At 37.4% G+C, this 57,135-nt stretch overlaps 3 protein-coding genes and 3 long non-coding RNA genes across 6 annotated transcripts; 2 read left to right on the forward strand and 4 right to left on the reverse strand.

Annotated features, from left to right (window-relative positions):
• The first annotated feature begins 3,627 nt into the window (after positions 1 to 3,627).
• On the forward strand, positions 3,628 to 4,235 carry LOC309510202. Its single transcript, XR_014210260.1, has 3 exons — positions 3,628 to 3,714; positions 3,839 to 3,906; positions 4,178 to 4,235. It is a non-coding gene; the product is annotated as an uncharacterized lncRNA (long non-coding RNA).
• A 315-nt stretch (positions 4,236 to 4,550) lies between these two features.
• Positions 4,551 to 5,801, forward strand: LOC309510200. Its single transcript, XR_014210258.1, has 3 exons — positions 4,551 to 5,172; positions 5,281 to 5,361; positions 5,581 to 5,801. It is a non-coding gene; the product is annotated as an uncharacterized lncRNA (long non-coding RNA).
• A 3,364-nt stretch (positions 5,802 to 9,165) lies between these two features.
• Positions 9,166 to 10,662, reverse strand: LOC309510181 (uncharacterized protein). The gene is made up of 4 exons (XM_082191236.1): positions 10,557 to 10,662; positions 10,315 to 10,467; positions 9,556 to 9,745; positions 9,166 to 9,398 (listed from the first exon to the last, which is right to left on the reverse strand). Exons 1-4 carry the CDS (start codon positions 10,639 to 10,641, stop codon positions 9,371 to 9,373), a joined length of 456 nt encoding a protein of 151 aa, XP_082047362.1. The 5' UTR covers positions 10,642 to 10,662; the 3' UTR covers positions 9,166 to 9,370.
• A 14-nt stretch (positions 10,663 to 10,676) lies between these two features.
• LOC309510203 (uncharacterized protein) lies at positions 10,677 to 11,454 on the reverse strand (the record flags this gene model as incomplete). Its single annotated transcript, XM_082191240.1, has 5 exons — positions 11,399 to 11,454; positions 11,220 to 11,311; positions 11,030 to 11,141; positions 10,821 to 10,888; positions 10,677 to 10,724 (listed from the first exon to the last, which is right to left on the reverse strand). The coding sequence occupies exons 1-5, from the start codon at positions 11,409 to 11,411 to the stop codon at positions 10,677 to 10,679; spliced, it is 333 nt and encodes a 110-aa protein (XP_082047366.1). The 5' UTR covers positions 11,412 to 11,454.
• A 354-nt stretch (positions 11,455 to 11,808) lies between these two features.
• On the reverse strand, positions 11,809 to 13,560 carry LOC309510185 (uncharacterized protein). The gene is made up of 4 exons (XM_082191239.1): positions 13,490 to 13,560; positions 13,307 to 13,397; positions 13,020 to 13,164; positions 11,809 to 12,880 (listed from the first exon to the last, which is right to left on the reverse strand). Exons 1-4 carry the CDS (start codon positions 13,546 to 13,548, stop codon positions 12,783 to 12,785), a joined length of 393 nt encoding a protein of 130 aa, XP_082047365.1. The 5' UTR covers positions 13,549 to 13,560; the 3' UTR covers positions 11,809 to 12,782.
• A 238-nt stretch (positions 13,561 to 13,798) lies between these two features.
• On the reverse strand, positions 13,799 to 14,879 carry LOC309510194. The gene is made up of 4 exons (XR_014210251.1): positions 14,754 to 14,879; positions 14,424 to 14,593; positions 14,242 to 14,343; positions 13,799 to 13,981 (listed from the first exon to the last, which is right to left on the reverse strand). It is a non-coding gene; the product is annotated as an uncharacterized lncRNA (long non-coding RNA).
• Between the last annotated feature and the right edge of the window lie 42,256 nt (positions 14,880 to 57,135).

Here is a 57,135-nt window from a genome sequence, read left to right on the forward strand (position 1 = left end):
GTTAACTTGAAAGGCATTAATGAACTAAGTAACCTTTGCCAAAAAAATCACTCTCCAGAACATTCTCATTCACGGTTCCATGCTGGTGGAATGATCTCCCCACCGTCATCCAGAATGCAGAATCCCTGAAAACATTCAAACGATAACCGAAAATTCATTTATTTCGTGAGCACTTAACCTTAAAAAAAACATACAGTATGAATAGGTTCACCAAAGTAAAGAACAAAGCTCAGTAATTTTGCTTTTGCTGGTCATAAGTGCATTTGAATTATGTCAATATGATCAGAGGAACTTAGTATAATATGACATGTAATAATGTGCAGTTTTTTGTCAATGTTTGGTCTTTGAACAAATTTCAAGTCTTGCCTCAAACTGAATTTACACTCAGGTTTTTTGATAACATACATTTTTTATCCTTTACAAATAAATGTCTTTGCAGCTTGAGAAGCTACATGCAATGGGCTACAAGCCACTCCTCCTCCTTCAGAAGGAAGGCAATGGGAAGAAACCTAAAATAACTTCCCTCACCCCAAGATGTGAGCTGGACCCGCTGGCTACACAACACCTCAGCAAAATGTCAGCATTTTATGAGTTGGTTTGTGCAGGTGAGATGTACAGTATATTTTTTTCAGTCGCCATACAGTGTACAGTTGATTGTCAATCCTTCCCTATTTTTTCAGCACTTATCAAATATTTATATTTTATAAAACAAATGACAACCTTATTACATTTCAACGTTGTGGAATGTTGGTTACATGGCAAGACAATCGTGGCAAACAAGACACTGTCCACTGAAGGTAGAACTACTTTTTGTTGTGGAGAAACTAAGTCGAAAAATAAATAAATAAACAATACTCTGATGTTTTAAGGTTATAATTCCAGCCATGTTCAATACATAGCCCTGTTAATATAGGTTACCAAGTGTAGGCTAGTCTGAAAATTTGGTAAAACATAGTTGGGTTTTCTTTAGATGGCAGTTCGGTGTATGTTGCACCAAGTTTCCCTGTTTTCCCCATTGTTTTGCCTTTAGCTCATGTAAACTTGCATCCAGTGTGAAAAAATAGCCTATAGCCCATTTTTTGCCTGTGTTTCAGAAATATGTAAATGCATACAAGATAAGAAATATAGTCTTAAAATTATTTTGTGTGGGAATGTCAAATAATATGCCTGTTTGAATTTTTATAATACATTATATTTCAGCCTCATTCCTACTTTTTTTTCTAATCAAATTTGAACAGGTTGGAAGGCGAGTGAGGACACTGTCCTCACCCTAACCCTCACCCCCTGTGACGAGCAGGGCACCTCAGGAGAGGCGGGGCCAGAAATCCTCGTGGAGGAGGCGGGGCCGGAAGGCCTCGTGGAGGAGGAGGGTCCGGAAGGCCTCGTGGAGGAGGCGGGGCTGGAAGTCCTCGTGGAGGAGGCGGGTCCGGAAGGCCTCGTGGAGGAGGCGGGGCCGGAAGGCCTCGTGGAGGAGGAGGGTCCGGAAGGCCTCGTGGAGGAGGCGGGGCCGGAAGGCCTCGTGGAGGAGGCGGGTCCGGAAGGCCTCGTGGAGGAGGCGGGGCTGGAAGGCCCTGCTGTGGTGACGGCAGGCCTTTTGGAGAAGGTGGGGCTGGAAAGCCCTGCTGTGGAGGCAGAAGGCCTTGTGGAGAAGGCAGGTGAAATACATCTACCTAAAAAAGGTAACTCTTACAGCTAACTACAAAGCTCTTAAAGCAACATTCCACTGTGTTTTAGTTAATTCGCTCACTTGCTGTCTACCAGAGAGTTAGATTAGGCAGGGACATATAATTTTTTTGTATTTGCATGCAACATCCCAGTTCGACATATCCCCCTATTAGCCTAATTCAATTGAAGTCGGAGGGGCCGACTAGCATGTAAGCTAAAGGCTAGTTGTCTCCAACTGAAATCATTAGCTTAGATTGGCCCAAGTACTCCTGTGATTTGGCCAAGCTAAGCTAATGATGTCAGTTGTTACAATGGAGTTTATTGCACACATAACAGGGCTTGAATTTCGGCGCGGGATTGCGGGTATTGCGCATAATTTTAATAAATCCCGCAGGTCTCCCACTTATAATGCGGGAAATTCCCGCAAACATTGATGCACTTTAGCCTGTAGGTTGTATTAGTAAATGAATCCACACAGATTATAAAATCAAATCAGTAATTTTAAAACTGTCTGCGAGACGCAATTTCACAAACAGCGCGAGTGATTCAGCGGTGCTGTGTCTTCTATCAGCTCGTTAAGCGCTGCAAGCGGAGATAATACACTCTCACGTTTCGGGAATCGGGCCAGCATTGCATCATGAGTAACTAAAGTTTACCTTTTGCACGTCTTTTGAAGTCTTACCAGTTTATGCATTCACGCGATTTTAAACTATTCGGTACGTGCGCGCTGTCCGAGATGCTTTTCTCTGCGCACACACACATAGAGTAAAGCCGCCTCACACACAGCTCGTGGGTAACAAAAGTTATTTTTCGTGGATTATATCGCTTTAACAGTCAAAAACATGCAAAAATTATGTCATTTTCGGTCTTGGTGAGTATCCTGTAAACACAGTCTGTTATGTCTTAAATAAGCATAAATCGCACGTGACCGTATAATGAACACAGGATCCGTGCACTAGCTCTTAAAGGGACAGCAGCCATATGTGTCTGTCATTCATTTGGTTGTCAAAACAACAAAACATAGCTTTCATTTTAAGGAATCAGGATTAATAGCCTTTGTATTTAATTTAGTCAGGACTAAAATACTACCCAGTGTTATTTTACATTTGATTACTTTATTCAGTCTCTGTAGTATTTCTGAATACTAGTGTTAGACCGAAGCAAAAACTTTTCTCTTTATTTCTATTTATTGGTATCTTTATTCTATTGTATTTATTTGTGCTACTTTTTTCAATTTAATTCAAAGATTGAAATCAAGCTTCCTTGTGTTGGGTAAATTCTTAAGAACAAAATTACCCCATTGTAAAAATGCAATGAGTGAGCATACATTTAGGCGAGATAAATGTAATAAAAAAAAAGTCTAAACTCCCCCCTCAAATAAAAAATCCCCCCCATAAGAATCACCTAAGGGGGGATTTCCCCCCCATTTTCCAAAATGAAATTCAGGCCCTGCATAAGAAAGAGTATGGTATGTACTGTATCCAACAACTTTTTCAGCAATTTTGCTGGGCAACTTCTCAACCGATTGATTTAGTTCTGATTGGGTGTTCATGATCATTTTTGTGGTAGGACATAGGTTACACATGAGGGTGTGTGTGTGTGTGTGTGTGTGTGTGTGTGTGTGTGTGTGTGTGTGTGTGTGTGTGTGTGTGTGTGTGTGTGTGTGTGTGTGTGTGTGTGTGTGTGTGTGTGTGTGTGTGTGTGTGTGTGTGTGTGTGTGTGAGCGAGCGAGCAAGTGAGTGTGTGAATGTGTGCCTGTTTTAATGAACATGTATAAAAAGACATACCTAGATAGTCCTTAATTGTTTGCCATGCACTCCATACTTAGTTTGACATCTGATTTCTTCAAAACCACAGGGTCAACAGGGAAGAGAAAGCGGAAGTCAGGCATGTTTTGCATTTGTCAGGTTTTTTTAATGATATTGTTATTTGTAATAAATTCTATGATGAGCAAGACCGTTTCTGAATTGTTTGCCTTTTTTTAGTGGATATATGTATTTTTCTATCCCACAGAGGCAGAAATGGATAAAAGCAAAAGAAAACAAAAAAGTAAGTTTAAATGACTTAATACATTTGCATTCAGACTTGATATTTGATCATTTTGATGTGAATGCTTGACCTGGATATGTTAATGATGTTGTTGTGTTCCTAATCTGAGTTTTGATGCCTTCAGATTGCTCCTACCACACAGGCCTGGGTATTTATCCAATTAGGAGTGCTCTGAAAGAAAGAGTGAGAAAGGTAAGACATGCATAACTGAACACCATACTACTCTTTATTTGTTCTATTTACGTCAAAATAAAGTCAAGATGTTAAGTTAAAATACCCGTCAATCACAGAAGTAAAGATGGCAAATAGTCAAATAATGTAAATATTGTATAAAGTATATACTACAGTCTCTTGACTAAAATACTTTAAATATCATGGTAAAACATGAAACAGGAAACATGGTGGCTGTTACCAAAGCCTGATGCAAAAGAATTGTAAGCATGTATTGTTGTTCCTGTCATAGGGCCAAACAGAATTACTTATTGACTGGGAGCCTTGTGAAGCATGGTATGTGATCTACTATATGACAAATACAGAAATAAGATTGCTCTGACTCTCTATTTCACTCTCACTCTTACACATGTTTTGAAGTCAAACGCTTTTACCTAGACCTGTTTTGAAGAATGTGCAAATGTGTTTGAAGTTAACATTCCCAATCTAATAATTGAAATATCACATGTAACATCATTCTTTCCCTTCTGTTTTCAGTGGGAAACAGTGGACTCCTACTTGGGAGCCCAAGGAGTCATTTGTTTAAGTTTTTTAATTTTGTTCATTTTGTAATATATGTAGTTTTATTTATTTTTATTGTACATTCCATATTCAATAACTTTTTTTATAGTAATTTTGTTATATTTCTATTCAAAATAAAGTGTTGTTTACAAGCCCTGAGTTGAAGATGGTAGATGTTCAACATTTTCTGCCATTTCAGAACTGGATAATTCAAGAATGCCTAACATACAGAAACAGGTTCTTCTTTTGATATGTGGTTTATCAAGAGGTTAGTAAATTATTCAACCGAGCAAAATGTGTGCACAAATGGAAGCAGGACTCTTCATTCTCTCTATGCTGAGTAACTGACATGCTGTAAGTCAGATGCAATTTATTGTAAAAAAAAAAAAAAAAATTCCCTCACTGATGACAGTGTTAATTATTTAAAATGAATGTGCAATATCCATAATGGTCATCACAAACACGTTTCCAACCTGGCAGTTTCCAACATTCATACAATAGAAGGTGATGTAGTGTGATTATTTACAATATTTGATAATTTGTGATTGTTTTGGGGGGTTGTGTGTGTGATTGATTTAGCTGAAACTTTATATTCTTGGTGTTTTAAATGACCTTACATCTGTCCCTTTACTGATGTTTTACCAGTCACTGCTCCTGATAGGCTGATGTGGTCCCACTCCATTATTTGGTTTCAGTTCCATCAGTGGTCCTTGGTAAGGTAGATAAGTAAGTGTTGTACTGTTTTGGACATCCTCAATTTTTTACTTTACCAACTTCTGTACACCCACTGGAAAATGTCAGCTGAGCATTACATATTTGTCTCCCCCCAACCAGAAGCAAGCTGAAGAAGCCGGTCTTTCTCGTGTCCCACTTCTCTGTAGAAGTACCTCTCCACTGTTTGGTCGTTGATCCTTGGTAAGTACATCTTTCACTTTCATTTCACAGCCACACAATATGTCTGTGAATGACTGTAGTAATTTAATAAGTAAGGGATCATGTGTAGAACCCCAGTCATTATATTGAAAATAACTCCCTACAAGGCGAACAGGTCTTGCTTCATTCTGAAGGGACTTATTTCCCAATAATGACTGGCATTTTGGCCATAAATCTATGTTTTTCCAATTTGATTTTTAGGCTCTCCTGTTATATTGTGGTGGTGAGACTGTAGAAGGACCCAAAAAGAAGACCCAAGACGATAAGAATGCTCCAGTGGACAATGGTGGTGGTGGTGGTGCCGCTTTTACCTCATGCCGCTTTTAGCACACGGCTGTCCAATCAAACAGCCTGTTAAGCCTAAACACAACCCCACACACCTGTCCACCTATCATCTGCTTGCATCCCTGTAGTTTCCATTAAATGTATATTAAATTCAATTTTTGCAAAATATTGAGATATTTTTGTCACTTTCATACATATATGCATAGAGAAGACAATCATTTTGAGATACTTTTGTCACTTTCAAATAGACAACATTCAACAAAGTACAAATTAATTAAAAGAAGCAATGTCTGTAAATGAAATTAGTATGCATTACATTAATAAATATGGAATAGTTTTTAAATTTAGTATGTTAACAGTGTTTTATTGTTAAAGGTAGTTGTGCAGTTTGTGATCGGAGTTTATTTGATGTTTGTTGATGTTTACAGTCAAAAAGATTATTCCCACTACTCCGGGTGTGCCCCCAATGTGTGTGGAGTGGACACTCTTCCTCTGATTGAATGTTCATGTATTGATAATCCATAGCATAAGTAACAATAAAAATTATTTCCTTCTAACAATGACTCAGTGCGTAATTGGGTGATATTATAAAGTTCTGTAGTTTCATGCAGCCTGTTTATTGTTCTTTAGCCAAGCTGTACAGGGTGTTGCCTAGCAACAGGGGTCAGAAGTACACATTTTTGATATATTTTGTATAATTACACTTTTAATCGTTTGTCATTGAATGATGTGGTTCATATAACATAATTGCACATGAGATGGACCAATAACCGATATAATTGTAAACCATATCTTAAGTAATAAGCATAACACATTTCAGAAAGATCTGACAGTGTTTTAAGGATTCAAGCCCTTTTAAATGTGCCATTTTTTACACCTTCGGTGGGCTCTACTGAGGTAACCTGGGGTCCAGGGGCAGTAACATTTTCTCAGATGCTTCCTTCTATCTGGTTAAATATCATATGTAATTTTATTGCCACACACACACACACCAGGCATATCATATGCAGAGATACAGTACAATATCATGAGTATGTCATGAACAATAATCACGACCATAAAACATAAAGATATGTGCAATTTTGGCAAAATAAATTCAGATGTATATGTTTTGCTAAATATATCCAGTTTCATAGCTAACCTGCTTTGGCAAGTCAAGGGCTCAGACTCGGATCCTCAGACAGCATGTGGACAGTAATTTTCGGGACAAACCAGTTCACTAAATAATTCTCCAACCATTGACAGAACTGGTTAGGGTTAGGGTTAGGGTTAGTCATTGTCACAAGCTATAGGCTTTTAGAAAAATATATGGTTTTGGTAGTTGAATCAGCTGTCCTTCAGTGGTAAATAGGCCAAAATGTACCACCTGTAAAGTTGGTTCCACAATCTACAATATAGGGCTATGTAAACTGTAACCCATATGCTAAAAGCCTGTGCATGTCAGTTCATATGAATTAAGACATGTTCTATCCTCCTGCTTACTTCGGTGCATCATACTGCATAGCCCCATATTCTATATTGATGAACTAATTCTCCAATGCATCAATCTCATCCATGCCCTCATCACCTCCAGACTGGACTACTGCAACAGTACTCTCTATGGCAGTATTTACCATGCTCCTGAAGGACCCCCAACATTGCACATTTTCTTTGTCTCCCCAATCAAACAAATTAAATGTATTATTATTATTTAATGCCTCTAGTGCTGCTCTGTATTTGCATATACACTCACCTAAAGGAAGGATTATTAGAAACACCACACTAATACTGTGTTTGACCCCCTTTCACCTTCAGAACTGCCTTAATTCTATGTGGCATTGATTCAACAAGGTGCTGAAAGCATTCTTTAGAAATGTTGGCCCATATTGATAGGATAGCATCTTGCAGTTGATGAACATTTGTGGGATGCACATTCAGGGCACGAAGCTCCCGTTCCACCACATCCCAAAGATGCTCTATTGGGTTGAGATCTGGTGACTGTGGGAGCCATTTTAGTACAGTGAACTCATTGTCATGTTCAAGAAACCAATCTGAAATGATTCAAGCTTTGTGACATGGTGCATTATCCTGCTGGAAGTAGCCATCAGAGGATGGGTACATGGTGGTCATAAAGGGATGGACATGGTCAGAAACAATGCTCAGGTAGGCCGTGGCATTTAAACGATACCCAATTGGCACTAAGGGGGCTAAAGTGTGCCAAGAAAACATCCCCCACACCATTACACCACCACCACCAGCCTGCACAGTGGTAACAAGGCATGATGGATCCATGTTCTCATTCTGTTTACGCCAAATTCTGACTCTACTATCTGAATGTCTCAACAGAAATCGAGACTCATCAGACCAGGCAACATTTTTCCAGTCTTCAACTGTCCAATTTTGGCGAGCTCGTGCAAATTGTAGCCTCTTTTTCTTGTAGTGGAGATGAGTGGTACCCGGTGGGGTCTTCTGCTGTTGTAGCCCATCCGCCTCAAGGTTGCTTCACAAATGCTTTGCTGCATACCTCGGTTGTAACGAGTGGTTATTTTTCCCTTTTCACACCATTCTTTGTAAACCCTAGAAATGGTTGTGCGTGAAAATCCCAGTAACTGAGCAGATTGTGAAATACTCAGACCGGTCCGTCTGGCACCAACAACCATGCCACGCTCAAAATTGCTTAAATCACCTTTCTTTCCCATTCTGACATTCAGTTTGGAGTTCAGAAGATTGTCTTGACCAGGACCACACCCCTAAATGCATTGAAGCAACTGCCATGTGATTGGTTGATTAGATAATTGCATTAATGAGAAATTGATCAGGTGTTCCTAATAATCCTTTAGGTGAGTGTACATTTGATGTATGTTTTAAAAATATATTAATTTTTTTGACAATTGGTCAACAAAAGTTCTGAAATCATACATAAACCATTAAAACGTCCATATTTTTGATTGATTATGATATAAAGAGGTGTGCTGTGGTGAAATAAACCTAATTATGCTTATCTTAGGTGCTGTGGGAATTTTGATGCACAAGATATCTTCAACAACAACCGTTCAGAGAGCATATTTTTGACATGTTGGTCAACAAAAGTTCTGAAATCATACACAAACCATTAAAACATCCATATTTTGATTGATTATTATGATAAAAAGAGGTGTGTTTTGAGATAAACCCAATTTCACTGACCTTACCAGCCGTGGCAAGCTTGATGTACCGGATATACTTGTAACACCTTGTACAGTATATAAGTGTTACACCCATTAATTTATGAAATGTCAGCATGTGGCACATATTTTGATTCAGGGACCTCCAGCTGCTTGTGTGTTGTCAGGAGGCAGAGCATAAGATTGGAAAAATTTTGATTTCTAGAAAGCGCTATTGTCAGTGAATGAGTAAGGTGTGATTTTACTTAGCTCATATATAAACCTTACAAGTTCAGAAAAGTGGAACAACAGTGTAACCCTGACCAGGCTCCTTTTTGCCCAGGCAAAATTAAATGGGAGACCACACATGGATTAAGATACAAAAAATAGTGATTTATTACAGTAAATATATGAGATGAAAAATGAGAAATAAGCAATAATCAGTATAAATGATATGGTATGAAATAAAAGTGTGGCGTAATCAGTCATATGGCAAAAAGGCGAACAAAAAGAAAACAATGTGATACAGGAGCGGAATAGCAGCCATAAAAGTCCCTCACACTGCCCAGGCTGCAATCAATCGATTACAGACACCTGCCCGGTAGCTCCTCCCTGAGAGACACAGACACAAACAGAGTAAACATTAAACATGTCCCTATTCAAACTCTGGAAAACAAATGTAGTATTAATGTTATCTTTACTCAATTTGACAGGTTACATAAATCAAGGGTATTAAAAAAAAAAAAGACACTTTTCACATAATCATTACCTGCACTCCTCCTCTTCATTTTCACTGGTGTCTGGACTGCTGAAATCACTTTCATTTTCCTCTTCCAGCTCTATAGCAGAGCCCCGAGGACCCAAAACAGCCTTGTATTGAAGATGCACCTCTTTCAACGTATCCGAAACTTCAGATAGACGTCTTCTGCAGAGACAGGAAAGGCCCTTGTTTTGCTTGTCTGTAAGTGAAAAGTGAAAAACATCCAAATTACCATGACATACATTTACATTAATTCATTTAGCAGACGCTTTTAGTTAAACCCACAGTAGGACAACAATATGCAAGTGCTATGACCTTTCTCAGTTTGATCTAACGCAGTACAGAAAAGTTTTTGGGTTTATTTTTTGAAGAGAAGAGTAATGTTAGTATACTAGATCAAGTGCTTTTGAAAAAGATGCATCTTCAGATGTTTCTTAATAGTGGCTACGGACTCAGCAGCTCTGGTTGAGATAGGCAGATCATTCCACCAGCAGGGAAGTCATGGTAAAGGTCTGAGAAAGAGATTTTGAGCCTCTTTAAGATGGCACCACAAGACGTTGTTCGCTTGCAGAGCGCAAGTTTCTGGATGGCACATACCCACCTTGCTTTATAATATTTGTTATAACTCATCAAAATTAGATGGTCAGTGTAATGTTTTTCAACTGCTTTCTAGTAAGATATGTCTGTTGTTAGGTAAAGTTAAAGTATGGTGTCCTTAACACCATTACTTCCTTGTTTGATTGGTATGGTTACAAAGATGAAACTTGCCTTCCTCTGAAGTCTTTCTTTTAAGAGTTGCCTGCAACTTCTGCAACCATGAGCAGTGCTGGGCCATCTCCTGAACAAGTATTGTCCTTTCCTCCTCCAGTCTCATTTTCAGCATGGCTTTGTTGAACATTTTTAACTTGTCTTCGATTTGTGCTACAACAGAAGTAAAGAAAATGTATAAATAACAATTTTGACTTGAATCTTTACAAAATAAATCAGATGCCTCAGGAAACTCTGCTTACCGCTGCCATGAACCTCCCACGGCCATGTTGGGGATGGGTTGTCTCCTGATAGTGACTGCTCCACTTCATTTAGATCAATTGCCATGGCAGGCTCATGACTGTTATATGTCTCTATGTCTTTCAACAGCAGTCTCTTTCTCTCAGCAATTTTTCTCCGCAGGCGGTGATCTGTAAAGACAAGCAGAAGGTATAAAAAAATGACCAAAAATACAGTGAGCAATTATCTATAGACAATGTAATTCTACCATTTTGGCGGTATAGAGCCTGCTTCCGCTGCCTCACGTTAAGGTAACGTCCCTCAATGGACTGCTCTAGGGAAGTACCTGTTGTATCTGGAAACACAACACAAAAACACAGGCTTACAGAGATAGTGGAATGCAGTATAGTAAGCAGTAGACAGCTTAAATATCATGATCTATGATCGCCGCCAATGAGGAAGCACAAAGTGAAACATGTTATTGGTTCAAACTTACCACCAGCTGCCCATTTCCTCACATCAGACACCCACACTGCTTCATCAGTGCAAGCCAAGCTTTCTTTAAGCTCCGCTAGACTTGCTGTCTCCTCCTGAAGCCTCTGGCAAGTCTAATTCGACAGTTAAACAATACAGTTACACAAAGCTACACAATAACCACAAATTGAAACCATTTACAGAGAACACACCTTCACATATCTTGCAGACAATGCCCGATGCAGTGTTGTGAATTTTTTGTAGTTCCAGGCCATAGCATGGATTGTAAGCATATCCACACGTGCTGTTGAGAGTAAATGTTGAGTGAAAATCATGCAATAAAGCAATGTAATGCTAAAAAATTACATTAGAAGAGAAATTCTACAATTACCTCCTTTCGACATGTATTTAGTTGTTAAGGCACAGCGGGAGAGGTAGCTGTTCACCTGTTCAGCTTCCTCCCCTGCAGTTGACCCTGCTCCTTCTTGGTTTTTGCCACTCCATGTAATCTAGAAGAAGGCATGTAAGGGATAATGTAATGTCCGCCGATCATATCGGATAATAAGTAACGACAAGGCGAACCGGACCCTGACGCACAGCAGAGGGACTTATTTTCCGATGATAGTTAAACATAATAAACACTGAACATACCTCACACTTAGAGGAATGTGCTGTAGCGTGCATGACGCTTAGGAAAGGCCTGGTTGATGTTAGCCCCTGGAGATCAGGAAGGATGTTTGCTGATTTGTGTAAATATGGCCAGTATTTACACATTACATCCATGGCGATAAACCTTGGCTTTAAAGGGGTCATATAATGGTACATGCACTTTTACAAGTTGATTGCACTGAAATGTCTGTTGGCAGTGCCTGTACACAACCATCCTATCATGATAAAAATCCATCCAGTGGTTTTGTTTTAATCTCCTTATATGTTTGACCATCTCTGAAATCAAGCCGTTCGATATTGTGACGTCATAAGATCGTACGCCCCTCCCGCTATTGTGATTGACAGCCGTGTTTCAACACAAGACCCGCCCTGAGCAAGCTGTGACAGCCGTCGTCATAGTAGTCCGCCATTGTTGATATGCTGGAGTAGAATGGCGTCTAAGCGATTGTGGTGTTCTGTTCTTAGATGTAATAAGGAACACAGCAGTCATTTGGATGTTCCTAAATCCGAGCCGTTGAAGAAGCAGTGGCTGAGTTTTGTTTTTGAAGCAATATGCCCAAAGGATTGACGCGGGGATTCCCTCACGGGGATTCCCCACGATCGTCTGTGCTTTCATGTTTGCGCGAATCATTTCACACCAGACAGCTTCACAAACGAGAAAAAACGGATCGGTACCAACGTGTTCCTGCTGAACCTCCAGAAGATGTGAGTGTAATGTTTTATTAACCTTTATATTAGTATTTATATTAATCTTTGCGAAATTTGCAAACCTTGCTGCAGGCTTCACGATGAATGCGTCTAAGGTTTACACTCAGGGTACATTACGGCATGTTTTCTATGTACGACGTTCTCAATATAATTCATAATCCCACGTTTATAACGAATAACACGTGGTTATTGTGTTAGATACGGTCAGAGAATGTCTAATACGGTGTACCCACAGAACAGAGGGGCGGGGTGAGCAAAGCTCATTATCATTTAAAGACACATGCACTGAAACGGCGTGCTGAAAACAGAGCTGTTTTTGACCAGGTAAAATTAGTGTTTTCTTACAATACTAATGAGAATTTTTAATTAAAGTATATTACAAACTTTTAATTTAGACCCTAAAGAATCATATTAGCTTGTACAAAAATGGCATTATATGACCCCTTTAAACTCATCAACTCCTTGTGCAGATACATGGGGTAGGCAAAGATTTCACCTAGGGATATAAAAATTATTATTGTACATTCTGAAGAGATCATAATGGGAAACTCAACCAAGCAGGGGTATATAAGCTGCATACAAACAACAACAATACAAAGTTACATTTAACAGCAAACAATTTATTATAATCTCACCTCTGAACATATTGAGCGCTTTAAGGAGGAAACCATGCCGACACACCGCAACCTCCATGCCCTCTTCGTCCAACTTGAAGGTCCTCCTAGAAGTCTCCTTCGCTGCTGTCCACGAGGAGCTCCCACATCTGCCTTGTCCAGGTAGCTGTGATGTAAATGAAACACACTATAAACATACTGTATATACTCCTTGTAATTTGAAGCTGAGGGCAGTTTTTTCACCAATGCAAATACAATCTGGGCTGTAAAAGCATACTAATTATATTAAGAAATAATTTGAAACCTGCCTGTTTCACAGCTTTATGCAGGACATCAACAAATGTTGACACAGATGTGTCTTCTGCAATAAATGCTCCTTCAAAAAACGAAGAGTCGGAGCTGAGGAAGAAACCAAACAGAACATTAATCTATGCTGAATATTAAATATAAAAAAATCCAGATCAATCTATACTGGAAGAAAAAAATATCACCTTCCGCTTCGGAGAAACCGGTATAGCTTCCTGTTGCCATCCACAGAGATTGCCAGCATGTCTGGGGTGCAAGCAGGGCAGGTGACAGGTGCACCGCAGGACATGCTGTCTTCCTCAAAAGCACAATATGAAAATTCGAGGAAGCTGCGCTGCAGCGTGTCCCCGCACACTGGTCCTGACTGAAAGATGCATTATATTAAATGTTACTTTAGAGATGTCTACATATGGTAAAGAATTCTATAATATGGTGAATACTTACCCGCCCACCACACTTTGTACGTTGCTCCAGCAGCTTTGCCAAGGCTTGTCTGGACAGTGCCGGAGCGATGACTTTTAGTTCCCTCACACTGCTGAAAAGGTTGAGGGAATACAAAGTGGAAGAGCTGGTGGAAGCTGGCCAGTATCCACTGTTTATGAGGTCCATGAACTCTGGAGCCCACTGCTGCTGGCATGTTTGGCATGCAAACAATGGCTGGTGCATGTCATAACGCCCTTGGGTAATAAGAAAACAAACCCATGAATACCTGAGTTTTTAGAAACAATCAGCTGGCACACCTTAAGACACTTGGGCTACATCTTGAGTAGAATCACACCAGCATAGTTCAAATAAGTATATATTTTTTGGTTTATCATAATGACAAGATGTATTCTGTCGTTTTAGTTAAAGTACTATTATTTTCATTTTAAAGCAAAGGCAAAAAAAGGGGGAAACAGCTGAATATTCAAAAAAGATCAGAGTTTAGAAATATTACCATTGATGGAAATTAAAATGACTGCTTTGCCAGGTGACACAGTTATGCTGGGGACTTCACAGGGACATTTTTGAGTCACTCTCACCGTTGGCAAAATACAAGCTAGCAAAGGAAAGATAAACACAAAATGAGCCTACTAGATTTATTACATAAGAGTACAAAAGAGTTTTGCAATTACCTACCTTGGTCGTGTGAGCTGTATCCTCCCTCCCCTCTAACAAAATATTTAGATGGGGGAATAGCTTTAAAAAAGCCCTCAAGGACTGACTCCCTATCGTGGAGTGGCCATCTTCTGTGAGTCTTGCTATCGCAGGTTTCACAGAACCACTGGTCTGGCAGACACTCTCTGCATCTAGGAACGAAATAAATGAACCAATATAGTCATTGAACCAACTCTTTAAAACAGCCCTGACTCCACCATAAACGTGCAGTTTATCCGAAACATGAAGACATCAATTAGTGATGCACTCTAAAAACCTACAAAGTATGAAAGAACATTAATGAGATCTCACCTAACAACTGCAGGCTTGCAGCAATGGCTACAAAATGGTTGGCCAACATCCTGAGTTTGGATGAGGCATTTAAGGTGGAATGGCCTTGCCTCCTTCCATCTTTGTGAGGCTTGCTGCTGCCTGAAAGCCCATGATCATGATGCCCTCTGGATTTCAGGGGAGTCCGACATAGCAGAGAGGCTCTCCATGTTTTTTTCTGCAAAGACAAATATTAATTTAATTGACAAAGGACCATTTCTATGCAGACCCATGATTTCATAAAAATGGGTAAATATATTGCCAATGCTTTCAGTAACATAAATTTCAGAACTTTTCCAAATCAACTTTCCAACAATCTAGGGCCAAATTCAGCATACTTTGAAACATGTATCAGGGTAAATTGTATGAACGTGAAAATTGAGACGTAATTCCATTGGGACAAAATTGAAAATACTAAATGTGTGATTGAAACTACCAAAAAAGTGGTTCAATAATAGGACTCAGGCCATTGTGGACACAATTTGTGGCTTTGATGATTTATAAGCAGTTGATGTGGGTACAACTGACCCTTCGCTAAGCCACGTCCGATACCGCCACAGGCCAATTCATGCCTTAGCAGGCCTTAACTAGGCACGGGAGGTCTGGCAAGCTTTCGAGTTTTAACATTTTATGCCAGAATTTTACATGAATCCAGGATTTGGGTGAACCCTGCTTTCAGAACTGCCTCAGAAAATTACATAAAAATAATTCAAATGTATTCGACCATATTTTACCAAATTCCACTTGAGGATCAAGACTGGCTGCAGGAAGATCTTCAGTGAGCAGGTAGTTCCCGATCTGGTTGTGTGTAACTACAACAGAGCACACAGAGAAATAAAACCAAGTTAGACCACCAACACAACTTGATTTATTGACATGATGTGTAACCAATTACTATTATTATTATTACCGGTAGCTGAGGCTTTGGGCCGCCCTCCACGCCTCCCCCTTGGCTTGCCACGCCCTAAACACACCCTTTTTGGGATTGGCGGAGGGGGAACTTGCCTCTGCTCCTCGGATTCTTTCTGGGGGTTGAAGTGAAAATCATGATTAGGCTGTTAAATATATTTTTAACAAAAGATGCAATGGATATGAAAAAAAAAAAAACTCTTATCATAAACTTTATACCCTATATATTTTGAGGTGGAAAAACAATTTCAGGAAAGAATCCTTGATCAATGCATTCAGTTTGGCTGGACCAAGGAGTTCAAAAGTAAAAACCAACTCTATACCCCTTTCATAAAAATGTTTGACAATTGAGAGCAGCTAGATACAATCACAGACTGAATGAGTCTGAGGTACCTAGGCTTATATAATAGTCTACAAGAGTGATTATTATAGCCTAAATATTTCTTCAACCATTAAGGTACAATGGATTTTTTTGTATGTGGTAATACATAGAATAGGACTAGGACCCAATGTAGGCACTCTACTTCATTGCATCTGAAAATTAATTTTAAAAAAAATAAACGCCTAAAAAACACCTACCCTGGCTTCAGTCAGAACATGTTCTAAGCTCATTTCAAGAGCCATCCGTCTCCCCTCCATGTAATTGTCATCTTGACAATCGGTGACACGTGTAGTGGTCATCACAGAAACGAGGGGCAGACAGAAAAAGAAGGACAGACACAGAGATGGACAGACAGAGATAAGAGACACAGACAGAAATGAGAGACAGACCGAAAGACAAACAGTGCACAAATCCAGAGAGGTTGGCGCTTAAAAGGGCCTTTGGTTGTGGTGGTGTAATGATAATCTACTAGTAGGTGGGTAATGTTAGAAGAATCTAAAAACAAAAACAAAAAAACACTTGTTTACGGGGAGGGAGTTAATGGGACAGAGACAATGAAATGACTTAACAATGGATAAAATATAACATTTTTGTGACTGTTATGCACAGAGCTAAATATACCTTTTTTTAATGAGCACTGAAGTGCTCAATTAAAAAACTAAAATGGACTTGGTTCTGTTCACTCTATTTTCTTTAGCGAATTTTTTTCTATTTTCTCTATTATCTTTTATTTCATATTGAAAAATTGTGATTAGCCACAATAGTAGTTATGAATTTGTATAGTTTATTATGGATTTATGTGGGTGTTTATTATATAATTTTGCGTGGATTTTTAACAATGATACGTTAGGCTGTAAAACTAACCAATCTGGCAACACCGTTCTTCATTCTGAACATTTAATGTTGGATAATAATTGTGGCCTAATGTAATACTGAAAATCTTATATTCCCCTATGATTGTAGGCTACCTTACATGATTATATATGCGACAAAAATGAACTTGAATTCAATTAACGTTAGCTAACTTTGCTAGCCTGCAAAAATCGATATTTTGGTGCAGAAAGCTATAAAGTCTTCGATCATTTATCGTCATAAGAATGAAATGGCCACCTTACAAAGTTTCTAAACACAACTTCTTGTCCTAATTCAACAGTTTTTGATGTGTAAATGTAAGAATAGTATCCATCTCTATTAATTAACTCTTCTACTTACCGAGTGGAAAATCGCAATGGACCTTGGGATCGACCCATACGGTGACGTCAGCGTTATTAATTAGAGGATTTAATAATAATAAAAAATACAAATAAAACTGATTAATTGAACACAATCGTAGCATATGATATATATATATATATATTTATTAAAATCAGCAAACCTCCGATAAAAATACGTTTTTATCCAGCATGCTCTAGTTAAAGCAGTCAGCGTCCTAACTTACCTATGACAAGAAAATGCTTAAACTGCTTACTTGCACGCGCCTTGGAGCGTTGTTAAACTCATCTTTTAATGCCGTTTTACCTGCAGTTGAGCGTTGGTTTGGTCAAACTCACCTCTGATTTCCGGTTTACCTGCAGTTGAGTGTTGTTAAAATCACCGCTGAATGCGGTTGCACACCGTGTGCGTTGTTAAACTCACCGCTGATTAACGCGCTAAACCTTTGCGCAGAGGGCACTTTGATATCAGATTGCGAGGGTTTTTAAACATCAAAAACCTGTTGGAGGGCCAGATAAAAATGTTCTAGGGGCAGCCATTTGACTCGCCCTGAATATTTTTTTTGGGTCGTGCTGACCCAAGACGTCAAATTTCAACGCTGCAGGCCAGGGTTCCAGAAAGAATCGTGCTGTTCCAATTGAAATGCATTAGTTTAAAAAACGTGCTGAAATTACGAAAATAACGGCAGAAAGAATCGTGCTGGATGCACGAAAGATTCATCCAATTGAAATGCATTAGTTTAAAAAACGTGCTGGAGTTACGAAAATAACGAAATAAACGTGTCCCTGCCACGAATAAATAGATTAAATTACGTGACCACTTCACGAACTGCCGTGAGACTGGGTTGACCAGTCACTACTGCAGCGTTAAACAGATTTCAACAAGATTTCAACGTCAAACAAACCAGACAACTCGTTTAAATAGTATTTTTCTACAAACTGTTAGCTAATAATTTTGTCAAGATGGCTACTGTAGTGGCACAGTCTCATTATATATTCGGATTGCGGACAGGAGTGAGGAATAATTTGTTGTATTTTGATGAGCAAACCATCATATTTCCGTGCGGAAACAACTGTGTGCGCTATAACATCAACCAATTTTACATTTTCAACTAGCAGAATAGTACAGAATCATATTAGCAAGGCTCCTCAGCTCCACTCCCGCCCCGCCTCTTTGCCTATTTTCTGTTATCCGGGAGTGACGCAAGGCCAAGATGGCGACGGCCGGCTCCGCCTACTTTAGGCTTCAAAAATGCTCTTCAGAAACCTACGGGTGACGTCACGGACACTACGTCCATATTTTTTTTACAGTCTATGGTTATCACACGCGCAACAACTTAAAAGATTTGAACGACACGTTTAATTCATCTATCTGTAAATATCTTGATATTGATTAAACTTGCTCATTTTGTGGTCTTTTTGAAGAAAGTGCTGCCCATTTATTTTGTGAACACATTTATGGTTTGATTTAAGTTATATTTAACCCTACTAATGTGACCCACCGTTATATCCTTAAAGGTATAGTTCACTTTGAAATTAAATGTTGGTATGTTTTAGCTTACCTCAAGGGCATCCAAGACGTAGGTGTCTTTTTTTCCGCAGTAGTTTCAATTTTGATATTTTTAGGTCAAACGGTTTCGCAGTAGCCAAGGCGACATCTAGTGTATATATCTATACCCGCCCGCGCTCTCAGATCACTTGGACGTGGCTGAGTTCAAGAGGTAAAAACGATATAAAAACTGTTCGTTTTCTCACACAAACCGCTCGTTTCGTGTCTTAGGCCATCAATGTGTACTTACGATGGGGAATTGTTTAATTTGGACGACGGGGAATTGTTTTAATTTGGACTCTGTGCATGCTGTTTGAGACAAGTGACCATCGACCTGCATTATATGACTGACAGACAAGAACGGTTTGACCTAAAAATATCAAAATTGAAACTACTGCGGAAAAAAAGACACCTACATCTTGGATGCCCTTGAGGTAAGCTAAAACATACCAAAATTTAATTTCAAAGTGAACTATCCCTTTAACGATATTATTTATTTTTATTACGAAATCCCAAAATTGTCATCTCTTGAATATGTTGTTAATTTCTTTATTTTATATCCAAACATTTTCATCCATTAATTTGTTTGGATAAAACTAAACAACATGAAAAAAAAAATGCAATATTGGATGTTGTGATCAATAACTGATATTTCTTCTGCCCTGGTTAAAATACATCAACTCAATGTGTCTGTTTACAAGCGCACTGTCAACTAACTAAACTTTTGGAAGTGGGGTTGCCAGATTTAAAGTTTATTCTACAACTTTTGTCTACTCATCACCCAGCTCATTAACAATATCATCCCCTCATCAGGTCCCATCAGAGTATCAGTGGAAAGGCAGTCATAGACTCTCAGTTTATATAGAGCACACATTGCCAGAATCCAGCCCAAACCTTTGTGACAGAAATAATTTAACTTAATTGCAAGCCTTGCAATGTGAATTGCATACATGACTACATGATAATGTTAAACATGACATTTACCAGACTAAAATGCATGTTTGCACCCAAAAATGAAAATTCTGTCATTATTACTCACCCTCAAGACTTTCGTTCATCTTCGGGACACAAATTAAGATATTTTTAATGAAATCTGAGAGGTTTCTGTCCCTCCATTGACATCAATGTCATTGCAACTGTCAAAGCCCAGAAAGGTAGTAAAAACATCAGTAAATAGTATATAACAACGTTGGTTCAACCTTAACCCTGGAGAACCCAAGAACACTTTTCTTCTTTGGAAAATTATGAACTATGCATTAAATTACTTCTATAAGTTCACTGAACACCAAAATATCCACTTTTTAAATTTTAACCCTTTATTCCCTAATTTAGGATTAGGGCCAAATTTGACCCATGGGCTTTAGGTGTATCATTTCACAGAATAACAATAACAAACACCGTCAATGCAAACTATTTTAAATTTAGGAAAATAATCAGTCAACCACACAGCTACATTTAACAATGTTTTTTTTTTGTTTTTTTTGCTTTATTTGTTGCATGTTAGAACTGGATATCAAATGTACAAACACTTTGGCCAATGGAAACAAGAACACAAGGCCAAAATCACGACTGAAAAAAACTAACACCATGGGTCTTTGCTTATCCAAAAATCTGTTCTGCTAGAGAGAGGAACTCACACTATCATCAGCTTCAAGTTGCTCCAATACTTGTGTTACAGTGACCTTTCTCTGCTGCTTTCCCTGTCCTGAAAAGGGAGTGGCCATACTCCCTGAAAAGATATACTACTTTATTTATTTCAAGGCTTTAGCCAAACACAGGACTGTCACCATTCTCCATAAAAGTCACTCAAAGAACCAGAGGGTAATTTTTGACCCAACATGTTTTTAACCCATACACCCAGAGGGTCATTTTGGGCCCATCGTTTTTTGAACTAGCTCAGAGTTGCTAATTTATCCCAAAATAATATAAAACATACTTCTAGGCATTCTGCAAGCTAATACTAATTAGATGAACAAAAAATACACAATTTTACCATCCGCTGGTTTGCTGAGAAGACGATTTTGTTTGGCTAGGTTTCCAGCTCAACAAAACAGCATGTGGTCAGCCATCATATTACTACCACTCTGGCACTTGTGAGTTCAATATTCATCCACTAGGTGTCTCTATGCAGGGGCCAGAAGTGGCACTCTGGGCTTTTGATGTAAAATTTGACCATTTTTTTTTTTGGGGGGTAGCAGCAATTAACAGGGGTCAAATTTGACCCCGTGGTTTTGTGCGCAAAATAACCCCAAAATAACAACATTGTTGAATAATCTCTTCTTTTCCATGTCATTCTCCTACACTGTTGACGTAGTGTAAACAGTGCAGCGCTTATGGATTGTACATCAGAGCGTAGGCTCACTATTGGCTAGCTCCTGGGTCATCACACACGACCAGAGTCGGCCAATAATAAGCCTACGTTCTGACGTAGAACCCAGAAGCACTGCACTGGCTTTTTTTCAAGGCTTGCACCTTGAAATCTATAACAGGGTTTGCGTTCTCGAGCCACCAGGCACTGTTTTGTGTAGATGAGTGGGCCGGAGAGCGTTAAAGGATAACTCTTGCCAAAATGCAACCTCTTTTTGTTAATCTACCCGAGGCAAACTTTCGTTTAAAAGCATAATTAGGATGGAAACGTCACTTTTAAGTTTGACCGTATTTTCGTTTTCGGTCAAATTGCCTTTTGAATGGGAGTGCTTGGGGCACGACTATGATAGCATCAAAAATCGCTATTTTTAAAACACTAAGAAGGCTCGACACAACATGAAACTTTGCTCTCAGTATCACCAGGGGCTCTACACATGAACTCCAGCATGGAGAACATTGTTTGTGTACACAGAGTTTACTAAAAAGAAAGATTTTGAACAACTCACTGAAGCTGTGTCCGCCGGCATTTTGACGGTCAAAAATAGTCGATCTGATAAATTTATTCTAGAGCTGCTGTAAAGCCTAAACAATCTATGTTACTGTACTTTCCTATTATCACTGTAAAGCTGCTTTGAAACAATCTATATTGTTAAAAGCGCTATATAAATGAAGGTGACTTGACACTGTTTACACTACGTCAACAGCGTAGGAGAATGACATGAAAGAGTAGAGATTGTTGAATGATGTCGTTATTTTGTTTTTGTGCACAAAAGGAATTCTCATCGCTTCATAATATTAAGATTGCACCACTGTAGTTACATGGATTATATAAACGATGTTTTGACTACCTTGAAAGTTGCAAAGACGTTGCTGTCTATGGGTGGTTCAGAAACCTCTCAGATTTCATCAAAAAATATCTTATCTTTGTGTTCTGAAGATTAACAAAGGTCTTACAGGTTTGGAACGACATGAGGGTGAGTAATTAATGACAGAATTTTCACTAATCATTTAACTGAAAACAACTTGCACTGACATATCTTAAAATATGTGACTGCCACTGTTTTGTCTCGAGATGCACACCAGTAATGTTTTTTTTTTTTTATTAGACATTTTTATAAAAGCTGCTTAAATACCCTAATTTGATTAAGGCCTAGACCCGGCTTAAGCTAAGCCCAGTATGGAAACCATGGCCATATTGTTTATACCAGTAGTCAGCTATTTATATATTATTATATTTATAATATTTATATGAATGGCAAATATGCTAATGACTAACCTCTGAACAAACTCAAGGTGCTGCCTCTTCCTGGTACTGCAAGCTGAACTCATAGGAGGAGGCAAACAGCGCTGCCAGGCCAGTGATGAAGATGCTGTGATCCTTTCACACACACCTTGACCTTCCAAACGTAATGTCCACTACTGGTCGCTTAGAGATTGACCTGTAATTAAAAAATGTTTAAAAAAAATTAATGAATAAATAAATAATATTAATAATTAAAATAACTATTGTGGGTTTCACTGTGGTTCGATGTAGTTGTCTATTCATAGTTCTATGAATAAAATTTTTCACCTAAACATTAAAATTGATTAGGGTTAGAATGTTAAAACGCACTGGCATATTATTTTGCTTGTTTTAAGCATAAACTCACTTAATTTTGACTTATTCTTTCAGAAAACAATCCAATTTTTACTTGTCTATTAAATGCTTCTTCATAAGAATTTTAGATATCTGGACTGGAAACAAGAAAAAAACACTAATTAAGAAAAACATATTTTGCAGTGGGGTGAGTAAATGATGGCTTTTCATTTTAGGTTAAAACTACCCAATGTTTACATACCAAGCAACATAAAGTGTGGACTCCACTGGCAAATGTAGATTGCAGGACATCAGCGTTGCAAATTCCTGAAACAATTTTTTAAAAGGACAGCACAACCATGATCAACAGAACCAAAACATAAAACATTACAGATTAATGAGATTTGTTGGATAATCTCTACTTATCTGCTTTAAGGATAACACCGTCTAACTTCTCTTTGAATGGTGGGAGTAGTTGTAGGACCATGGCATGGCAATCAGGAATACTAGCCTACATTTAAAAACAACATTAGGAACATGGATTTTCTTGTGCTAGCAAAATTCTGACAACGATTCAAAAGCACGATCAAAGAACTGACAATTTTTTTTATTTTTTTTTCACACAGATAGACTAACGTTATAACTGTGTAACACTACTTAAAAGCACTTACATTAGCACTGGACCGTCATCAGCTTCAAGGTGCTGGATACTGAAGGAGAGGTTTGATCAGGTTGGTCTGAAAACACTGCTGTGGTGGACCAGTATCCTGAATTTAAACCAAAGGTCACTGAAGGTGCAGCTGAACATGTTTAAGCTCCAAAACACATACCCAACCAGTTCAGAGGCCGCAACTATTCTGAGGAATCAGTTGCCTGAACTTCGTGGCCTTTTCAACCAAGTAGAAGCACTTGTACGACTTCTTGTGGTTGTTCCTGCCTCTGCTGAAGAGGAGAGGAGCTTCGGTGCTCAGAGGAGGTTGAAGACCTGGCTGAGAAGCACAATGTTGCATATTCACATTGTATCAGTCTATCACATTCACAAAGTAATACTGGATAAAGTCAGAAAGGAAAACATTTGCCAGGAGTTTATCCTGGTGAATAAGTACAGGAAGCAAGTGTTTTGTTCTTTCGTGTGAGAAGACGAGACAGGACAGTATAGAAGGGTGGATAGTTAGGATACATGGAGAGATGTGATTGAAAGGATAGATGGAGGGCAAGGAAAAATGTTCTTTATATTAAAGTTAAATGTTTGTTTTTATGTTTGTGAGATAGTGTGACAATCTTGCAGCTTGTGTCCCAAATAAGTAGTGCATCTATTGTGTTATCAATTTTCCCATACTTTTGGATTACAGAAGTAATGATTACAGATCGTTTTATATTTTCAGGTACAGCGGTTCGTTTTAAATAAGTTTATTTAACAGATTTTATTCACACACAAATTGGATTCAAATAAAACATTTGGAGTTGGCTAAATTAGTAATGTAAACAGAGCACAAACAATTAGCCTAAGTATATTAACTTATTTTAACTAAGTTAACAGTGCATAATTGTTTACAGTGCAGCATGAAAGTTCTTTGATTCTTTATTTTCTCCTCATTAATTCCACACAGCTTCAATAAAGGTTCAGCACATAAGCACAAATGAGTACACTGGTGTTTTCATGGGTGTGTGGTCTAAAGCAACGCATATAATAATATAAATCAATATATAACATAACAGAAACACAATTCAATAGGCTAACTAAACAGATGCATACAATGAGATGTAGCAGAAACACTTTCATGAACAATAAGCAACATCATTTGAATACATGAACACAAATCAATCACTACTTCTATGTAAAGCTTCCTTAAACAAGGAATATCAACCAACATAATAAATTGACTTCATCAAACAGTTAACATGAGCTGAAGTACATAAATCAAGTTGGTACTATACGCACACATCAAACGTGAGGAAAGCATGCATGAGTCTGTTTGCTACACTCACTCACTCCATGCGGACTGGTGTTTTCTATCGACGCTAATACTGAACGCCCCCTGCTGGAGATTGGCGGAGCAGCGTCTTAACGTGCTTTGACAGCGCGCTGTTTTTAGCTCAAATTTTAGTCTTGATGTGTTCCTGGACTCAAAAAACTGTAGCATATAAATTGCAATGAATTAATTAATTAACCTTTATGTATCCAGGCAAGTCACTTAAGAACAATATCTTATTTTCGACAACAGCCTGGCTGGCAGGAGAGATCTCCTGAAATTCGAACAAACATGATGAACAATGAATTATGATATATTTTAAAATATGTGATATGTGTATTTTTAATTGAATCGACACACTACCTTTGATCATTGAAAAAAAAAGTTTAGAAATTGTTTGGTTTGATTTCTTCCTGCCGTCGACTACTCAATGAAAGAACCATATTTGTATCGAGAGCATCGGTTCCCGAGCTGTGGAACATCTACGTTTACACTAGTAGTGCATTTTCGTTTTAAAACGCATACATTTATTTAGCTACGGTTAAGCCTGCCGTTAGACTATTTAGACCCGTCAGTCAAGTCCGAAGCAAGACACACGCAAGTGACATATTGCGTTATGGCAACGAAGTCTCAGACTGACAGATACATAAAAATAAAGGTGAATTTAGGCTACTTTAGTTTTGAACGTACGTTATCATGTTAATTATAATCCAATTGATTTTGTTTTATTGACCACAATATTATCACTGATATTTGTTTGAGATGGGCACATTTGATTAATTTTGGGGGGAAAATTAATGCACAGCAAGCCGTGGATTTTCCCTTACATATAAGTTTATAAAGATATACATTTTCTGTCAAAACAATAGCAGTTATCTTTGCAAGTTTCATTCGAAAAAAAACATTCGAAAAAATCCCTTGGCAACCGGCCGACGCGCGTCACTACTCGTGACGTCACAGGCAGAGTCGCCCATAGAACTCTTCTCTGGTTTTCTAGCAGTTCAGTTGATTTCTGGTCTGTAGTACAAGCGATCTGACTAGTATTTCTGTTACATCTGTGGTGAAAAATTGCTCTAATTGTTTTATATCTCTCGATCTGTGTTATATCTCATGATTTTTAGTATTTCATTTCGATCTGTGCAATTTACGTTCAGTGAACTTGTGATAAGTTAGTGACAGAACATCAGAGAGACATCTGGAGCAATGGGTCAGTGCAAATCTCACAGTTACATTGTAAAGGAAGATGCTGCTGCATCTGTGTCGCCAAGGCCTGTCCCAGAGAAAGTAGAGAAGAAGAAGAAAGGGAAGTTCCTTAGATGGGTTTTGTCTCGGAAATCCAAGAACACTTCCACCGAAGCCCAACAGAGTCAGTGCAGAAATGACAGCAGCCAACAGCCTGAGAGATGCTCTGATGTGGAAGCTGAACACAACAGCGACACTGAACACAACTCAGTGTACAGCAGGCACAGCTGTGTGTCTTCTCCCACCAGTGTGCCGGATGGTGATAAAGACATTACCAGGCAAGAGCAAAGTGGCATCATCTCACACAACAGCAGTCCTTCTCTACCTGTGCCATCTATGACTGAGGAGAACATCAACTCAGCTTCGACATCGGATGACATTTCTTGGAAGAATGAGGATGAAATTATCCATATAAGTTCAAAGGGAAAGACAGGTCAGTTTATATAACAAGCCCCAACATGACTCATAAAATGTGCAAAAAGTACCTACATTTTAACATGTTTTTCTGGACATTGTCTTTATTATCCAAATGAAAATGTGAACTGAGGATGGATTTTGGTTGTGTGAGGCACCACAATAATGTGTCCATTCTACAGCTATTTTTAATGTGAATTTTTAATGTTTTTTTGTGGTTTATACTGTAAATTTTGTATGTCCCTCTTTTTTTTTAACAGGGGAAGTCTCGCAGGACTATGAAACTATGAAAATGCTGGGTAGAGGATCATATGGATGCGTCTACGACGGGATCCGTTTGTCTGATTCAAGAAAGGTAGTTTTTTTGCACTCTTGGAAGTTGGAATTTAAATTCATTAAAAGTTACATCAAGGTTAATTACTGGAATCATGTGACCTCTGCACATATAGTTAATTAATTGTAAAACATTCTTACAAAAAAATTCTTATTTTTTCTTTCCCTTGGAGAACAGGTGGCAATCAAACATGTGCTGAAGACAGAAGCCATGGAAAATGTCCGTATTGTAAGTAGGCAATTCCTCTCTTCGTTTTATTACTCTCAGAGTACACAGTCACATTAATAATAGGACATTTTAACAAAATTTTGCAGTCACAAAAGGACCATTGTCAATAGCGTATGAACTTCCGAACCAAGCAGCTTTCTGTTAGTCAGCACAGTTCATTCGCGTGACTTTACCCTCACGCAAAAATTCCCATTAAAATGACAAAATTTTGCCCTGAAAATTTTTGCTGGTCGACAGTAAAAGTGACCGAAACTTTAGTAACTATTTCCAGTTTTTCAATTACTTAACTCTTCAAACCTATACTTACCCAAATGCAGGACATAATTCTGTAGTAATTCATTTAAATTAAACCATGTCCCCTAATTATCTCACTTTTGTATAACTATTATCTCTCCTGTAGGGTCTATTCGGCAAATCCCCTCCAAATGAGGTCGCTATGATGGCTCTTATGAACAAAAATCCCAGTGTTCCTCAAATAATAAAGCTGCTGGACTGGTACGAGACACCAGAGGAATATCTACTGGTCTTAGAGCGGCCCACGCCATGTGTAGATATGAGGATATTTTTACTGCAAAATGGTGGCATCCTCAAGGAATCGACGGCACGAGCTGTGATGCGTCAGGTTGTCACTGCTGCAAGAATATGCAGTGAGAGGGGCGTCTTCCACAGCGACATCAAGCTGGAAAACCTGCTCATCAACCCAAACACCTTGCAGGTCAAATTAATAGACTTCGGTTGTAGCAAACGCTTGAAGAAGTCTTCTTATTCGAAATTCAGTGGTACGTATTATTCCACAAATCTATGGTGAATAAATCGACAAAAAGCTATGGAAATACAAATTCATTGCAATGGACGAAATCTTGTTCTTTCTTCCAGGCACAAGAGATTATGCTCCCCCTGAGTGGGTCAGGCATGGAAAGTATCATGGCAAGCCTGCAACAGTGTATTGTTTAGGCGTACTGATGTTCAAGATGCTGTCTGGGAAGTATCCTGGCGAGTACCGGTACCTCCCTCAGATGTTTGGTGAGCCCTCCTACACAGAAGACATTTCCAAAGGTGAGAGCATGTGGACGGGTCATACAGGAACTTTTATTACTGCTTAAAATAATGTGAGCAGTTACACAAAGTATAACACTTACAATAATAACCGGACATCTCTCCCCTCTTCACAGAATGCAGGGATCTGATCCATTCATGCATGGAAAGTAATCCAGCCAAGCGGATTAATATGGAAAAGATCCTCCTCCACGACTGGTTCCAGGTATCGATCCTCACCTAAAAATGTTTGGAAATAAGATACCGTCATGAGAGGAAGAACGAGAAACAAAAGAAACCCAGAGAGTAGGTAAAGAAAAAACCTCATGTGCCTAAAAGAAAAAAGGTAAGGAAAGGAAGTATATGTAAGCGCTTTGAGGTCTCAGAAAAAGCGCTATATAAATGTAACGAATTATTATATATATATATATATATATATATATATATATATATATATATATATATATATATATATATATATATATATCCATATATATATATATCCATATATGCAATCACAGGTCAAAGCACAGCTTACATGCACTATTGGTTGACGATGAGACGCTATAGTCGCAGGACAAAACACCGCTCTTCCGTTCCGATAACAACATTAAACAGGTTCTCCCCACTCAGTGAATCACCCACTGAGAATCCTGTTGATTGTGCCCTAGTTATTGGTGATTCTATTACACAGAACATGAAAATAGAGACACCAGCCACCATAGTCACATGTTTGCCGGGAGCCAGAGCGCCTGACATCAAAGCAAATTTAAAAGTGCTGCTGGCTAATGCTAATCGTAAATTCTCTAAGATTATTATTCACGTCGACACAAATGATGTTTGACTCCGCCAGTCGGAGATCACCAAAATTAATATTAAAGAGGTGTGTGAACTTTCCAGTACGATGTCAGGCACTGTAATTTGCTCTGGCCCCCTTCCTGTTCGCAGGAGTGATGAGATAGTTAGTAGATTGTGTTCACTCAATGGCAAAATAATATAGAATTCATAGACAATTGGAAAAGTTTTTGGGGCAGACCTGACCTGTTGAAAAGAGATGGTATTCATCCCTCCTGGGATGGTGCTGCTCTTCTCTCCAGTAATTTGGCTCATAGTCTTAGAGATAAAACATGACAATCTGCGGCTGGTTTCACAAAGATAGACTTTGACTATGGCTTAGATATAGTAGATAGTCAGACTTCAGATAGACATCTAAATCAGACCGTTGCACAAAGCACTTAAGACTCTGACTATCTTAAGTAGGACTACACTGCAATGCATTCTGGGTAAAATAAGACATTTTCAAAACAAAAAACATGGCGGATCGAGTAAGCGCATTCAACCGCTCAGTGCAGTTTACCCCAGCGGAAAATATGTGTTTGTTGGAGTATAACAGTTACAAGGACATTTTACTTGAAATTTAGCGGAGAATGTAGTAACAAGAAGAAATGTTTAATTTGGAAAAAGATTGCTTCGACAGTTAAAGGGATAGTTCAGCAAAAAATGATATTAAACCCATGATTTACTCACCCTCAAGCCGTTCGAGATGCATATGTCAATCATTTTTCAGACGAACACATTTTCAGTTATTTTAGAAAATGTCTTAGATCTTTCAGTGGTTATATGTATATTTTTACGACAAAACCGCACGGATTACACCCTCAGAAGGCCTTCGTTTATCCCCCTGGAGCCGGATGGATTAGTTTTGTGAAGGATGCATGCACATTTTTGGGACTTGAAGGAGGTGGACCCCATAACTTGACATTATAACCACTGAAAGATCCAAAACATTTTCTAAAATAACTGAAAATGTGTTCGTCTGAAAAATGATTGACATATGCATCTCGAACGGCTTGAGGGTGAGTAAATCATGGGTTTAATATCATTTTTGGCCGAACTATCCCTTTAACAGCGTTAATCCGATCACTGAGCGGAGCGTTAAAGACGTACAGAAAAGATACAAAAACATGGTACAAGATACCCTGTATACCACCCATGACACAGAAGCTTTACTGAGACCCACTGTGTCACCAACAGCATTCAGAAAAGTTCCTGTTGCATAAAATCTCAACGCAGTGCAAACCTGCGCGCCATTCGGCGTCTGTCCGCGGCGCCCATCAACGGCTCAGGACCTTGTTCAAAATCCTGCTGTGCCACAGAGCGCCATTTACATTTTTGTCTCATATTTGTCTAAAATCGTCGTTAATGTATACTGACTTCACCCTGTCCTGCAATATACATTTAGTTTTACATTCATTTAAGGAAATCAGCTGTGTGGATGAAAACGGCTGATGTTATCGGATTTTCAGGTGATATTCTCAATTCATTCAGTTAACGGACGCTCTGAGGTAAAGTGTTCAGACTGCAGACTTTAGTTTGCAACGATTGTATTTAATTGTACAGTACAATCATAACATAGTACAGACATTATCTTAATTCCATAATGTCCTTAACCCTTGTGCATTGTTCAAATTCACTACCCTTTCGTTATGTTCGTGGCTGAAAACAGCCACTACTTTAAACTGCTGTAAAAATGTATCAGATAAATATTTTTTTCAATTTTTTTTGCATAAATCTATTAATCAACCTCAGTCCTGATCAAAACTACTAAATGTTTAAAACTCTTTAATTGCCAAATTCATAAATGATGTCACTGATTTTGGAAAAAAAAAACACAAAATGACTTATTTTCAATATAAAATGTGAATGTGGACTGGATTTTTTTTTACCTTTTATCACAGTCTTGGACATGTCAAAGATTAGAAATAACATTGGTTTTGATGCATTGTTAGTTTTTGTGCAGCATCAGATTTGAACTTTTTCTCTCTCATTTACTGTCCGTGGCTGTTTTTGCCCCATAGACTTCCATTATAACCACATTTTTTGATTGCAAAGCCATGACACCATATAATCATGCATTTTTGATTGTTGGTGGTTTTCCCTGTTGGGAAGAGGTTAAATTTGTAATTTTTACTGTTGATAACCAGGTGGCACCATTAACCCTTTAGATAGGCCTGTGCAAAAAAAAACTTAGTTTCTGGCTTTTACATGGAGTATAATAGCATATTTGTGTGTGTGTGTGTGTGTGAGAGAGAGAGAGAGAGAGAGAGTGAGTGTGAGAGTGTGTGTGTGTGTGTGTGTGTGTGTGTGTGTGTGTGTGTGTGTGTGTGTGTGTGTGTGTGTGTGTGTGTGTGTGTGTGTGTGTGTGTGTGTGTGTGTGAGAGAGAGAGAGAGAGAGAGAGAGAGAGAGAGAGAGAGAGAGTGTGTGTGTGTGTGTGTGTGTGTGTGTGAGTGTGTGAGTGAGAGAATATGAGAACTCACCTTGATACGTCTGAGAAAATCAAAATATGCACCTCAGCTCTCAGAACTACATGGAGTAAACAAAAACAAAGTAAGTGTATTTATGCATCTGCTGCCTTTTGATGGTGAGAAATGCAGACTAAACAAAGCAAGTGGATTTAAACACTTGCATGCAAGCCTGCTGGTCATTTGATGGTGAGAAGAGCAGCAAGCAACATGAGAAAGGGCTTGACTTGTAGTGAAGTTTTAGAGATGATTATGCAGCCTGACCCCTCCAGCGAGCTGCAGGATGTATCGTCTTCTCCCTCTGACACCACAGACTCAGGAGAGTCAGATCCTGATTTGGATGTGGCATCCTCATCATCCTCTCTAGCTTCCACTGAAGGCGAGGAAGATTCGGAGGATCCTGGATCTGGGTGGATTGGGAGAAACGGCGAAGTGTGGTTTTCCACCAACGCGGAGACAACTTTCTTCAGCCTGCCAACTCCCGTGACTCCAGGGCCGACGCGCTATGCCATCGCAAGGGTCCAGAACATGGATTCTGTGTTCAATCTGTTTTTTACGGAGTAAAAATAGGAGGGGAAGGCGATGATCCCACAGACCCCATGTAGGCACGGAGATCTGTGGAGTCCACCCCGGTCCAGTCTCTCAATTTTTGTGCGGCGCGCATGGAGGTTGGTCATGCTGACAATGAGGTCAGTCATCTGCTCCGTAAAAAACAGAATCCGTTGAACACAGAATCCATGTTCTGGACCCTTGCGATGGCATAGCGCGTCGGCCCTGGAGTCACGCCTCTGGCAGGCTGAAGAAAGGGAATTGTCTCCGCGTTGGTGGAAAACCACACTTCGCCGTTTCTCCCAATCCACCCAGATCCAGGATCCTCTGAATCTTCCTCGCCTTCAGTAGAAGCTAGAGAGGATGATGAGGATGCCACATCCAAATCAGGATCTGACTCTCCTGAGTCTGTGGTGTCAGAGGGAGAAGACGATACATCCTGCAGCTCGCTGGAGGGGTCAGGCTGCATAATCATCTCTAAAACTTCACTACAAGTCAAGCCCTTTCTCATGTTGCTTGCTGCTCTTCTCACCATCAAATGACCAGCAGGCTTGCATGCAAGTGTTTAAATCCACTTGCTTTGTTTAGTCTGCATTTCTCACCATCAAAAGGCAGCAGATGCATAAATACACTTACTTTGTTTTTGTTTACTCCATGTAGTTCTGAGAGCTGAGGTGCATATTTTGATTTTCTCAGACGTATCAAGGTGAGTTCTCATACTCTCTCTCACAAACACAAACACGCACACACACGCACACACACACACACACAAATATGCTATTATACTCCATATAACTCCATGTAAAAGCCAGAAACTAAGCTTTTTTTTGCACAGGCCTATCTAAAGGGTTAATGGTGCCACCTGGTTATCAACAGTAAAAATTACAAATTTTACCTCTTCCCAACAGGGAAAACCACCAACAATCAAAAATGCATGATTATATGGTGTCATGGCTTTGCAATCAAAAAATGTGGTTATAATGGAAGTCTATGGGGCAAAAACAGCCACGAACAGTAAATGAGAGAGAAAAAGTTCAAATCTGATGCTACACAAAAACTAACAATGCATCAAAACCAATGTTGTTTCTAATCTTTGACATGTCCAAGACTGTGATAAAAGCTAAAAAAAAAAATCCAGTCCACATTCACATTTTATATTGAAAATAAGTCATTATGTGTGTTTTTTTCCCCAAATCGGTGACATCATTTATGAATTTGGCAATTAAAGAGTTAAAATCCTGATTTTTTTTTAAAACATTTAGTAGTTTTGAGCAGGACTGAGGTTGATTAATAGATTTATGCAAAAAAAATTGAAAAAAATATTTATCTGATAAATTTTTACATCTGATCCCTTACTTCAAAAGCACATATTGTTATTGATATGATTACAGACTGTAATCTAGATGTGCTGTGTTTGACAGAAACCTGGCTAAAACCAAACGATTACATTACTTTAAATGAGACCACCCCTCTAGATTACAGTTATAAACATGAGCCTCATCTGAAAGGCAAACGGGGAGGTGTTGCTGTAATTTATAGTAATATTTTTAGAATTACCAAGAAGTCTAGTTTCAAATATAATTATTTTGAAGTGTTGGTGCTTAATCTAGCAATATATAGTGTAAATGATAAATCACGTTTGAGATTTGTGCTGGCTACTGTATACAGGCCACCAGGGCACCATAAAGACTTTATCAAAGAATTTGCTGATTTTCTATCAGAGTTAGTATTGGCTGCAGATAAAGTACTAATTGTTGGTGATTTTAATATACAGTACATATAGATAATGAAAAAGATGCATTGGGATTGGCATTTAAAGACATTGTAATCATACTCTAGATCTAATATTATCACACGGAATAAATGTTGATGCCGTTGAAATTCTGCAGCAGAGCGATGACATCTCAGATCATTATCTAGTCTCGTGTAAACTTCATTTAGCCAAGGCTGCAAAGCCGACGCCGTGTTACAAATATGTTAGACCTATCACTTCTGCCACTAAAGATTGCTTTATTAATAATCTTCCTAATCAGTTTCATCATCTCAGCATCCCAGATAGCTTAGAAGAACTCGATATTGCAACAGAAACTTTTAACTCTCTCTTTTCCAGCACTTTAGACACAGTTGCTCCGTTGCGCTTAAAGGGATAGTTCACTTTGAAATAAATTTTTGGTATGTTTTAGCTTACCTCAAGGGCATCCAAGATGTAGGTGTCTTTTTTTCCGCAGTAGTTTCAATTTTGATATTTTTAGGTCAAACCGTTCTTGTCTGTCAGTCATAATTATAATGCAGGTCTATGGTCACTGTCTCAAAGAGCATGCACAGAGTCCAAATTAAAACAATTCCCCGTCGTCCAAATTAAACAATTCCCCATCGTAAGTACACATTGATGGCCTAAGACACGAAACGAGCGGTTTGTGTGAGAAAACGAACAGTATTTATATCGTTTTTACCACTTATACACAGCCATGTCCAAGTGATCTGATCTGACGTGTACGCAGACTGGTGCATAGATATATACACACTAGATCTCGCCTTGTCTACGGCAGTTCATTGGAACGAATGTCTTTAAGGCGACATCTAGTGTATATATCTATGCACCAGTCTGCGTACACGTCAGATCAGATCACTTGGACATGGCTGCGTATAAGAGGTAAAAACGATATAAATACTGTTCGTTTTCTCACACAAACCGCTCGTTTCGTGTCTTAGGCCATCAATGTGTACTTACGATGGGGAATTGTTTAATTTGGACGACGGGGAATTGTTTTAATTTGGACTCTGTGCATGCTCTTTGAGACCGTGACCATAGACCTGCATTATATGACTGACAGACAAGAACGGTTTGACCTAAAAATATCAAAATTGAAACTACTGCGGAAAAAAAGACACCTACATCTTGGATGCCCTTGAGGTAAGCTAAAACATACCAAAAATTAATTTCAAAGTGAACTATCCCTTTAAAGGGCATCTTGCAGGTTAGTATGGAAGCCCGTTTCCGCCACATTGAGTAAAAAAAAAAAAGATTCTTTAAGTCATAATAATGAGAAACTTTCTCGAAATAATGACTTAACATCTCGTAATAATGAGAAACTTTCTCGAAATAATGACTTAACATCTCGTAATAATGAGAAACTTTCTCGAAATAATGACTTAAAATCTCGTAATAATGAGAAACTTTCTCATAATAATGACTTAACATCTCATAATAATGAGAAACTTTCTCGTAATAATGACTTAACATCTCGTAATAATGAGAAACTTTCTCGTAATAATGACTTAACATCTCGTAATAATGAGAAACTTTCTCGTAATAATGACTTAACATCTCGTAATGAGAAACTACAGAACGCGCTTTTTCATTGCTTTTCTAGGCAAATGCGCACTAGACGGACGCTCGCTCGCTCTTCTGCAGCGTCTCGCGCATGACACGGCGTTCTAAAAATGCGGCGCTCAATTGAAAAGAAGTTCAGCTTTTAAAAACACGTCTCGACCTTGCGTTTTCCCCCATTCCACTGCCCAACTATGTTTAAATGTCCCCAAAGTCATAAACATCTTAAAGGTGATTTCTGTATTGATATCTTCCAGATGAACCTGCACATCAAATATCCTAGAAGCATCTGCAAAATACGTGTTATATTAACACACGTACCCATATATTTTATGAAGATGTTACACTTAAACTTGATGAATAAATGTAATATTCCAACGTTAATCTGATAGTTTTGTAAATTCATGTAACAATTTACCATGGTAACCATCCTGCTTCTGCATTCCACTTTCACACCTTATCGTGCGCATGGAAAAGTATGGAAGATATAGGCCTACTGATGATGTTATTTAATGATACTACAGATTGCACTTAGTAGATCACACTGACTTTAATGAAAACAACTGTTTTGCAGAGCGTGCCATGTTTGCTGTGATGCATTTACACGGCTTTGACCAGCGGATGTCGCTAGTGCGGCACGCCCTTCTGCTCCGCTGCTTTGCGCATGCGTAGAAGTGCGAGAAAATAAGTCATTATTACGAGAAACTTTCTCATTATTATGAGATGTTAAGTCATTATTTTGAGAAAGTTTCTCATTATTACGAGATATTAAGTCATTATTTCGAGAAAGTTTCTCATTATTACGAGATGTTAAGTCATTATTACGAGAAAGTACGAGATGTTAAGTCATTATTTTGAGAAAGTTTCTCATTATTACGAGATAAGTCATTATTTCGAGAAAGTTTCTCATTATTATGAGATGTTAAGTCATTATTACGAGAAAGTACGAGATGTTAAGTCATTATTTTGAGAAAGTTTCTCATTATTACGAGATAAGTCATTATTTCGAGAAAGTTTCTCATTATTATGAGATGTTAAGTCATTATTTCGAGAACGCTTCTCGTTATTATGAGATGTTAAGTCATTATTACGAGAAAGCTTCTCATTATTATGAGATGTTAAGTCATTATTACGAGGAAGTTTCTCATTATTACGAGATGTTAAGTCATTATTTCGAGAAAGTTTCTCATTATTACGAGATGTTAAGTCATTATTTCGAGAAAGTTTCTCATTATTACGAGATGTTCAAGTCATTATTATGAGAAAGTTTCTCATTATTACAAGAAAGCTTCTCATTATTACGAGATGTTTAAGTCATTATTATGAGAAAGTTTCTCATTATTACAAGAAAGTTTCTCATTATTACGAGATGTTCAAGTCATTATTATGAGAAAGTTTCTCATTATTACAAGAAAGTTTCTCATTATTACGAGATGTTCAAGTCATTATTATGAGAAAGTTTCTCATTATTACAAGAAAGCTTCTCATTATTACGAGATGTTTAAGTCATTATTATGAGAAAGTTTCTCATTATTACAAGAAAGCTTCTCATTATTACGAGATGTTAAGTCATTATTATGAGAAAGCTTCTCATTATTACAAGAAAGCTTCTCATTATTACGAGATGTTTAAGTCATTATTATGAGAAAGTTTCTCATTATTACAAGAAAGCTTCTCATTATTACGAGATGTTAAGTCATTATTACAAGAAAGCTTCTCATTATTACGAGATGTTTAAGTCATTATTATGAGAAAGTTTCTCATTATTATGAGATGTTTAAGTCATTATTACAAGAAAGCTTCTCATTATTACGAGATGTTAAGTCATTATTATGAGAAAGCTTCTCATTATTACGAGATGTTTAAGTCATTATTACGAGAACGTTTCTCATTATTACAAGATGTTAAGTCATTATTACGAGAAAACATCTCGTAATGAGAAACTTTCTCGTAATAATGACTTAACATCTTGTAATAATGAGAAACGTTCTCGTAATAATGACTTAACATCTCGTAATAATGAGAAACTTTCTCATAATAATGACTTAACATCTCGTAATGAGAAACTAAGTCATTATTATGAGAAAGTTTCTCATTATTACGAGATGTTAAGTCATTATTACGAGAACGTTTCTCATTATTACAAGATGTTAAGTCATTATTATGAGAAAGTTTCTCATTATTACGAGATGTTTAAGTCATTATTACGAGAACGTTTCTCATTATTACAAGATGTTAAGTCATTATTACGAGAAAACATCTCGTAATGAGAAACTTTCTCGTAATAATGACTTAACATCTTGTAATAATGAGAAACGTTCTCGTAATAATGACTTAACATCTCGTAATAATGAGAAACTTTCTCATAATAATGACTTAACATCTCGTAATGAGAAACTAAGTCATTATTATGAGAAAGTTTCTCATTATTACGAGATGTTAAGTCATTATTACGAGAACGTTTCTCATTATTACGAGATGTTAAGTCATTATTACGAGAAAGTTTCTCATTATTACGAGATGTTAAGTCATTATTATGAGAAAGTTTCTCATTATTACGAGATGTTAAGTCATTATTACGAGAAAGTTTCTCATTATTACGAGATGTTAAGTCATTATTACGAGAAAGTTTCTCATTATTTTGAGATGTTAAGTCATTATTACGAGAAAGTTTCTCATTATTTTGAGATGTTAAGTCATTATTACGAGATGTTAAGTCATTATTACGAGAAAGTTTCTCATTATTTTGAGATGTTAAGTCATTATTACGAGAAAGTTTCTCATTATTTTGAGATGTTAAGTCATTATTACGAGAAAGTTTCTCATTATTATGAGATGTTAAGTCATTATTACGAGAAAGTTTCTCATTATTACGAGAAAGTTTCTCATTATTTTGAGATGTTAAGTCATTATTACGAGAAAGTTTCTCATTATTTTGAGATGTTAAGTCATTATTACGAGAAAGTTTCTCATTATTTTGAGATGTTAAGTCATTATTATGAGAAAGTTTCTCATTATTTTGAGATGTTAAGTCATTATTACGAGAAAGTTTCTCATTATTATGACTTAAAGAATCTTTTTACTCAACGTGGCGGAAACGGGCTTCCATAGGTTAGACTACCCAGTGAGTCAAGGTATAGAAAAATAATGTAGGAACTAGATTAAAATATAAATATATACTTAAACGCTATTAAGGCTTCTAGAGTCGTTTTTGTGAGAAAATGTTACTTCCGCATCTGAAAACCGCCGGAAGTGACGTAACAGGAGGGAGTGCGGTCAAAGTAAACAATAGGAAAGCAATGGATCACAATGACAGTTCGGACGCTGAGGAAATTGTAAATGTTTACTCGTATGACGGACCTCAGCCATATAAGTTAATTATGAGCCTGCTATGCAGCCAAGAGAGCAGGACAGGCCAGGCAACTACTTTTATTTGTGTAAACTCACAACAACAAGAAAACGTTGTGCTTTTGTAAAATAAAATAAAATTGAACAGGGTGCGCGTTCATGATCTCTGTGAATTGGAGCGCGTCTCAAATTAACCCTCTGAGGTCGGAAAACGCGCCCCTGCGTTTTGCTGGATTTTCTTCACATTGTAGTACAATAAACTTAAATTACTCCGTCATTTATGGTGATACAGAAAAAAGAAATATAAAAAAAGAATCTGTGATATTTCTACTTTTGTATGTGTCCACTTACAATCAAATCAAAACATTGTGCTTTTGTAAAATAAAGAAAATAAACAGGGTGTGCGTTCTGCCTCTCCGTCGCGGTGAACTTTTTTTTCTTGAGCACGTCTATAAACTGAAACAAAACTCAGCGAATCCTTCTCACACATTTATGAGCCATACACCTTTATACACATTTAAGTGTGTACTTTTAAATGATCGGATTCAAACTGAAAACAAATATTCTCTGTTTAAGTAATTTGTATAAAACCAACAGGATGTCCAGTATCTCAAACGCTTGCTAATTACTTTTAATTCGGCCACGCCCACTCGCGCAAAAGAGATTCACATGCAAATCTCCACATGGAACGCGAACGCCCTCGTTACCTCAAACACAAAACACCAAAACACTTCACAAGTCTCTGCTTTTCGTCGAGTTTGGAAGACGCGCTGTGAGCTTACATTGGATTTACATCAGAAGAAGAAGAACGCGATTTGAAGACAAGAAAGATGTAAGGTAAGAAATTCTTACTTATTAGTTTATGGTATTGTTGCATAAACTTCACATTGCAGTTGAACTGTTGCTAGATATATGGTGAATATTATACTATTTAGACCCGTGTTTACTGTTAAATACTGTTTGTGGATATCTGCTCAAGCATAGATATGTATAACCATAATGTTTAATATTTTGGAGCGCGATGGCGTTTGAATGTATCATATTTTGGAGCGCGCTGTGGGTTTGAATGTATCATATTTTGGAGTGCGCTGTGGGTTTGAGTATCATATTTTGGAGCGTGCTGTGGGTTTGAGTATCATATTTTGGAGCGTGCTGTGGGTTTGAGTATCATATTTTGGAGCGCGCTGTGGGTTTGAATGTATCATATTTTGGAGCGCGCTGTGGGTTTGAGTATCATATTTTGGAGCGCGCTGTGGGTTTGAGTATCATATTTTGGAGCGTGCTGTGGGTTTGAATGTATCATATTTTGGAGCGCGCTGTGGGTTTGAGTATCATATTTTGGAGCGTGCTGTGGGTTTGAGTATCATATTTTGGAGCGCGCTGTGGGTTTGAATGTATCATATTTTGGAGCGCGATTGCGTTTGAAAGGAAAAATGCACCAAACATTAGGCTTTATGTTTTTACTATTATCTCATTTCATATCATCATAACGAATGGAAACATTTGAAGTAACATAAGATAATCAATATATTTTTCTCTAGCAGTTACTGAAATCTTTTGGAAGATTTATAGGCTGCTTTGTAAAATAAAATTATTTTATGCAGTACTGCACATAGCTTATGCCTACAAGGCACAACAAATATGGTGTTCTTTATATTATATATTGTTGGAAACATTTGTGTGTGTGTGTGTGTGTGTGTGTGTATTCTGTGAATTTTAAAAAGCAATTTTAACCAGAAAAATCTCAAATGTATTCCCAAAATCGTGCAGGCCTAGTTTCTCTTGATACCAGTATGTTCACTTTTTTCTTTTCTTTCAGGGACCAGATGCAACTGAGTCCTGCTGACTTCAACATTCACATGTGTCTCTGTACATGAACAGGGTAAAGTGAAAATCAAACACCTTGGAAATGGTATGTACAATGTTTTTAGGAATGGCACAAAGGTCTCTGTCTTTGGATCATTGTTTTCAATGTGCTCTTTTGTCATTTGTATTTTTGGATTGTGTTGTGTTGTAAATAAATCCAAACAATCTAAAAGCCATTCTTTTTTAAATCTCCTCATTCTTTGTGCAAGGTTGCTCTGAATGAGCAACTAATAGGGCAGTTAGGGGAGTGTCTTTGTCTTTCTCAGGTGTTAAAAGCTTACATATTCATGAGATGATCACGCCTCTTCGAATATGGCTTTGTCACACAAAACACGTCTTAGAAATTTTAAATCAATATATTGTCTTATCTGAATGAGCAGTCAGGGTGATTTTCACATAGTTTTGGAGCAAATATTCTAGGCTACGTCATACAATTTTCAAAAGTCTTGTGAAGAAATAATCAGTATGGGTTTCATGGCCTTATTTCAGTGACAATTTTTTTTGGTATTTTCACAAACCACGCATAAATGTCATTATCTCAAAACTACAAACTTTTACATACATGCTGCTGATATATTATTGTAGCAGAGTTTGTGCTGAATACAGTGTAATTAGACTTTAGCCATGAAAATGTCACTAGTAACAGAAAAAAACACAAATGTCAGAGCATGTCAGAACACCTCCAGGCCCAGAAAACAGCTCAGACCTCAGAGGGTTAACTGAAAAACAGTGTATAGACAAGCCTCACAGACATGAGAAATATAACTATCTATATAAAGTCTGTCCACCAACGAAAAAAATTCAATCGAAAGCAAATACGGTACCATCTGATTATATCGAAATGAATGAATCTTTCGAGTCGAATCTTTTTCAATGATCCACTCACGATTCGGCTGCGATTAAAAGCTATCAAGAGGTAAAGCTCATCAGTGATTATAATATAACGACTTAAATTGCAGTTTGTTCGTCACATAAAGCTATCATATGAATAAATAACGATATTTATATAACGGACGAGTCGTATTAGATCACTTGTATGATACTTTTGTGATGTTTTTTTGTCTTTTATTATTATAATTTTTTGCGTGACAGCCCCCAGTAGGCTAACGTTACTCATTCACTTTCATTACATCGACAAGAAGAGTCTCCATTAGGCTACATATTCAAAAATGTCCCTTTGTCTTCCATGGAAAGTCAACTTAAGGATTTGCACATGAAGGTGAGTAAATGATGGCAGAATTATCATTTTTGGAAGAACTAGTCCTTTAATATGCTTTTTAAGGCAGAGATTATGCATCGTCTGCAGAGCTAACGTTACTTACACAAAATAACATCTAAAGCGCATGTGACGAAGACAATATCTTTTAAAGTCTTTTAAATAAATGATTCTCTCTTCTATCCTTTTCTTTTGGTATAGAATAAAATACCAGTTCGGGGTTCCTCTTTCGGCTGTTGTTGCAGCCAACTGCACATCATTTTAAATATAAAACGCATGTGTATACTGATATTTTTCTAACGTCTGAACTCCTGTTTATACATCCATACTCCCTTAATTAAGATGTTTCAATATATTAGTATTAAACGCATTTTCTGATAATTTATATTTCAAGTTTTGACTGCAAATGTCACGTCCATTACGCTAGAACTGCCCAATAGTAATGTAAAGATGTGGTAGCATTGGATCTGGACGGGAAGGATAACTCTGGGAGTTGGAAGGGATGTGTCGTGATTCTGCCTTCTCACACCGCGACAGGCGACACAGGTTCGTGGATCTGAGTGTCGCGATTTCGGTTTCATTTCGCATATAGCCTACAGCCCTTATAATCATAGATGACGCCACGGGTTTTTATTTAAAAGAAAGAGCGTAGCCTACGTTTGTATGTAGGCTTATGGGAAATTTATATTCACAATAGCGAAGAAAAAAAAAAATCGGTAGGTCTTAACGCAAGTTAACTTATGTTTACATTAATTATTTGAGTGTTTTCCATGGTTGTGTTGACATTTCTGCCTTTATAACTGAGGGGATTATAATCAGAGGAAGGTTAAGTTTAAAATAAAAAAACCTTTCAATGTAATGTATTTGTCTCCTGGTCCTTATTTTAGATAGGTCATAAAAAAATATCAATAATTATCGATATCGACCGATATGAAACCCTTATATTGTGATACAGTTTTCAGCCATATCGCCCAGCCCTATTTCAATGTTTAAGTTTTCTTTACTGACTGACTCACTCATAAAAGATAGTTTTTTGCTGAAATAATGTATGTAACTTCTGTTGCTGTTTGCGGTCAGGGACTATTATTTCCAGCGGAAGGAAGGCTTTTAGTGATTTTACTTCATGAAAGTTGCACAGATACATATTTTTCGGCTTTAATAAATGTATTGTGTAGTAACTGTTTTATAAAAGCAGTAAGGTACTCAAGGCTAGTGTTGGATCATAATTAAATGATCACCTTAATGCTTACATGGTTGAAACCAACAAAAGCACATCCATGTATGACGTAGCAGAAGCGTTTTTGAACTGCAAGATTCTTTAATCTGTAGATAAAAAATTAAAATAAAGTACCTGATAGTGAAGTTTGTGGGATGAGAGACAAGATCTATAGCAAAATGATGGCCTCTCACGGTGGCTCCATACAAAGACCAGTCGCTGATGGAGGCACCACAGCCAAAATGGACAGGAGTTCTGCACGAGTCAGGTAAGCAGAATAAAATACACTGTAAATAAACAGTATTAAAACAAAGGGTTAAGTCACTAGTACACATGACCTTCCATGGCTTAATGCTTCCATAAATTAAATTTAGGAACTTCATTTTTAATATTCATAATAATTTAACAGAGGTGGAAAGTAACTAACTACAAACACTTTCGGGTAAGGTGTAAACAGCCCCTTAGTGGCGAAACAATGTAATCGATAAATGCGTTACTCTATATGCTGATATGCTGATTTACTCTATTTTGATCGCTATCGTAGACATCAGTGTTTATATTTGAACTTTGCACTTTTATCCCAGTACTATGATCATTTGAACTATTGTGTCACAGAAATAATGGTACTATGAGGTTGAAAAGGCTTTTCAATGCATTCAATCTCACGTCGCTTCCACGCGTCCACTTGAAAGGGATATTACGTCACTCAACACTAAAAGATAACGACACATTTCATCCTCTGTTGAAACAAAAGTGGCAAACTTCTGTCAACCTCATCTATAAGCAAGGACAAAAATAAAAATAAAATAATTTAATTCTTTATTAAGCAATATTATTTAACCCTCTGATTATCTTCATTTGGGACGACACTAGTTATCTTTGGGGTCCCCAGACAACAACATTTAATTTTGTAACAGAATAATAGTTGTTTTTTTTAAAATGTAATTTTACACTGTTTATTAATGTTTTTACTCAACATTTGTGCAGTTTTTGGAAGATTTATGATATATTTTCAATTTCTTTAAATAAATAAATATTTATTTAAATAGGCTTTTTACAAAAAACAGCATTTTATGTAAAATTCACTTTATAAAAGACCCATATTTCTAACTTTCATTCATGAAATATAACTTTCATTCAAAAAAATATCTCCAATATGGCCGCCGCAACACATTCACGCAGTCAGTCAGGTCCTGCGTGGATGTATCAAACATCTCGAAAACCATCAAAAAGATCTCCGTCTCCTCCACAAATTGCTCTATATTTAACCGTTGTTACAAGCGTGTATTTATTGTTATGTGTGTCACGTCTTTGTAGTATTAAAAACGATAATAGTGATCAAGTCTACCACTCAGCCAAATATAGTCAACATTTACTGTTTTCAAGATTCCTGGACAATGGCCGTGCAAGGCCCCCTTTAACAAAACACCAGCAGATCAACACACTCAGCCCTTCCATGGGATTTGTATACTTCACAGCTATTTTGCTACTGGCTGGTGATGTAGAAACAAATCCTGGTCCACCGCCTATGGATGTAAACAGCTTTGTTATCACTCAATCATCTCAACCCAGGCAGTTTCCGCAGCAATTTTGGCCACCATCGGCGCAGTTTACCGGGTTACCGCCGCAGCTAACATGGATACTACTAGCAAACAGAATAAACAAGATAAATTAACTGAACTTAAAATTAATAATGTAGTGGTGAAAGATCCATTCACTCTAGCGTCTGAGTTAAATTCATTTTTTTAAAATTCTGTCCAAGAAATATCTCAATTATTCATCTCACCTGAATGTGTTTTTTCTCCTGTAAACTGCACACAGCCTATATTTATGATAAAAGACATCACGGAACCAGATGTGGTTTCCATCATTGATGAGTTAAATAATCCCAAAGCTAAGGATCAGCTAAGGATCAGTTTGGAGTGGACACACATTTCTTCAAATTGCATAAAGAGTCTTTAGTTTGCCCCATTACACATATGATTAATTTATCAATCAAACAATCTGTTGTTCCACCAGACTGGAAGATGGCCACAATCACACCAATTTTTAAATCAGGTAGTAGATTAGACATAAATAATTATAGACCAATCAGCATCTTGCCAGTTATATCAAAAGTTATTGAAAAATGGATAGCAAAACAATTAATAAACCATCTAAATATATGCGGCTCCCCTTTACATCCAATGCAATTTGGTTTTCGTGCTCATCATTCAACTGAAACAGCTGTAAATGTATTTATGGAAAAGGTCAAACATTCTTTAGACACTCATCCTGTTGTCGGTGCTGTTTTTCTAGATCTGAAAAGGGCATTTGATTCTGTCAATCATCAGATGCTCCTGTCTAGATTAACAAATTTCAATTTTTCCGATCAAGCTATCAGCTGGATGAACTCGTATTTAGCCAATAGAATACACTGTGTCTCAATTGACAACATTAAATCTCCCTATTTAGAATGTCCAGTAGGTGTTCCTCAAGGTTCCATACTTGCACCTATTCTTTTTTCTTTATACATCAACGACCTGCCAACAGTATGCCAAAACATCAATATTTTAATGTATGCAGATGATGCAGTAATTTTTACACATGCAAAAACTGTTCAAGAAGCTTCTCAGTTACTTACATCTGTTCTGAGCCGTGTACAGGAATGGCTCAGTAAATCATGTCTACTACTGAACCCTAAAAAAACTGTTTGTATGATGTTTTCTAAGCGGCAGATTAATATGACTCGTTCAAATATATTTTTAAACCGAGAAGAACTACAGATTGTATACGAATTCAAATACCTTGGCATTGTATTAGATCCAACACTGTCTTTTAAAAATCATATAAAAAACTTATCAAAAATTGTTACATTTAATCTTGCAAACTTTAGATATATTAGACCATCTCTGTCACATAAAGTAGCCAAAATGTTTCTTCACTCTATGATCCTTTCTCATATTGAATATGGTTTTACAAACTGGTCACTCACAAACGCCACAACGCTCAAAAAAATGGAGTCACTCTTCAAACAAGCTCTAAAGGTTTTAGATCGGAAACCACTTTCATATCATCACTGTTTAATATTACAAAAATATAACCTACTAAGCTTTGCAAATTTCTTAAAGCTCAAATATGCATGTGCTATATATAAGATCTTACATGGCCTTGCCCCACCCCCACTAAGTGATTACATTAAAGTGAAAACAACGGGTGGAGGCAGAAGTGTAACCAGGGCCTGCATGAGAGGTGACTGTGTGGTGCCTCACAGACGTACAGTATTCGGACAATATGTACTATCAATTAAGGGGACAGAGATCTGGAACAAATTACCGGTTGCTGTGAGAGAAAGTCCGACTTTCCCCAGTTTTAAGAACCAACTTAAACAATGGCTTAAAATAAATCAAGTATGTGCCCACTAATGATAATTGTTGTAATTTAGATAAATGGGTACGGTTCATTGTATCATTTTATTCGTGTATGTATGTATACCAAACTAGATCCAGCACTTTGCAGCATCTAATAGCACTTTAAGAAATTGATAATGCACTTAATGCACTTTGAGTAGCACTTTATTGTGTATGTGTATATGTGTGTGTTCGTCATATGAGTATGCCATATTAGATGCCCTGTCTGCTAGTTGCGGCATTTTTTTTTATATGTGGTTGTTAATTGTAGTGTCTTTTAAATTAAGTCGAATCATGTTTAAATTAGTTGTTTAGCTGTGTCACTAGGTATTGTTGATGACCTCACTTGGGACTACAAATGTAAAATAGCCTGGGGGCTAACTTTGGCATATGTACGTCGCTGAAAAGCTATGTTCATTCGTATGCATTGTCCCATTCAAATAAATAAAAAAATAAAAATAAATGGGGATAACATGGATAATTTTACATGGTTTAGTGTAAACTTTTTGCCCATATTTTGTAAAATGTCGTTTTAAAAGTAAAAAATTATAATTTTAGCTACTAGATGGCTATAGAGCTCCACTATATGCTATTTGACTAACTGAAAGATATCTTTTCACAAGATTTTCCAGTTGGATTCATATCTAAATATTATGAAATCACAATTCTAACAATACATTTTTTTTTTTTTTTTACTGAAATTTTTTTTTTTCAAATAATGTTACATTATGATTAGAATCAAACCTGAAAAGGATAAAAGTTGAAATTTTAGAGTTTATCATTTATTTCATCATCTTATTTTCATATAATTGTACAAATGTGATCTACACTTCAGTTACTAACTGTAACAGAACAGATATGTACAGTTAGATTATATATTGAGTACAAATACATGACATGAACATTAAAATGCAATGAATTGAACAGCATAAGTTAACAAATAAGCAAATAATAAAGCCACCTCCGTTTCTCATAACAAGCGCGGGTGAAGCTCCGGGTGTAACGTTAGCTTCGTCCTGTCACTGGCCTGTAAATCGGGTTGGTCCGGTCGGAGATCCTTTATTTCTTAAAGGTCTTGTGAAAGGTTTTTATTTGTAAATCAATAACAGAATTTGGTTTAACTTCTGCCATTCTCTCTACGAAAATGATCAGCCTAGCGATGTTTTGACGTAGTCGAAGTGACGGTGTCGCCCGCGCACTCGCAGTTGAATGGCAGGTGACGAGAACCAATCAGATTGGATAAAATAACATGTATCCAATTCTGATTCGCCAGGGACGCAGCGACCTGCGTCCGGGGGAGAATCTTTAAGAAACCAATTAGAGACCAGCTTCAGGTCACATGCTGCCCGAAAATTTAAAGAGTCCATAGACCAGTGGTTCTCAACTCCAGTCCTCGGGACCCGCTGCTCTGCACATTTTGTATGTCTCCCTTATTTAACACACCTGAACCAGATCATCAGCTCGTCAGGAGAGACTCCATGAACTGATTTGAGTGTGTCAGATAAGAGAGACATACAAAATGTGCAGAGCACCGGGTCCCGAGGACTGGAGTTGCCATAGATCCATTTGTCCGGCGTCCCTCTCACATGAAACCAGAGAATGTCTAATAGGAAGATAATTGACACTCTCTGGTTACTTCCGGTTTCTGGACTGGCTGCAGTAACACGTCTCTGTCCATGCGGGGGCGCTCGCAGGCGAGTGCAGAATGAATGGAGGTCTATGGCGCTATACCCAAGTATTAACGTAAATTATATCATTATCACTTGTCTCACTAGTCTTAATATAACTATTACTGGTTATTAACTGTATTTCTTGTGAATATCTGGGCCAGTGACAAATAAGGTTTTCAACTGATAAAAAATTCAAAAAGGTTAAAACTGCACATCAAAGTAGTTATTATCTTTATGGGGGTGTTTTTTACTTATTACTAAAATCTCAATTTTAAACAATGTATTTTAAGCGGTTTAACTGAGAATCATGTGACGACACCAGTCAAAATGTCATACGGGATAACGTTAATGCATTTTCTAAATATTATGATATTAAAACTTTTCAAATCAATAATACTTAATGAATATATAAAGTGATGCAGTAAACAATATTTGGAGCACAGAAAAAAATGTTTTGCACAAAAATTTGTGCACGTTCTACGCAATGCTACGTGCTGCAGCGTTCTGAAAGCTGCCAGTTTACACCAATGAGATGAAATGGGACGGTGTATAGCAACAACTCTGTACTTCCATTCCAATTTTTGACTTTTCAACAATGTTTTTTTTACAGTTGGATATCATTTGTAGCATCATAAAATACAACGAGGACAGAGATAGTGAGAATCTTTTTTTTTATTTTTATTTTTTATTGCAAGATGTACATAAATTGGGATCACAAACAGGGAAAACAAATAAACAAACAAACAAACAACCAAAACAAAACCAATACAGTCAGGAACTGACAGATGCGCGTTTGTGTGTGTGCGTGTGTGCATGTGTGCGTGTAAAGGTAACTGGGTGGACGTGTCACAGTACATACTTTGAAGAACAAGAGATAGATGAAAAAAAAAAAAAAAAAGGAAGATAGTGAGATACTGACTACAGCTGCATTTCTAGTAGTGATGAAACTGAGAAATTGTCACATTTCCCTAATTCACTGCATTGTTCTCGGTTAAGGCTGTTGTTTTCTAAGGTCAATGTTTGCCAGCTCTTAGAAGTTGAAAATCTGACACTTGAGTACTGAAATTGTGGATATGTGTAAGTAATGTATAAGTTAATAAATATCTATGTAATGAAAATTCTTTCTTTTTTTAATTATTTTGGACAAGATTAAATATTAAGAAATGTTCCTTAATGGTAAACATGTTTTATTAAATCCATATCTTTTTGTTTGTTTAAAATAAATCATTTCAATTAATTTGTATTTTTAAAAATGAGAAATAATTGTATAATTAAATCTATATCTATTTGATTGGAGAAAACAAATAATGTCTAATACATATTTCTTAAATGTGATTTTTTATTATATTAAATCTATATATTTTTGTTTAGATCAAAAACAGAATTTAAATTAATTGACTTTCTTCAATAAGAAAAATATACTTTGTGCCAAGGTTTAGAAAATACATAGAAAATATTGGTTAGGGCAAGTTATTTATTTTTCATTGGCTCAAGTTATAAAATATAGATGTGAACCCTACATTTTTTTTAATTGGATGAATGAAAACCTTTTTTTCAGTGTGTGTGTGTGTGTGTGTGTGTGTGTGTGCGTACTGTTTTGGAAATATTTTTCTTTCTATATATAGATATGTAAACTGTATATTTATTTATTTGTCAATGACAACACACATTAATTAGCACATTAGGCTAATATGGATTTATTCCCATGGAAATTCTTGGCTCTAAGAATATATATTTGTAAATCTCATCAAAAGACAAAATTAAATGTTAAAACTAAATTCACTGTAAATATAATCTTAATTTGAGTTTCATAAACTCGGCGTTGCGTTTGAAATCCGAATTTTATTATTCTCCATTTTTTCAATCAATACATATTACATAGCGAAAATAACCTGCTGAAAGAAGCAGTTTTTTTGACAAGAGACATCGTTATGTTTCGCTCCTCTGTCTGCGCTTCAGAGAGCATCTAAAGCCGCTAAACGTAGGCCTATGGAACGTTGCAACCCAGAGTCCAGTGAAACCTGCAGTACCTGCACATGTCCACTTGATGGCGAAGTCTGTCAAGAAACCCCAAACATTATACTTCCATCAAATCTGAACACAAGGTGACAGTAAAGTCATGAGATATAGTTCAAATGCTTTTCATGTAAGTCCATAAACTAGTCTTAATTGTACTTTATCATAATCTCTCAGATGTTTTATTAATTTAGTGTTTATAACTTTATTAAAAAAGCCTGTTTATACTGATAGTGGCTTAATTGCTGGCAACAGCAAACAGTCTACAGTTACATAAGGAAATATTACTTGGTGGAATTATTCTTTTTGGATATTATTAATAAAAATGATTTATTTATCATTTTTATTCCTATTGCTGTTGTTGACATGTGTAGCTTATTTCTTTAAGGGTTGAAATACAAATAAATAAACTGACAAGGCAAACAAAAAGTTTTTCCCTCTTGAAGAGATAGTTCATCATCATTCACTCAAACACTCATGTTGTTCCAGACCTCAATTACTTTATTCTGTCAAACACAAAAAAAAAAAAAAAAAAAAAAAAAATTATAATAATTAATCATTTTTTTCCCCTTCATGTAGTAGAAGTCAATGGTAACCAAACCGGTTTGCTTTATCAACATTCTTCCCAATATCTTTATATATATAATGACTGAGCATCCTGGATTGGATCCTGTTTGTTTAAACGTGTATTCTCTTCAGAATGCATACATTTATCGAGCCGACTATGGAACCTTACCCTGGTATTCCAGAGTTCTCGCGAGAGCACAAGTTGAATTTGCTCAGCGAGTTAGATTTAGGTCTGGACTTCCAGGCTGTGTGGTGATGAGGGTTCGCCGTGAGTTTCCAGATGATCAGGGCAGATATGTTGGTTTCCTACCAGCTGATGATTGAATCTGGACACCATGGTGGAAATGACCTCCTCCTTGTCTGGCCGCTCATACTCCGCACAAAGGTCTGATAGTATGGGTATCTTAAGTACCTCATCCATGTATGGAGCAGGGTCCACAAAAACATGCTCAAATATTAGGTCCTGCAGGTCATCTAGGTACTCTGTGCTATAAAACAAAATGTATTTATAAATGTATATCCTGTTGATGATGTTGCTTGTGCACGACCAGCATTTTCATTGTAATAAAATGCAGCCAGGTTTAGTCTGCAAGTGCACAGACACAATTCAGGAAAATAGCCTATAGTGATGTAAAGTTATTTTAACAGCAGTTAAATTACCTGCACAACATTCCAAGAAATGGGAACACTGTTACGTCAGAAACGAGGACACAATGTGCAAGTAAAAAGCTTTTATTTAATAGTCAATGATGATGATGATGATGATGATGATGATGATGATGAATAATCCGGGTGATGCAGGCGGTGGCACAGGGACTTTGATGGTCAGACACGGAGTGATGGATGAAGTGCAGCGTGCTCTGATGAGTGATGACGTGATCCAGACATGAAACGTAATCCAACAAAGACGCGAAACCGGAACACAGGAACTCAAGACGGGACACGAGGCACGGGAACAGGATTGACAACACAGAGACTTCATGCAACGATCTGACAAAGGAGATGAGAAAGTGGTGAGCATTTCTAGGAGATGAGATGAGTGGCAGCTGGTGATGATGAGTGATTGCAGCTGGATACTGATCAACCGTAACGATCCGGACACACACACTCACACACATGTAAACAACAAGGCACGAGACTAGAGAGAGACATTGGATCTATGAACCGTGACAAACACCAAATTTTTTGGGGCAAACCGTAGAATGTCACTATGAAATGACTCCAAAGATGAAGTCTGGTGATGTGGACTTAGTTTGGTGATGTCATTCAAAATCCGCGTGTTTGTCATCACTTTCTCCAGCTTGTAGAATGCCTGAGTTCCTATGAGAAAGAAATGATACAAAAATTGCATTAATTACAACTAATAACTTTAATTTTAGGTTATTTACACTTCGACTAACAAAATGATAAAATAATTTTGCATCTGGCTTTATCATATGTTCAGATCTATCTACCGAAAATATATGCAAAATCGTACATATTTAATGAGATAATGCCTAATTTGCATAATTAAACATATACATTTCTAAAACTTGTAATACATTTTTTTTATATACTTGTGTAAGTAATCAACTGAGGAAGTTTCATGGTGATATCTATTATTTAAACATTTTACCCTTTTCACCTGTAGTGTCTTTTATAAAAATAAAAAATCCACCCGCAAACCGCCTATATTCTTTGATTTAGATCTGCATCTGATCATCACATTACAATTATTCAAATTCTTAGTGTTAAGCATGATAATATGGTAACATCACACTGAAGTAGGCTGATTTAAAATGAACATTTATTTAAAATAAAAGTTCTTCTTTTGGCAAAATTACATTTCCTTAATAGCCTAAACAGAGGCTTTACTCCCTTCAAGCTTAAATTGTCAATGTTTCATTACATCACTGTTTGAAAACACTCAGAATAATTTTTTGTAGCTTTATAAAGGGCATTTTCCCCTAATTTTATTAAATGTATGCTCCATCTTTCATTTCAAATTCTTAAATTTGATAAATATATTCAATTAAAATAATTAGACACTAGGCTGTTACCAATAAAATTAAATCATTTACATTGAAAAATTATAACTATTAAATTAGATTATTTTGAATATACAAATAAGGAATGTTGAAAAGAATGATACTTTCTGAAACTAGCGTTTTGTCATTCAACGTTGACACTTGCTTGAGAAGTTGAAGTCGTTCTCTATCGCCATGGTGGTTAAAAATGGTACGGTCCACAATAGGGGTGTCTGAAATCGCTTTACATTAAAATGTTCCTACAGTGAAAATAGGAGTTGACTTGTATTGTAACTGTAATTATATTTTTTCACAATATCAGAAAAATTATCTGACCCCCCCAAAACTGATATTTCTGTCCCCTACTGGGTCTTCATTGGGGGGTATAGTACCCCCCAGTACCCCCTGTAATTCGGCGGTCAGTTACAATACACTCCAGAGTAACACCACAAGCTTCCAACAGGGCAAGGCTCCTCTGTAATCCTTTTTCCATGTGGTAGCTTCCTCCCACTTCGTTACTCTGAAATAGACAAGTATAGGGAACGAAACAATCAACTTAGACAAACCAGAAGTTTTAAACTTCTCAAAATGTAATTTTTTTAAATACTGATATTTCTTCTCTCCCACCTGAACCAGCTCTGGTGTGTCCACAACGGTGTTGGTCTGAAGGTCCATCAATGTATAGCTTCCAAACTTTGCAGAGTGGCCTTTGAAAGTAATATTACACAAAGCATTATTACCACGAGTGCATTGAATTCAGTTAGATACTAGGGGTGTAAATCGGACAGTTCATCACGATACGATACGATATCGATTCTCTCAGCCAGCGATACGATATTTGCCGATACTTAAAAAAATTCTACGATACGATTCGATTCGATTCGATTCAGGGCTATATCGATCGATTAATCGATATATTTAGATATTATGTTCACACAACCAGTTACGTTTTTATTAACTCACAAATGCAACCAAAATATATAACATGAATGTTTAATTAAACTCTTTGAAAATTGCACACCCTCTCCCAATTGGGACATTTACAACAGAAGAGGTAATTTGCAAGTACTCCGTTCTTGTTCATTTTCATAAATCATGTTTTTTATTATTATTATTGTGCATTCCAAGTAATATCAATCAAACTGCAGCTGGGTTGTTTTGATTAATAATAATAATAATAACTTAAATACAGGTAAATTACAAAATCAAAGTTAATTGAAAGTATGCTTTAATATGTTAAAAGTTTTTTGTTTTTTTTGCAGAGCAGATTCACATTTCTCTGAGTCAAACAAAATCAAGTAATTGCTATGATAAATAATACAACACTCGGTTAATCTTCGTAACGTTAATCTCCTCAGCTGACATAGACGCCTGACAAACTTTGTTGTTGTGATAACGTACACGCAGTACAGAGAGCTTTTCTCTCACCACTAAACGAACTGCTTTAGTAAGGTTCTGTGAAAATGTTTCCAGTTTTATTTTCCTTTTACACCCTGAAGAAGATATCACGAGTTCATTGAAATTATCCACCCTCGATCACTTAGTCAGCTTTGACGAAACTCCTCTTAGCCAGCGCGTCTTTTCAAAGTGACATCTGACCTGAATACTGCGCACTGAGTAGCTAAAACGGACTCGCGTTCACCAACAAGGGTGCGAGTGCTTGTCTCTGCTCTGTAAAACATGAACTCGCGATGCCTTGACAGCGGACAACCGGCTTTTGTGAAAAAACGTAGGGTTTAGTCAGTCTTGTCAGGCGTCTATTTCAGATGAGGAGATTAATGTTATAAAGACACACCGGCAGGCGGTTGGTGAGTAAACGAAAATGTGCGCTTTGGCGGAAGGATGTTACGTGAGAATGTGGAGTGTCAAAATAAAGGTGTATATCGATATTTTAAGAGTGGAATCGATGCATCGTATCGTTAGACGTTATATCGATGTATCGTTACACCCCTATTAGATACTACCTATGCATGTTATGCTTCATGATCCGGAAAATACCCGAGCATCCATGCATCCTTCTTATTTACAACTATGTACCTGGTGAGTCAGCCCTCATGTCACCTCCAACGATGACCCTTTCCCTTTCACTCAGGCGATCTAGCGTCTCATTTTGCCATTTTGCTTGAGCACTAAGAAACAAAAACTCGTACTGGTTAACAAATATTAAATACAAAAGTAACAAAATATAATAATAATAAAAATAATAAAATTCTGAACCAGGGGTGTTAAACTCAGTTCCAGAAGGATCAACAGGCATACTTGAACTTTTTTGATGAGCCTTAGAGAGTTGATTAGCTGCCTCAGGTGTGTTTAATAATGATTAGAGGTAAACTCTGCAGTGCTGTGGCCAACAAGGAACTCAGTTTGACACCCCTGTTCTAAAACAAATGCAGTTTTGAAACTTACGACATGTCTGCTGTCTCCGTTAAAGTTGTGTCCGTCTCTGCTGGATCAAATGTATAATCTTGCTCTTCAGGTGCTACTACAGATGATGTGTCCATTAGGGTTTCTTCGTCATCCTCTTCCTCCAGTTCCACACGAGGTCTCTTTGATGGCCACTTTATAGGTGTAGAGGTCCTAAATATTAAAAGGTCCCATGACATGCTACTTTTTGTAGGCTTTAATATAGGCCTTAGTGGTCCCTAGTACTGTATCTGAAATCTCTTCCCAAAAATTCAGCCTCGGTGCAGAATTATAGCCACTACAAGCCAGTCCCAGAATGAGCTTCCTTCAGACAGGCCGTTTCGGTGTCTGTAGCCTTAAATACTAATAAGGAGGAGAAAGGTGGCGCAAGGTGGAGGGTGGGTGTGGCCTTGACCATCTTGCGCAACGGTACCGTGGCGTGCATGTTTACGTTGGATATTGCAATGGCACGAAGACACGCAGTCTTTCAAGCATTTCAGTTTGACCCAGAATCTGATCCAGATGGAGAAGCAACGGATGAAGAAGTTGCAACTCAGCGGCTCCAGCAGGACGTTTCCGAATGGTTAGTTTAAAATATTATGTCTGGATACAGTACTTTATTCGGATGGTTTACAGTTATTATCATGTAGCTAATGCTAACCTACTGTTGCCTTTTCATGAGAGATCTGTAACGTCTGTATTTATCTTATTACAATTACATCAAGCTCTGCGATCTTGAAATGCGGATATCGATCGTGCGCGCCATATAACCAACAGGAAAACGGTTATCCAAATAACAAAGACGTGTACAACACTCGCGTTACAGTGTGTGTATTCACACACATAAACTGCATAGCTGCATAGCTAATGTTACAGCCACATTCTACGTGTAACAATCTAGGTAACCATAAACAGTAAAGCAACACACTTATATATCATTAGTTGACTTACTTGTCCGAGGTGTGTAGCTGAGCCAAAGAGAGTGATCCAGACTTTAGTTTCAGACGTTCAGCAAGCCCAGCTCTGTATTTGACCCTTCGGTGTTCATTTGTACATCCAATTATTGAGCAATTATTATGCTTCGCTCGCTCAAAAGCCATAATATCTCTCGTGGACAAACTAAAATCGCGCGCGCGCGTTCCTACTTCCTAGCGCATTTTCTCATGGGCGGAAAATATTCTCTGGGCGGGCAAAGCAGAGACAGGGGAGGTAACATTTCCTCTTTATGACGTCATAAAGAGGAGATTCAAGATCAGCGTGTATGAGCCTCCATTTTCTCAAAGGCAGAGAAAGATAGCAAAAGCTCGATTTACACCGATTGAAATTTCTAGAAACTTGGGGACCATATACAGGCTAGGGGAACTCATATTAATGTTAAAAAACCTCAGAAAGTGAAAATTTCATGTCATGGGACCTTTAAACCAGCTGCTGGTGACAAACTGTCAATGTCTGAAACTGTATCTGTCGTCTGGACACCTGTAATATACAAAGTAGTTGTGTGTTACTGTTATGTGACACTTGTTGTGTAACAAGACTAGTTATAGGTCCTCTGTATAAGCAGTATCATATAATACATAAACATACCTGAACTCCTGTAGCGAACATGAAACGTCTTCATTGATGACTGAGTACCAACAGACTTGGTCAGCGGTTTTGCGTCTGTCTGGCAAGCAACATCTCTGGTTTGGCTGCTCTGTTCTGATGTGCTGTCCTTAACAAATAAAGATTCCACTATCAGCGTGATAAAAAAATAACAACATAGCTGGACTCATGGTGCTATCACAAACTTTATAAGTCTAACATGTTATTATGAACTTGACAAATTCAAAGGCAATTTGGAAAACCAACGCGTAATACATACTTCTAGATGTGTAGCTGGATCACGAACAGTTGGCACTGCTACATCCTTCAGGAGCCATTTTTTTGCAAAACCTGCTTTATACTGAGCCTCATTCAAAAAGCTGTCCGGTGTAAAATGATTGGCGCAGACATAAACGAATTTTGGTAGAGTTGAGGGAGCATTTTCTTCAAAAACAAACTTAATCCACCTCGTCTTCAGCGGTTCAGATTTCGGGAGTAAATAGAGAGAGGCTATGTGGATTATTACATCCAGCCCAACGCTTGGGAGACATTCTCGTCAGTGCAGCGATGGCGGATGTGATGCCCGAAGAAACATCTGTGGAAGCAGTTTTCCAGGATCTGGAGCAGCCTGAGGATGGAACATTTCAGATATCAAAAACTGTTTTTTTTTTATTTATTTTTTT

Source organism: Leuciscus leuciscus, assembly GCF_965113295.1.
Source record: "Leuciscus leuciscus genome assembly, contig: SUPER_11_unloc_4, whole genome shotgun sequence".
NCBI classification, from domain to species: domain Eukaryota; kingdom Metazoa; phylum Chordata; class Actinopteri; order Cypriniformes; family Leuciscidae; genus Leuciscus; species Leuciscus leuciscus.

Coding starts and splice junctions, on each gene's coding strand:
- LOC309510181 (XM_082191236.1), bottom strand. CDS start 10,641: ATGGCAATTGATCTAAATGAAGTGGAGCAGTCACTATCAGGAGACAAC. Junction 9,746..10,314: donor AAGAAAGACTTCAGAGGAAG/GCAAGTTTCATC, acceptor TTTCACTTACAG/ACAAGCAAAACAAGGGCCTT. Junction 9,399..9,555: donor AATGAAGAGGAGGAGTGCAG/GTAATGATTATG, acceptor TGTGTCTCTCAG/GGAGGAGCTACCGGGCAGGT.
- LOC309510185 (XM_082191239.1), bottom strand. CDS start 13,548: ATGCTGGCAATCTCTGTGGATGGCAACAGGAAGCTATACCGGTTTCTC. Junction 13,165..13,306: donor TGCATAAAGCTGTGAAACAG/GCAGGTTTCAAA, acceptor TTTACATCACAG/CTACCTGGACAAGGCAGATG. Junction 12,881..13,019: donor AGCGCTCAATATGTTCAGAG/GTGAGATTATAA, acceptor TTATATCCCTAG/GTGAAATCTTTGCCTACCCC.